The 72,089-nt window shown below is 33.4% G+C and overlaps 3 protein-coding genes across 3 annotated transcripts; 1 reads left to right on the top strand and 2 right to left on the bottom strand.

Annotated features, from left to right (window-relative positions):
- Positions 1–38,247: 38,247 nt before the first annotated feature.
- On the bottom strand, positions 38,248–43,178 carry LOC139874665 (uncharacterized). Its single transcript, XM_071862071.1, has 4 exons — positions 42,830–43,178; positions 42,115–42,704; positions 41,698–42,007; positions 38,248–38,831 (listed from the first exon to the last, which is right to left on the bottom strand). The coding sequence occupies exons 1-4, from the start codon at positions 43,176–43,178 to the stop codon at positions 38,248–38,250; spliced, it is 1,833 nt and encodes a 610-aa protein (XP_071718172.1).
- A 15-nt stretch (positions 43,179–43,193) lies between these two features.
- LOC139874664 (uncharacterized) lies at positions 43,194–44,207 on the bottom strand. Its single transcript, XM_071862070.1, has one exon. It carries the CDS (start codon positions 44,205–44,207, stop codon positions 43,194–43,196), a length of 1,014 nt encoding a protein of 337 aa, XP_071718171.1.
- Positions 44,208–53,137: 8,930 nt separating this feature from the next.
- LOC139874663 (uncharacterized) lies at positions 53,138–71,075 on the top strand. The gene is made up of 4 exons (XM_071862069.1): positions 53,138–53,486; positions 53,628–53,971; positions 70,848–70,963; positions 71,018–71,075. Exons 1-4 carry the CDS (start codon positions 53,138–53,140, stop codon positions 71,073–71,075), a joined length of 867 nt encoding a protein of 288 aa, XP_071718170.1.
- Positions 71,076–72,089: the final 1,014 nt, after the last annotated feature.

Below are 72,089 nucleotides of genomic sequence, written 5' to 3'. Positions count from 1 at the left end.
TGTTTAAATGTTAAAGTTCATGTTTTAATTGTGTTACTAGTATCACTAGCTTCGTTTTGATGCGTAGGTTGATTAAGAAAACTTCAAACACATGATTATTGATTTTTGTGAATTTTGGTTAGGGTTTGATAGATTTAAAACGAACTTTTGATGCGTTGAATGCTAGGAAATGTTGTTAGTAAGTATTTAGTTGTAATGTATGTTTCATTACCTTCAAAACGGCATATCATCTGTGTGAATTGGATTCTTGAGTCAAGAAATGCATTTTGTAAACTTGAAACGATGATTTTGAACATTTAATGATCACTTGACGAGTTTTCGGTTATTTTAAATGATATTTTTGCTTGATGAAAAGTTAGTTGTATTCCTTGTCAAAATACCTTTCCAATGATATAAGATACATGTTTTGAATGTTTACGATTCACAAGTTATGATTGTTTGAAGTTGGATTCGTGCTTGAGTGTGAAAACTGCCAGACTTGCTGATCAGTTAAATGGAGCGGCGCGCCATAAATGGAGCGGCGCGCCATTTTGGTATGTCTCAAATTCTTTTGATTTTCACGTTTTTACCCCCGCTTACACGTAACTCCGATTAACATGAAACTTGGCCAACATGCTTATATATACTTTCTCATCATGGAAAATTGTCGGATACCCGACCCGACCCCGTTGACTTTGACTTTGACCAAGTTTGACTTTTAATCAAACTTAACCAAACACTTATGCAATCGTTTTAATCGTATTTTATACTTGATTCTTACATGAAACTTGACAACGTGATTCACATGCTACATAATCGAGTCGTAGCGAGCCATAGGACTAATTGAACACATTTCGTCCGACCTTGTGTCGTAACCGGTTAATTGATACAACTTACTTGTTTAGGTCAAGGCTAAGCAACTTTCATGCACACGTTTACTTTGTGAAGTACATTTATACTCGTGCACTCGAGGTGAGATCATAGTCCCACCTTTTCAACAACTTTTTATACTTTTAAATTATGGGCTGAGAAACATATACTTTGTTACATTTTGTACTACTTACTTTTATACTTTGAACACAAGTACAAGGAAAACAAACATTCCACAGCGAGTTAGAACAAAAATCCTCAATTCGATTATCATTAGTTACACTTGCAGGGTGTAAGCGAGAACTTATATTGTGTGGCCATACGGGTTTGACAAACCCTCATTTCGGATGGTACGCTACCGTCTACGGATGAAATATATTTTTGAGAAACAGTGTATGTTCTAACACTATTTTGATGGGGTTCTATGGAAGGAAACGTTAAGTCTTGATAATTGGGTGCTCGCGAACAATACTTTTGGAATGCAAACGATTTTGATAATCAACGTTATGGGAATACTAAATCTTGTGGTTTAAAAACAACGTTTATTACAAACACCTATGATTTCACCAACGTTTTTCGTTGACAGTTTTCTATATATTTCTCAGGTTCATACTTGGCTATTTGATACATGCTTCCGCGTACACTCATACTTGCTTGGGGTCAAGCATACTTGCATACACTCTGATTTCTTGCTTGGGGTCAAGCATACATACATACATACGCTAGTGATAGCACCTTTGGATTCAAACTTTTGTCTACATACATACACTATTTATAGCAACCGTGATTTTAAACTTATTATGTCGCAAGTTATTTCATTTATACTTTATACTTTTGTAAACTTAAACTTGTTGTTGAACCGTTTGGTAAACTAAACTTTGCAAGTCTTGTGCGATTCAAATGAATGCGACATAATTTTGGTCAAACGAGTCTCATATAGGGACTACGACCACGTAACGGGACCTAAGTTAGCGGCGCCGTCAATGATGAGTTTGTCGGGTCGCTACAAGGGTGGCTGCACGGGTGCCTCCTCATGGTCCTCGTCGAAATCCTCGTCACTGGAGTCATCAGAGAATGAGTCGTCAGATGATGAGTCGTCGAAAACAGCTTGGGGTGGCTCTGCTTGGTCGATAGTCATAATCTGATATCTGAGAGGTGGGATCGGCACGACACGCCCATCAGGAAGGCGTCTAGCCCAATGGTTATGCTCATTACGGAACGGAACGTCCCCGTATTCCCCAGGAATCACAACACCACCGGAATGGTGCAGTGGCTCCGAGGGTCCTGGGATGAGTGGAGCTGGAATCTCCGATGGATCCTCGTGTCCGTCTGAGGTGGTCACTGGGTCGGGTGCATGGCCACTGGCTCCAGAGGACGAAGCACCAGAGTCACTGGAGTGTCTCGACAACGGGATCTGTGAATCGGCAACAATGGCAGGCGAGGTGGAGGGTGAGTCTGAGTCGCTCTCCAAAATGATAACGGGCGGGACATCCGACATCTGATCAGGGAAAAATAACTTTTCCATGTCAGTAAGTCATAAAGCAAGCACGTATTAGGCAAAATAACTACGACAGTCTAGATCATCTATAGCAGTAAATAGCATGGCAATAATAGCAAATCGTACAGAAGTATCATGCAATCGAAAGCAGAAGATGTCATGCAGTAATGAAAACATGTAGCGGTATATGACATATAGCAGTAAAAGTAAGCAGCAGCATGCAGTAAGTTTCGCATAAACAAGTAAACTAGCAAGTTGTAGATTAGTCCTATTAGTGAATCCTACTCGGTCCGGTCAAGACTCACTAATGCAACCTAATTCCCTACAACCAATGCTCTGATACCAAATGTGACGCCCCGTACAAAACCATCGTATACGATTCGTCATCAACAGGATCGTTACACGGTCAAATACTATATGCTGTTTGAAAACCAGTTTTGCATTCATAAAAGAAAGCGTTTACAAAAGATAGCGTGACACAAAGGTCATTACAAAGTCATTATTTGAAAATAACATAAACTACAAATGCAAAAGAAAAGTTCCATGATTGAGACATCTCTAAGTTATGCAGCGGAATTCTAGCACAGCAGGCCTTAACAGCAAGTTTAATCACCAAGACAGCAAGTCTAAACAGCGGAAGCAACAAACCTCTAAGCACATGAGAAAACATGCTTAAAAACGTCAACAATAATGTTGGCACGATTTCCATGCGATTGCATGGCAGCAGTTTGCTGGTCAGGTACTATAAAAAGGCAACGAATTGGACGAAACATACACACCATTTTTCATTCTTCCTCTGTAATCAATTATATATATTTATATTTATAATTTTAAGTTTAATTTAAGATTAGTAATAATTGGTTTATTGTAAGAAATGTTTTAAGGTTTTGTAAGTCGAAATTCTGTCCGTGCAACGCCACGCAATTAATCACCACTGTAAGCTATGTTCTTCCTTTTTAATTTAATGTCTCGTAACTAAGTTATTATTATGCTTATTTGAGCCAAAGTAATCGTGATGTTAGACTAAATATTAAGAAGGGGTTATTAGATTTTGTACCATAATTAAGGTTTGGATAAATGACCGACACTTGTGGACATTGGACTATTGACTATTAATAGATAGGGGGTATTGTCTAATCGAATGACAACACATTAGAATCTGTCGAACTTATCTTCAAATTAGTTAATCTAATAATTATTAAAATGATTATGTATGTTCTATTTAGTGACGTTTATACGACATCTTTTACGATCATTTTATTAATTATTCAGGTTGGGTAATTGATTATTCATTCTGATCAAGTGGGTAAATTAATATTCATATCTCATTAAAACAAGGGTGGATTACATACAAGGATAATTGGTGTAATTGTTAACAAAGTATTAAAACCTTGGATTACACGCAGTCGATAACCTGGTGTAATTATTAACAAAGTATTAAAACCTTGTTACAGTTCGAATCCCTAATTAGTTGGAATATTTGACTTCGGGAATAAGGTTAATTTGACGAGCATTTTATAATTATGACCGATGGACTATTATGGACAAAAACCAAATTGGTATCAAATAATCCAGGACAAAGGACAATTAACCCAGGGTAATAAATTAAAATCAAAACATCAAACATCATGATTACGGAAGTTTAAATAAGCATAATACTTTTATTTCATATGTCATCGTACCTTTATTTACTGTTATTTTAATTACTGCAATTTACTTTATCGCAATTTAAATTCTGTCATTTATATTATCATCATTTATCTTTACGCTTAAAATATAAAATCGACAAACCGGTCATTAAACGGTAAAAATCCCCTTTTATAATAATATTACTATATATAATTATATATGTTTTATATAAATATAGTTGTTAAAATATAGCGTTAAACTCAGCCGTCTCCCTGTGGAACGAACCGGACTTACTAAAAACTACACTACTCTACGATTAGGTACACTGCCTATAAGTGTTGTAGCTAGGTTTAGGTATATCCACTCTATAAATAAATAAATAACTTGTGTAAAATTATATCGTATTTAATAGTATTTCGCAATAAAATTATAACTATTTCGTATACAACTCTGCGCACATCAAGTTTTTGGTGCCGCTGCCGGGGACTCGGCAAAACGCTATATTTTTTCGCTATATTTTAGTAAAACTATATTTTTGTAAAAAATATATTATTTCTTATTTCATAAAAATATTTTGTATTTATAATAAGTGTTAAAAATAAAAAAATAAAAATATATATATATATATTTTTAAGACTTTATTTATAAAATTAAAAAGTATTTTTATTTTTAGATTTTAAAATATAAGTTTATTCTAAATTTTATAAATATTTTGTAATATTTTGAAAAAAAAACAAATAAATAAATAAATATTTAATAAATAGGAAACTGGGTCGAGCCTGATCAAAGCCCGAATGTTTTCTGGATTCTTGGGCCATGCGACCGCATGAGCCCGTAGGCTAAAATCCATGCGACCGCATGGTTTGATCTGACACGACTGAAACCTTAAATCATTAATTACGCTGTAGGGTTTTATTATTATTATTATTATTAACCTAATTAGGGTTATTTAGTTTATTATTTAGTTTTAGTTTTATTATTTAGTTTGTAATTTTAAGTTTAAGTATTATTATTAATTATATAGTTTAATACTTTTATAAAATATAATATAAAAATAATATTTTTATAAAATTTGTATTTTTATCATTTTAGTTATAATTTGTATTTTCTTTTAATCGTTTATTTCGTAATTTGTATTTTTTTTCGTTCGTAATTAGTTTTAAACTTAGTATTTTTCCGTAGTTTATTTTTATTTCTAGATTTTTAGGCTTTGCAGTAAAATCCCTTAAGTAATTTTTCTTTAGACTAAGATTTAGGTGCTTTAAAATTTTACGACGTCGCTTATCGCTTTAATATTTTATAGATTTTAGTACTTTTTAAGTTATTGCCGTTTTGGATATAGAATCCCTTTAAGCTTTAATACCTTTAGACGCAACTTTTAATTCTTAGTTTTTAGACTTTTAAGTTTTGACGCGCTACTTTCTTATTATTGTTTTTTGACATTTATTTTTCGACGCTTATTTTTCGACCTTTTATTTTTCGACGTTTTACGACGCACCTTTTTTCTTTCTTATTTCTTGACGCTTTAGTTTTTAGGACATAGAATTTTCTTTATTTTCTTTAAAATTTCGACAAAAAATTATTTTAAGCGGTTAAATTGATAGACATCCAAAATTTTCTGGTTCGTAGTAATAGTTGGATTTGTTAGTGGCGAGTTGTGGGCTTCCGATTTAAAGGGTCCTGGCTACCTGCTGCATCTATTGGCTATTCGAAACATGGGAAAAAATCAGAAAAGTCTATTAATTTGATAACTTATATAATTTTTATCTTTTATAATTAATAGGATATTCAGTGAATGCACCGAGCAAAACGTTCACCACCTTTCATACGTTCACCACCTGTAACTCGATCAAGACATCTAGCCAACATTGTCGCCATTGATTTTTCTTTAGAATCGTCATCTAGTCGACCAAGTACTCCAATTCAAATTTCCGATAATCCATTTTTTGAACCCGACTTCAAAATTGAAAACCCGGAGGATATTCAAGGACAATTCAGAGATCCTGAACCAATAATCATTCCTCCAGAACCACAAATTACTCATCCAGAGATTGTTGAGGAAGAAACCATTAAATCAGAATCTTCCAGTGATTCAGATTCAACAAACTCAATTATGGAAGTAACGGAGCCTCTAAGTATGGAAGATCGAATGAGAGCCACACGCACGGGCCAAGGTCACGCCATTATTAAGTCAGAAATTAATGCACCAGATTATGAAATCAAAGGACAAATCCTACACATGGTAACTAATCAATGCCAATTTAGTGGTACGCCAAAAGAATATCCAAATGAACATCTTCGAACATTTAATAGGATCTGTACTCTATTCAAAATCAGAGAAGTTGAGGATGAACAGATCTATCTCATGTTATTTCTCTGGACTTTAAAGAGAGAAGCCAAAGATTGGTTAGAATCGTTACCTGAAGGAGCGATTGACACATGGGATGTTTTAGTTGAGAAATTTCTTAAACAATTCTTTCCGGCATCTAAAGCTGTGAGACTTCAATTAGAAATAGTTACGTTCACGCAAAAGCCAAATGAAACATTATATGAGGCGTGGACAAGATTTGGAAAGTTGTTGAGAGGATGTCCTCAACATGGTTTAGACACTTATCAAATAGTACAAATATTCTACCAAGGTGTCGACGTTGCAACATGAAAAGACATCGACATAGCAGCTGGTGGTTCCATTATGAAGAAAACCGCAACTGAAGCTTACAAATTCATTGATAACACAGCCTCCCACTCGCATGAGTGGCACCAGGAAAAAGATATTTTTCGTTCATCTAAAGCGGCTAGAGCCGATTCTAGCCATGACTTTGATTCCGTTTCCGCAAAAATAGATGCTTTCGAAAGACGAATGGAAAAGATGAATAAAGATATTCACGCAATACGAATTAGTTGTGAGCAATGCGGTGGACCACACTTAACGAAAGATTGTCACATCGAGCAAACGATGGACCAACGTGAGAATGTTTCCTACATGAACCAAAGGCCGGGAAATAATTATCAAAATAATTATCAACCGCCAAGGCCAAACTTCAATCGAAATCAAAACATTCTTTACAATCTAAATGGACCTAACAATAACTCGTACAACCAACAAGGTCCGAATAACCAACCAACTCAAAATAACACTTTCAATCAATAAAAACCTAACTTGTATAAACCACCACAACAAACCGAAGAAAAAAAGCCAAATCTGAAAGAAATGATGGCAAAGCTAATGGAATCTCAAACACAATTTATTACATCTCAAACCCAAATAAATGAGAGGTTTGATCAGTCATTAAGAACTCAACAAGCTTTCATTTTGAATCTAGAAAAATACGTTGGTACTCTTGCTAGCATGATGAGTGAGAGGGAACAAGGAAAACTACCGAATGATATTAAAGTAAATCCTTGGAATGAGAATGTTAATATGGTATCAACAAATTCTGAAAAATTAGCACCAGAAGATGGGAAGGTTTTCGATGTGAGTAACAATGAAGAAGTTACACCAATACCACCACCCGAGTATGTAAATCCAGTGGTGGCACCATACAGACCACCCATCCCGTTTCTAAGAAAAGGAGTTGAGTATGAGCAAGTAATAGGTAATAAAGTTTGTGATACATCTGGAAAGAAGAAGAAGAATAAGAAAGTGCAAGAAACAAAAACCGTAAAGATAAACCCGGTAAAGACAGTTCCAGCAAAACCTCCACCCAGGGTGGGTGATCCGGGTGAATTTATTGTTCCTTGTCTACTTAGTGATTGTGTCATGTATGATGCACTAGCAGATTTAGGTGCGAGTGTGAGTGTTATGCCTCTTTCATTATATAAGAGATTAGTAGTAGGTGAGTTAAGTCCAACAGAGATGAGTGTTCGACTCTTTGATCAAACCATTAGGCACCCAGTTGGAATTGCTGACAACCTACCCGTTCAAGTGAGTAATTTAACCTTTTTAGTCGAATTTATTGTCATTGACATAGAAGAGGACTCAAACGTTCCTCTAATTTTAGGACGACCTTTCTTAGCGTCCACCGAGGCGTTCATTAATGTAAGAGAGGGTAGAATGACACTTAGTGATGGTGAAAAATTGATCCCCTTTGTGAGTCGAAAGTCTAAATCTCCACCAACCAAAACCGTTGAACCAAAAATGATTGGTAAAAACCATATTGTTTTACCAACTCCAACGGTAGTTCTTAATAATAATAAAATGCCTAAGTGTGGAGAAGATAAAATAACACCTAATGATGACTTGATAACAAAGAACCCCATTGTTGATGCGAAATTAAATGACCCTGTTATTAATAGTTCAATGAAGAAACTTATTAAACGGATTCGCGATGCTAGAACCAAGGGGAACTTTAAGTTATGTAACCGGTTAGTATCCAATCTATCGCCTAAAGAAAAGGAGAAACTAGTTGAATTTGTGGATATTACACAAGAATCCGACCAATGGCTTAAAGCAAAAGTCACAGATATGCAAGTTGATTATGGTCCAAAAGATATTGATGATGAAGTTAATCACAATTTCGACACCACAACTACCTGAGTATGGGGAGATTCAAATGTTCTAAAAAATAATGCTGTCTAGGGTTAGTTGTTCTGTTCTCGTGAAGTTCCGAGAATGGAATTCGATTGGTCTTTTCCGCTAGCAGGCACTAAAGAACTAGTTTTCTTCCCCCATTCTGAATTTTTTTTTGTTTTGTAGGTTTTGTATGAAATTAATACTCTTTTTAAATTTAAGTTTTGTGTGAATTTAAAAACAAAATTTACTTTATTTCATTAAGTTTAAAAAATGATTTCTAAAATTCATCGTAAGTTGAAGACTAGGTCATGGAACCAAAATTGCTTTACCCGAGGACGGGGCGACAAATTTTGTTATCATTATTTTTAATATTATTGATCTAAAGTATACCAAAAAAAAAAATTAAAAAACCCAAAAATTTTTGCTTTTAAAACAATCGCTTTAACGACAAATTTTAAATTTTGTCGAGGGACGAACTAGGTAAACATACCGAAACTACCTAAAGTAAAAGGAAACAAAATTTTAAAAAATTATTCATTTAAATTGTTTTAATAAATAAAGGTTTTATAAAAAAAAATTATATATATATATATATATATATATATATATATATATATATATATATTACATATGTTTGTAATTTATCTTATGTACAAAACAGGGTAAAACAGCGCATTTTCAAAGACTGACATTAAAGTTCAGTAAAAGCTACTAATTTTGACGACAAGACGTAAAATATCAAATGTGATATAAAACAATATGTTTGCAAACTCGGTATTTTTAATCACTTTTCTACACTAATCACCCTCATGAATTTATAATTATAGTCTAATTTCATGCAAATGAGGGCATTGCATGATCTCAAGTGTGTGGAAGGGTTATAAATTCTCTCGGGTTTACACTTAGTTTAATTGCCAAATTTTGTGAAAATTTGAAAAATTTTCAACTAAATGAATTCAAAATCATGTTTATACATATTTATGAACGATAAAACTAGGTGTTAATGCCAAAATTATTGTTACCTCGGAGAGAATATAAATGGAGAAACAACCCAAAACGTTAGAATTCATGGAATAGAGGAGAATAAAAAGGTAAAGAAAAAAAATAAATAAAAGCTAAGTGTGGGAAGAATTTATCAAGTTCTTTAAAACACATATCACATATTTTGTACAAGATTATTACAGGAACTTTTGCTTTGGACTAAACTAATCAGTTTTACCCGATTTACTGTAATATATTTGAATGAAAAGATGGATCTACACGATAAATCAATTCCATCATTAAAAGGAAGTAAAGTATTCCGAAAAAGACACGCGCTTCTTGATTTAGGTCAGGAAGTTGTCGTCCAGACTAGCTGTAGGTTGACGAAAAATATAGAAAAGTCATCTCTAAAATCAGCAGGAAATCCACGGACCTCATCACCAAACAGGGTCGCCAAGTGGTCAGACTTATCCTAACCATGAGAGGATCTATCTCGTAAAATGGGGAGGGCGCCGTGCAAATTAGCTTGATAAGACTAATGAATCAGACCCCCAGAAAGGATAATCTCCTTAAAGATTAAAAATCAGCTTTTAAGCCAGATATTACTCAATCCTTGAGATTGACTTTAAAGATTGAGAATTACAAACTCATGGAATTCGATGATATCTAAACTTGAGCTTGAACGAGAAAATATTTTGATCAAATTAAAACCGATTTGTTTTCTGAAAACCCTATTTTTAATGCGTTCATTACCATTGAACGTAAAATCCTAGGAATTCACCTGGAATTCATTAGGTCACCTGAACCAAATCGGGTGTCAACCGTAAGAACGGTGGTTGCATAGCATGGTCGAAGACAGGACCTTGTGCCAGACCGAAAAACTATAGGGTGATCTTTACTATTGCTCTTACAAAGGATAGTAATTGCATTCGACACAATATAGACCATAATCAAAAGCATGTCACGGGACATTGCCTTAACAGCTGCTTGTTCAACGCTTTCCTTTACAACCGGACGGTAGTTTACCGAAACGTAATATACGGAGCAAGTATACTGGACGTGTTGCTTTCCCAATACAAGGTTAGCAAGTGCGTGACACAAAACCATAAGTTTTGAACTAAAATTTTCAAATCTGAAACCCACAAAACCCATAAAAACATTTTGCAACACCGGTGAAGGGTTATTCCGGAAAACTTATCTAGGGTAAAAGCTAGAATGAATTTTCAAAAGATCAAATATTTTCATATAGATCCAATTTCCTTAAAGGATCTAAATTTTTAATAGTCATGTGAGACTGTAAACCACATCGTTACTATCATTGTGTATACCGATGTATCAAAATCACTGATGTATAAAGTGTGAGAATAAAAAAGTGATTCGAGTGAAGTGTGATTTAATTTCAAGTTCTGTATTGCTTGAGGACAAGCAACGTTCAAGTGTGGGGATATTTGATAGTGTTCCAAATGAACATATATTTAGGCACAATATCCTTCCAATATGTAAAGCTTTTAGTTGTAATTGTTCTATTTTTATGTAATATTCGTTTAAATAAATAAGTGCGAAGACAAAAGACAGATTCGACGAATTGAAGACGCAAATGACCAAAACGCTAAAAAGTACAAAGTACAATCCAAGTGGTTCAATTTATTGATAAGAAACGTCTCAAAATTACAAGAGTACAAGCCGCAAAATGCAAAGTACAAGATATTAAATAGTACGCAAGGACGTTCGAAAATCCGGAACCGGGACATGAACCAACTATCAACGCGCGACACAACGGAGCTAAAATTACAAGTCAACTATGCACATAAATATAATATAATATATAAATAATTCTTAAAATTATATATATATATTATATTATATATTAAAAAAACCGTCGGCAAACTAGAAAACAAAGTTATGTGAGCTGGATCAGAGGGCCATGCGATCGCATGGCCTGGAGGCACGATTTCCATGCGATTGCATGGCAGCAGTTTGCTGGTCAGGTACTATAAAAAGGCAACGAATTGGACGAAACATACACACCATTTTTCATTCTTCCTCTGTAATCAATTATATATATTTATATTTATAATTTTAAGTTTAATTTAAGATTAATGATAATTGGGTTATTGTAAGAAATGTTTTAAGGTTTTGTAAGTCGAAATTCTGTCCGTGCAACGCCACGAAATTAATCACCACTGTAAGCTATGTTCTTTCTTTTTAATTTAATGTCTCGTAACTAAGTTATTATTATGCTTATTTGAGCCAAAGTAATCGTGATGTTAGACTAAATATTAAGACGGGGTTATTAGATTTTGTACCATAATTAAGGTTTGGACAAAAGACCGACACTTGTGGACATTGGACTATTGACTATTAATAGATAGGGGATATTGTCTAATCGAATGACAACACATTAGAATCTGTCGAACCTATCTTCAAATTAGTTAATCTAATAATTATTAAAATGATTATGTATGTTCTATTTAGTGACGTTTATACGACATCTTTTACGATCATTTAATTAATTATTCGGGTTGGGTAATTGATTATTCATTCTGATCAAGTGGGTAAATTAATATTCATATCTCATTAAAACAAGGGTGGATTACATACAAGGATAATAGGTGTAATTGTTAATAAAGTATTAAAACCTTGGATTACACGCAGTCGATAACCTGGTGTAATTATTAACAAAGTATTAAAACCTTGTTACAGTTCGAATCCATAATTAGTTGGAATATTTGACTTCGGGAATAAGGTTAATTTGACGAGCATTTTATAATTATGACCGATGGACTATTATGGACAAAAACCAAATAGGTATTTAATAATCCAGGACAAATGACAATTAACCCAGGGTAATAAATTAAAATCAAAACGTCAAACATCATGATTACGGAAGTTTAAATAAGCATAATACTTTTATTTCATATTTCATGGTACCTTTATTTACTGTCATTTTAATTACTGCAATTTAATTTATCGCAATTTAAATTCTGTCATTTATATTATCGTCATTTATCTTTAAGCTTAAAATATAAAATCGACAAACCGATCATTAAACGGTAAAAACCCCCTTTTATAATAATATTACTATATATAATTATATATATTTTATAAAAATATATTTGTTAAAATATAATGTTAAACTCAACCGTCTCCCTGTGGAACGAACTGAACTTACTAAAAACTACACTACTCTACGATTAGGTACACTGCCTATAAGTGTTGTAGCAAGGTTTAGGTATATCCACTCTATAAATAAATAAATAACTTGTGTAAAATTGTATCATATTTAATAGTATTTCACAGTAAAATTATAACTATTTCGTATACACCTCTGCGCACATCAGTCGTCAACCTAAGTCAAAGATTACTAGGTCAGTATGTTATCCTCATAAGTTCTAAGTGTCATCATCATCATCATTCATCATCATAAAAGCTAAGTAAGTTTGACTAGAATAGAGATCGAAATAATAGGCTGACTTCGGTCAGCTGCTACGACCTCTATACAAAACAAAAAGATACATAATCAGTAGCTATGGCTCCGTATATGAGTCCCCTAACCGCTGACCAATTTTCAGAACCTAACTCGTCTTCGTTTGACCATGGCGACGTTTTAAGTGCGAGTAGGTCAGAAATTTCAGCACAACGTTAATAGGGTGTAGTGACTTTCGGAAGGCCATAAATCCTAAACCGTATATCGGATTAAGACGAGGCCTAAATGGAAAATCATCTACTCGAACCGAAATAACTGAAAATAAACTTTCCAGTAGACCAGGTGGTTTGATCAGATCCCAAAAACAGTAAGCAAGGTGCTCCGGTGGGGTTCTTAGTGCTTGATGCTCATCACGGTTCTCATCCTTCATGCTTGTAGCTTCAAGTGTACAACTCGTTGATGGGTTAGCATCACCTTGACCAAGATTCTATCATCAACACACAATATGTTAAGACCAAGTAAGAACACAACTCATTTAAGAGTCTTAGATGGATGATGAACCAAGGTTACATCATATCCTTAGTCTTAACACAATTACAAGTTACATTTACAACTAAAGCTACAAACTTTACTTCAATCAAGCAAGTATGAACATAATCTAAGTCAAATAAAGTGATAAAACCGTAAGCTAGAGAGCTTGGATCCCTTTCACACAAGTTATAAGGTAACAAAGCTAGAAAGCTTGAACCTTTAGTGTTCTTGAAGAACTTGAAGCATAAAGCTTAGATCTTTAAGTTACATGAAGACCATAAATACAAGTTTTGATCTTTATAACAAAGTAATGAGATCATAAGTAAGAAAACTTAGATCCATCAAAAGATATGAAGATTCAAGCTAGAAAGCTTGCATCTTGGTTGTTCTTGAAGATCTTGAAGAATAAAGCTTGGATCTTTAAGTTACATGAAGATTACAAACACAAGTTTGAATCTTTATAACAAAATAACAAGTTAAAGTTGAAAGATATAGATCTACAAAGTAGGTGAAGATTCAAAGCTAGAAAGCTTGAATCTTCCATGTTCTTGAAGGATTCAAATTCAGGTTTGAATCTACAAGATGTAATCAAGATCAAAGCTAAAAAGCTAGACCCATGATGATGATGATGATGATGAATTCGTGAGAGAGAGAGAGAGGAAGAAGAAGAAAAATCAATACTTACACTTTTTAGAGAGAGAAAGAACTTTGAGAAAGAATTAGAGAGTGAGTGTGTGTGAATTACAAATGAAAGCAAGTGTAAAATGGATTAAATAAGGCTTGTATTTATAGGTGAATGAGGTGAGGGGAGGGGGGTAGTGGCCATGATTTTCATAGGGGGACAAGGGAGACCAACTTTTGCTTTTTGGTTAATGGTTGTCTAAAGTTGGTGCTTATGTTAGGATCCCATGCAACATTAAGGATAATACTTGACATAAATGCTAGTATGTTCCCTCTAATAAATGGACATTTGTCTTACATATTAATGGGTCACTAGCTATTAATAATTGGGCTAATTAAATAGTCCATTAACTAGTGTAGGGTAGGCTAAGGCCCAACAAGGTAGAAAGTCCAACAACACTAACTAGTAAGTATAAGTAAATTACTACGCGTAATTAAGCATCCAAAAACCCAAGTAATTATTATTATAAAATAATAATTAAGATTTCATAGTCATAATATTCCGATTATGACAAGAGTTAAACGTGTACGCAGTACGCAGTACGCAGTTTGTTCGTAACATCAAGTGACACTAACGGTCATAAAGGCTTCTGGTGATCAAGTTAAGTATCCTACGTACTTAAAGACATGTTTTAACATATAAATGAAAGTAAGCCATGTGTATAAAGATTCCAGAGTATAAAGTAGCACAATACGCACAAATACGCAGTTTCGCAAAAATCACAAGGCACAAAAACAAGTCGAAAAAGTCGGGTCGTTACACTACTCGTTGTGACCGAGGCCAAAAGAGCGTGTGTAGGTTAGTGATATCCGCCAGGATTCATTATAGTGTAGCAGTACGCGATGTTGCACTACTCGTTGAGTAATCGAGGCCGAAAGAGCGTGGATGTGATATGTGAGTTTTAAGTTTGGTGTTAACGATACCACATCGTGTTGGCATGTGATATGGGTTTAAAGTTCGGGCGTTCGATACCATATCATCATGTGTGAGTGGGCGTGTTAGGTGGGCTTAAGTTCGCTAGTTCGATACCACCTAGGGATTATTGATACGCGGTGGTAAGTACGCTAATAGTTGTTGTAAACACTGACGGTCATTGTGCGAGTATCGTTCCCTTGTGTGCGCGTGTTGTTGGGTTAGTATGTACCGGTTGTTTTATCACCATGTGAGGGTACGTGATGTGTGATCGTCTTATCTAGAGTGTTGTGTTTTGGTGCTCGTTGTGAGTGAGATGGCGAGCGATATCATGGCGTAAGGATTCACTTTTCGTTGGCTACTTGATGTAGTGTGGTGAGTGATCCCGTGAGATTTCACTCTTCGTTGACCCCGATTGTGGTTTGATGCGCGCGTGGCGAGTGTTGTTCACTCTTTGTCGGCCACTTTTGCATGTGAGTTATGTGGTGAGTGTTGTACACTCTTTGTTGACCACTTTTCCCGTGTGTATGTGTGGTAGTGCCATTTTGGGAGGCGCTTTCGTCGACCCCGTGCGTGTGCGAGTAGAGTCATGGTTGTTGACTATCTTTGATGCGTGTAAGTAACCGTGTTAATGGTTATGACAAGTTAGAAGGGTGTAAGTCTTGATGTTTCCGAGCACCTCCTTAGTGTTGAGTTGAAAGGCAATTAGGCTAACTGTGAGGCCTAGATGGATAGTGACTTTCGGATGTTGCTAGAGAGTTGTGGGCGTTGAGCCGTAAGGTCCGTGGGATTTGTGTGACTTCGAGTTGTCAGGTGACGTGTGACACCAAGGGTAGACCCCGTAAGGGTCGAGCTTTTGAGACATGGTGATAGTACTGGGAGTTGCATAAAACTGTGTCAGGTGCCTCTGTATACCTGCTAGTGGAATGCTTCACTCCGGTGGTGTGGCTACTTTGTACTTGGGTATCGCTGTGAAACTCGAAGGTACAACAGTGGTTTATTGTGATGATTCACGGTCGTTAACGTTTGACCAATTTGAAAGGTCGAGGTTCGAGTACCTTGTTGTTAATCCGCGAAGCATTGTTGTGTATGACCAACGTCGAGACCGGTCAAGTGTTGTGAAATGTTGAAATTTCATAGTGCGGGGTTAAAACTGTGACAACCCGGAAATTTCCAACCAAATTTAAACTTTAATCTTTATATGTTTCCGACACGATAAGCAATATTTGTTAAGTTAAATTTCAAGAATTTTAAACTATGTTCATACATTCATTCAACCTCGACCAAGTTCCAACGATTCACGAACCATTAAACGAATATGATTATATATGTATATGTGTATATATATTATAACTTGAAACGTAAATAAAATATTAGATTAAATACTTTATATGATTGTATCTGTTTCAAAATGTTTATCAATGGAATTAGAAGATAAGATCAAATGATTGAATTATCAAATATATTGAATTATGATTACAAGTCTCTGTTGAAAGGCCCACGTTGATTTGAGAAATCTTTCCATTTTAACAATATTCGAAAAATGGTAAAGTGATTTATAAATAAGAACAAATTGTCAATCATTGAGAACTAGATAAAGGATAGTGGAAGATTGAATCTCATAAAGACTCGATTGATCTATTTAGTTTCAAACGTACAAAAAACGTTTTCAGTTTAAAAAGAAATTTATTATTAAAATGTATATAACTTTTATAAATATCTAGAACCACTTTTGACAACTCATTACTTAACTAGTATGATAAAGATAACGATATTTATATTTTATTTTATTAAATATATATAACGATTTAAATTAATATTATATATATTTATACGCGTATTATACGTACATAGTTTTATACTTTTACTATACTTAAACTTTACCTTTACTTTATTTTTACTTTACTTTAACTTTAATAATTTACTTTAATAATTCATACTTTAATAATTCACTTTAATAATTCATACTTTAATAATTCACTTTAATAATTCATACTTTAATAATTCACTTTAATAATTCAAAAATCTATTATAAATAGAATTCAATAGGTTTCATTATTTCATAGAAACTTGAAAATATTTTTCTCTAAACTCTCTCAATCGATATACATATATATATATTTACTCCGTATTATTTCAAGATATTATTAGTATACATAAAATATTACTACGGAGTGCTGTCCGAGTGATTTCGAAATTGTTTTTCGAGTGGGATATGATTAAGGAAATTATGGGTTATAGCTATGGAGGTGATTGAGTATGGTTCATGGGTATGCTCGTGAGGTCAATATAGTGTTTATCATTTCCGTTGCGTCTACGTACCTTTCCTGCAATATTGAATCTCAATATTGATACGTGAGTACTCATAAATTAACTTTTACATACTAATAGTGTATCCCTGACTAGTGCTCGAGTATTTAGGATTATGCATGCTTGTACTTTTGATATTGCCCTTAGACAGGTTAGGTTGAATCTTGAATTAGTTAAACTTGCGGTTGAGATAAAGTATAAGATATGCATGTCCTTGGAAAGCTAGCGAAAAATTAAGAACTTTTCCTTTAGATATCGAATGGTTTCGATGAACGGATTAGAAGTTATAATCAATTGAATTTTCGATATTTTTTATTAAAAATGATTATTATTATCGTCGTTTTTATCGTCGTTCTAGTTTTATCTTATTATTATCATTATTATTATCTTTATCAATAAAAGGGATTTATCATTAAAAATTGTTATTTTTTTTATTATTACTATCGTTATTATCGTTAAAGTTATAATTAGTATTATTATTATTATCCAATTATTATTATTATTATTGGTATTATTATTATTATTATCATTATTAATATATATATCATTATTTAAAAATAGTTATTGTTATTGTTATTATTATTATTACTATATTATCATTAAGATAATTAATAGTATTATCGTTAATAATGTTATAGTAACTATCATTATTAATATTAGTGTAATTAAAACAATTATTTGTAACACCTAATTATTTTGATTACTATTATTATCATTATTATGAACACGATATAAAAGACAATTAAAAACTATTAAACGAAACGATTAGGAAATAATGGGTAAGAGTATCATGATGAAATTAAAATATTATAAGATATTGATTTAAATAAAATTATCGTTCTTATTATTTTTATCATTACTATTATTATTAAAAGTATCGTTAGTATTAAAACTATCATTTTAACAAAAATTATCATTTTAATAGACATGTCATTGTTACTATAAAATATCATTATTATTATTATTTTAAATAGAATTATTATTTTAAAGATAATATTAAAAATTATCGTAAATATTAAAGTTATCATAATTAGAATTATCGTTTTATCATAATGTCATCTTAGTAATTATAAATATTGATATTTTTATAATAATTATTATTATTACAAAATAATACGACTTTTACTTACTATCATTATAGATATTATTTTATCAAATAAATATGTGATACAAATATATTTTACTACGTGTAATAACTTACTTTAATAATACCTATCATATTATCTTTATAATATTAAATGAACCCTATAAATTTTATTACTTAATATATATAAAAGTATATTTTATTATATAAATTTAATATAAAATTTTATTTATTAATAAATAAATTATATTATTTACTCTAATAAATCTTTTAAAAATATTTAAAAATATAAAATGACGATATTTAAACTATATATTAATCATGTATAGATTTTTGGAAATTATTTTGAGTCTAATTTACTTTTGTTGACTTTTGCATATTAGTCTCGAGCATTAGGATTGTGGTACACTATGACTTGACCTAATTTGTTAGACAAATATTGACCAACACATAAATATATATAATTAATTTAGGTTCGTGAATCCGAGGCCAACCTTGCACTTGTTCAATGACGTTATATGTATTTTTACTACGAAATACAGTATGGTGAGTTTCATTTGTCTTTTTACCCTTTATATTTTTGGGACTGAGAATACATGCGCTTTTATAAATGTTTGACGAAATAGACACAAGTAATTGAAACTACATTCTATGGTTGAATTATCGAAATCGAATATGCCCCTTTTTATTAAAGTCTGGTAATCTAAGAATTAGGGAACAGACACCCTAATTGACGCGAATCCTAAAGATAGATCTATTGGGCCTAACAAACCCCATCCAAAGTACCAGATGCTTTAGTACTTCGAAATTTATATCATGTCCGAAGGAGGATCCCGGAATGATAGGGGATATTCTTATATGTATCTAGTTAATGTCGGTTACCAGGTGTTCACCATATGAATGGTTATTTTTGTCTCTATGCATGGGACGTATATTTATAAGAACTAGAAATGAAATTCTTGTGGTCTATTAAAATGATGGAAATAAATGATTATGATAAACTAATGAACTCACCAACCTTTTGGTTGACACTTTAAAGCATGTTTATTCTCAGGTGTTAAAGAAATCTTCCGTTGTGCATTTGCTCATTTTAAAGATATTACTTGGAGTCTTTCATAGCATATTTCGAAGAACGTTGCATTCGAGGCATTGAGTTCATCAAAGATTATTATTAAATCAATTTATAGTTGGATAGTGGATATTATGAAATGGTATGCATGCCTGTCAATTTTCGATGTAAAGAAAGATTGTCTTTTAAAAACGAATGCAATGTTTGTAAAATGTATCATATAGAGGTCAAATACCTCGCAATGTAATCAACTATTGTGAATCGTTTATAATGTATATGAACGGGTTCTTTCAGTTGGTATCAGAGCGGTGGTCTTAGCGAACCAGGTCTGCATTAGTGTGTCTAACTGATAAGTCGATAGGATACATTAGTGAGTCTGGACTTCGACCGTGTCTGCATGTCAAAAGTTTTGCTTATCATTTTGTGTCGAAAATTAACTACTTATCATCCTCAGGAAATTACCTGCTTATCATTTTTAGTCTAAGACACGTCTTGCTGCATTGATTGCATGAATAGTGTATAGACAAAAATTCATATCTTAGCATATCTGCTAAATCATATCTTATCGTATCTGTTACTTTAAACTTTGCCTGACATATCCCGCAAAGTCCTCCGTAATCTAGGAAATCTATATATATATATATATATATATATATATATATATATATATATATATATATATATATATATATATATATATATATATATTCTATGTAATTAGAATACCATCCGTTAGCCAAAATCATTTCATATAAAAAAAATCCTTTATCCAATCGTACGAAATGGAATTCGTCATCAGTTCAAGTCACTCAGATTCCGAAATGGAATCCCATTCAAGCTCCGAAAGCAGTGTGACTGGAATAGATCAACCATTCAGTCATCACCTATTCTGGATGAATTGGGGATGGGTTCGTAGCCTCCTCAATCATTGGAGACAAGAAGAAGGTGATCCCTTCCATCCACCACATTGCCCTCTTGACGAAGAACCTGAAGCACTTACCGGCGAACCTGTCCAAAATACCGTGTTCTCGCTCATTTCCAGAGTATCTCATCACGATTATATATTACATCAAATTTTAAATTTTATTTATCCGCTCGTCCGAACCGACAATCACCCCGGTGTAATAGAAGAAGTCAACGAGCTTCGCGCTCGGGTCGTGGCTTTGGAGAATATGGTGCAGAGATTACAAACACCAGCAGCAGCATCAGCAGCATAACCAGTACCACCATCATCAACGCCAACAGTACCATTACCATCTCCAACCACAACCGCGTCGTAAACCTCAACTTCACAATCTGTCCCACGAGCATCAACGTCATATGCACCATAGATACCAAGGAGTACCAACAACAATAACTGACGAAGTATTAATTCATAACTTCATTGGAGAAACATTCCGCGGCGATTATGTAATCTCTAAAGTCTTAGAGATTATCTAATCTAGCCCTAACCATAAATCAGTTAAGCGAACCAAAATGATAGAAGGAAGAGTAGAAACCCTGACAAAAATGGTGTGTGATTAACAAGCTAAACTTGCTTTACCAACAGCATCAACAGTACCGTCAGCGTTACCAGCATCGTCAGTACAGTCAACATCCGAATCAACAACACCGATAACATCACAAACTCCGTCAGTTCAAGAATCACTGTGGACATCATTACGAATCAATAACGTGTATATTGTATCAACGAGTTATGAAGAATTAACTCATTCCCTCTGAAGAAATTATATGTATATTATATATATATATATATATATATTTTGAAATAAATCTTTCCGTGCTAAGCTATTATGTGTGAATCTTAACTACTCGATTAATTCATATTACAAATATGCAATAATGTACGTCCTTCGGCCGCAACTTAACCAGCGTTAACTACAATCTCTGTCGCAATTCAATAAATTCCAATTCATAATAAATCAAGTATATATTTGATTTTACACTTTCATCATCGATGTACCCGAAACTTTTCAGAAAACATCATTCGTACTTTGCGAAATTCACAAGAATTCCACGAACCGAACATCATACATCAACAAATAACGAAGTATTGATTCATAATTTCAATGTCATTAAAGAAATACTGCGTAAAAGTTATGTACTTTTTAAAGCCTTTAGGGATTATTCAATTATAGTTTCAACCGTAAATCAAATGAGTTTAATTTAACATTAACTCATTAAATCTATGTTACATCTGAAGAAAATATACATATATATATATTCATAAAGACTGTAATAAAATTCTTTTATACAAAACATTAATTGTGAAATTTTTTTTTTTTAACGGGTAGGTAATACCCGAGAGATATATAAATTCACAAATAATATGTTACATTCTTCGAATCTGATTCAGCAAATCATCCATTATACTCCCTACTTTCAAAACAGTATACATTCTTTTATAGAAATCAAAACAACCATACTCATTCAAAATTTAATTACATATTCTGATCTTGAAATCTCAAAATTCAACTCGAGATATGACCAAAATCATCACTCTTAGATCCTTACATCTTTCACAAGCTATATTTTGACTTCAAAACTGTGTTAGAACATCAAATGTATGTTAACGATTACAATCTGTGTTCAAACCCTTCGAAAATTTCTGAAGACACTTCGAATGATGAGCAATCGAGATGAGGATCCAACCACATGTTACCCATAGTTATGTACCCGAAAAACTCTTGAAACCAAAGTAAAAGTTTAAACAACGTATCCGCGTCAGATTCTTTGGCATTTATTAGCAAAAATAACTTTGCGACTCCTATTCAAAGTAGCCAGTTTTGTCACAGCTCCAGCAAGTCAACTTCGACTTTTCAGTCAGACTAACCTTATTATAACCTTGAGATATACACCATCGTTACCAGGGAACCTTTTACATTCCACCACATTATTAGCAGATGTACCAACAACTTCATTACCCTTTGACTTTAGCCTCTCCAAAAAGTCATTATAATTATTTATTGAAACCCCATCATTTACTCATTCGCATCTTGTAATGAGAATTGCCATACGAATCATTGGGAATTAGCAATCATTATTTTGAAATCTCGCAGCATGTCTACTCCAACAGTTATATGTGTATATATAACGTCTATCTTCTGGACTTAATTTGAATGTGAAGTTTCTGAAAAACACTCCGAACTACGAATTGGTTCTCCGAAAATGGAAAAAAAAAATACTGATGAAGCAGCAAAAACTATAAATGACTTTAAACGGTAAAAGCTGGATGATAATAATGAAGTGTGCTGGCAAAGCGCAGAAAAAGAGAAGTTTTGGAACTGGAAAACGGATTGAGTAAAGTAGGAAGGAGGCTGTGGATACATTACAAAGACTGAACCTGACTTCAAAGGATCCAAATGATTCAGTACCTGCTGAAGTCATTAACGAATACCTTGCTCCTGACTCTAAACCCCTGCGGATAATATTCTTCATCATCCTCTGATATTAGAAATTCTAAAATATCATCATATCTTTCATTATAAATATCCTCCATATTTCTGAAGATATTTTCTTAATTTTTCTTATTTGAAATCATTTACCTCTTCGCGCTATCTATATTACATCATAAAAGAAACTATTTTAGTTTCTAAATTCTGAAACATTCAAGTTTAAAATAGGAATATTTTGAAGTAGTGTTGGGAACTGAAGCATGAATTAGTATAATATAATGACACTTGATCAACGTGATTATATTACAGTAAGTCATGCTGAGTTTCTAAATGGAACGTGATGATTCACAGATCATAACATCATCATGTGCCATGTTATATGACTCTTGTATTCTATTTAACCTCTAAAATATCAAGAAAATATTTCTTGATGATTCGGCCTTTTCCAAGGTATTCTAATAATTTGACAAGTCAAGATTGTGCCATCACAATTTCCTTCCTAGAACATTAACAATGTTCATTCCGAAATTCATATCTGTGAATTCTGGACCATTACAAGCGGTGCTTAATCGCAAGAAGAAGAAACGAAAGGACAAAACTCCGAAATAGAAATTGGGGTATAAATTGTAGCAAATAAAAGAGAGCATTAACTGTGAATGATAATGATTATAGAAGACAGAAGCAGAGACTTTGAAATATAAGGGAACATATAAAGCCCAACGATAAACCAGAAATTATAAACCATATATATCGATGCATATAGCAATATAAAGACACGGGAGAACTAGAAACACTATAAACCCAAGAGTATAGTAGAAGTAAATAGATTCTTCCGGCGGTAGATGAAAAAGAAGAATGACCGATATGAAAGTTAGAAGTATATCGAGAATCAGAACTGGATGGAACATATTGATGAATACTTTAAAATATGAGTTGAGGGGGAAAGAATAGAAGGTGATGAAACATGATTAGGAACTTAGAAATCAACAGATTTAACTCACACAATGGCGGAATAAGTGAATCAAACCCTCTAGTGAATAGGTTAAGTTTTTTTTTTTTTTTTTTTGATTAATTTAGTCAAACCACAACTAAATCAAGTGTGATTAGATCAACACCTAGAGCTATTATTCACCACCTGGGTGATTTGGACTGAGAGAGAATCGGAGGAGCTCACTAGATCTGAGTGTGTGTAACAAATGAGAGGCTTAACCTAAAATGAAGAACATAAGACTTTATATACCCCTGCTGTTGACTCACCCATACGATTCATTCATCACACGTACGAGTTGGCTTCATCAGCCGTACGGGTGATCACTCACTCGTGTCTTCTCATTTAGGTTGTAATTGTGACTTAGCTCAGCATCAACCGTGCGTATGAGCCTGTCAGTCGTACTAGTGAGGCTTCACTTGTACGTCTGACTAAGTCTAACATAGTCAAACATCTAAATCTCGTTCCTGCAGTTCTTGTAACCACATACAAACACGGATAGGATAATAACGAGCAATCATGGTGGCCTGTAAACTATTGTACCTGCAATGGACGTGGGTAGATGTCTAGGGACTTGCATAAAATGCATCAACAGAAGGTGTGAGTTGTAAGGAAACGAAGGAGGTGAATTTATAAGAAAATCTCAGACAGAACAATTAAAATGGACGATCGCATTTAAAGCGGATCTTAATTCCCTTGATTACCGGAGAGTCAAATCTTATTAAGAAGATTTTCTTCAAATCCCTTGAAATCTGGGAATCAATCATATCTACGTCAAATGATACGATGAATCTACACTTACTCATTTCACTCTTCTATGTTAGCTTCATTCGTACTCTTCATATAAATGGATTGTTTATCCAAATTATTCGCTAATGATAAAACTCTAATTTTCAGCCCGTATGCATCATGAAAACATATTTATTATCATTCACGACCTTTCCACTCAAATTTCGGGACGAAATTTCTTTAACGGGTAGGTACTGTGACAACCCGGAAATTTCCAACCAAATTTAAACTTTAATCTTTATATGTTTCCGACACGATAAGCAATATTTGTTAAGTTAAATTTCAAGAAATTTAAACTATGTTCATACATTCATTCAACCTCAACCAAGTTCCAACGATTCACGAACCATTAAACGAATATGATTATATATGTATATGTGTATATATATTATAACTTGAAACGTAAATAAAATATTAGATTAAATACTTTATATGATTGTATCTGTTTCAAAATGTTTATTAATGGAATTAGAAGATAAGATCAAATGATTGAATTATCAAATATATTGAATTATGATTACAAGTCTCTGTTGAAAGGCCCACGTTGATTTGAGAAATCTTTCCATTTTAACAATATTCGAAAAATGGTAAAGTGATTTATAAATAAGAACAAATTGTCAATCATTGAGAACTAGATAAAGGATAATGGAAGATTGAATCTCATAAAGACTCGATTGATCTATTTAGTTTCAAACGTACAAAAAACGTTTTCAGTTTAAAAAGAACTTTATTATTAAAACGTATATAACTTTTATAAATATCTAGAACCACTTTTGACAACTCATTACTTAACTAGTATGATAAAGATAACGATATTTATATTTTATTTTATTAAATATATATAACGATTTAAATTAATATTATATATATTTATACGCGTATTATACGTACATAGTTTTATACTTTTACTATACTTAAACTTTACCTTAACTTTATTTTTACTTTACTTTAACTTTAATAATTCACTTTAATAATTCATACTTTAATAATTCACTTTAATAATTCATACTTTAATAATTCACTTTAATAATTCATACTTTAATAATTCACTTTAATAATTCATACTTTAATAATTCACTTTAATAATTCAAAAATCTATTATAAATAGAATTCAATATGTTTCATTATTTCATAGAAACTTGAAAATATTTTTCTCTAAACTCTCTCAATCGATATACACACATATATATATATATATTTACTCCGTATTATTTCAAGATATTATTAGTATACATAAAATATTACTACGGAGTGCTGTCCGAGTGATTTCGAAATTGTTTTTCGAGTGGGATATGATTAAGGAAATTATGGGTTATAGCTATGGAGGTGATTGAGTATGGTTCATGGGTATTCTCGTGAGGTCAATATAGTGTTTATCATTTCCGTTGCGTCTACATACCTTTCCTGCAATATTGAATCTCAATATTGATACGTGAGTACTCATAAATTAACTTTTACATACTAATAGTGTATCTCTGACTAGTGCTCGAGTATTTAGGATTATGCATGTTTGTACTTTTGATATTGCCCTTAGACAGGTTAGGTTGAATCTTGAATTAGTTAAACTTGCGGTTGAGATAAGGTATAAGATATGCATGTCCTTGGAAAGCTAGCGAAAAATTAAGAACTTTTCCTTTAGATATCGAATGGTTTCGATGAACGGATTAGAAGTTATAATCAATTGAATTTTTGATATTTTTTATTAAAAATGATTATTATTATTATCGTCGTTTTTATCGTCGTTCTAGTTTTATCTTATTATTATCATTATTATTATCTTTATCAATAAAAGGGATTTATCATTAAAAATTGTTATTTTTTTTTATTATTACTATCGTTATTATCGTTAAAGTTATAATTAGTATTATTATTATTATCCAATTATTATTATTATTATTGGTATTATTATTATTATTATCATTATTAATATATATCATTATTTAAAAATAGTTATTGTTATTGTTATTATTATTATTACTATATTATCATTAAGATAATTAATAGTATTATCGTTAATAATGTTATAGTAACTATCATTATTAATATTAGTGTAATTAAAACAATTATTTGTAACACCTAATTATTTTGATTACTATTATTATCATTATTATGAACACGATATAAAAGACGATTAAAAACTATTAAACGAAACGATTAGGAAATAATGGGTAAGAGTATCATGATGAAATTAAAATATTATAAGATATTGATTTAAATAAAATTATCGTTCTTATTATTTTTATCATTACTATTATTATTAAAAGTATCGTTAGTATTAAAACTATCATTTTAACAAAAATTATCATTTTAATAGACATGTCATTGTTACTATAAAATATCATTATTATTATTATTATTTTAAATAGAATTATTATTTTAAAGATAATATTAAAAATTATCGTAAATATTAAAGTTATCATAATTAGAATTATCGTTTTATCATAATGTCATCTTAGTAATTATAAATATTGATATTTTTATAATAATTATTATTATTACAAAATAATACGACTTTTACTTACTATCATTATAGATATTATTTTATCAAATAAATATGTGATACAAATATATTTTACTACGTGTAATAACTTACTTTAATAATACCTATCATATTATCTTTATAATATTAAATGAACCCTATAAATTTTATTACTTAATATATATAAAAGTATATTGTATTATATAAATTTAATATAAAATTTTATTTATTAATAAATAAATTATATTATTTACTCTAATAAATCTTTTAAAAATATTTAAAAATATAAAATGACGATATTTAAACTATATATTAATCATGTATAGATTTTTGGAAATTATTTTGAGTCTAATTTACTTTTGTTGACTTTTGCATATTAGTCTCGAGCATTAGGATTGTGGTACACTATGACTTGACCTAATTTGTTAGACAAATATTGACCAACACATAAATATATATAATTAATTTAGGTTCGTGAATCCGAGGCCAACCTTGCACTTGTTCAATGACGTTATATGTATTTTTACTACGAAATACAGTATGGTGAGTTTCATTTGTCTTTTTACCCTTTATATTTTTGGGACTGAGAATACATGCGCTTTTATAAATGTTTGACGAAATAGACACAAGTAATTGAAACTACATTCTATGGTTGAATTATCGAAATCGAATATGCCCCTTTTTATTAAAGTCTGGTAATCTAAGAATTAGGGAACAGACACCCTAATTGACGCGAATCCTAAAGATAGATCTATTGGGCCTAACAAACCCCATCCAAAGTACCAGATGCTTTAGTACTTCGAAATTTATATCATGTCCGAAGGAGGATCCCAGAATGATAGGGGATATTCTTATATGTATCTAGTTAATGTCGGTTACCAGGTGTTCACCATATGAATGGTTATTTTTGTCTCTATGCATGGGACGTATATTCATGAGAACTGGAAATGAAATTCTTGTGGTCTATTAAAATGATGGAAATAAATGATTATGATAAACTAATGAACTCACCAACCTTTTGGTTGACACTTTAAAGCATGTTTATTCTCAGGTGTTAAAGAAATCTTCCGCTGTGCATTTGCTCATTTTAAAGATATTACTTGGAGTCTTTCATAGCATATTTCGAAGAACGTTGCATTCGAGTCATTGAGTTCATCAAAGATTATTATTAAATCAATTTATAGTTGGATAGTGGATATTATGAAATGGTATGCATGCCTGTCAATTTTCGATGTAAAGAAAGATTGTCTTTTAAAAACGAATGCAATGTTTGTAAAATGTATCATATAGAGGTCAAATACCTCGCAATGTAATCAACTATTGTGAATCGTTTATAATGTATATGAACGGGTTCTTTCAAAAACACTGAGTGGGGGAGTATGTACCCAGAGGGTATGGTGTTTGCCCCAGTTTGGTAGGCGTGTTTGAGCAATTTGTTGGAAGTCGTCCCATTTTGTGAGCGAACTCGAGATGTAGAGTGTTGATTTTGATTGTCTCGTGTAGAGATATGTTAGTGTAGAGCGAGTTCGAGAGTGAGTTCTCTAGAGTATCGAGGACTTGTACGTGCGAGAAGTGACAAGATCATCCTTAATGGATGGTCGAAGCGATGTTCACAGGGTAATGGTGGACGAGTTGTAAGTCGTGCAAGGTTGCGTGTCGGTTGGAGTTACTGAAAAGCTTGCGGGAAATTCCATCACCGTGTGCGTGGTGTGGATGACTCAAATTAGATGACGGTTGGCAAGGATACTCTACGTTGTAAATTAGAGTGCGCCAAAGAATCATGGAGAATAATGGTGTGATTGGAACGTTAAGTGGAGAGAAAGTGTGAACGATAGGATGCAACGGTGGCATCAAGGGGTGTAGAGTAGTGTGAGAACTCGAAAAGTTGGGGAAGTCGTATTTTCCTTGTTCGCGATGAGGTTTAGATCGCGAGGACACGATCCAGTTTAAGTGGGGGAGAGTTGTAACACCCTGAATTTTAGTACATCAGAAAGTGTCAGTAAAAGTATGCATCAGAAAGTGCCACTAAAAGTGAACCTAACACTTATGCATTTTCAGAATTACACAAGAATCAGAACCTGACAACTTCAGTCCCTGGAGAAAAAGGTTGCTGTGATGACCCGTCCAAATCCACTTGGACGAATACATCATTCATTGATTTCATAGTGAGGTTATTACCTCTATATGATACGTTTTGTAAACATTGCATTCTTTTGAAAAGGAACACCATAAATGAATATATAAATCCAAGGTTTTCGACGTCTGATGATTTCTACGTACAGACAATCACCGTATATAATAGTTTTTAACAATACATCCGTTGACAATACAGTCAAATAAGATACATGGTGATGATTTTGTGAATGCAAAGTTTTCTTGAATAAAACATGTATGACTCCAGGCACATAGCTTGTACAACGTATAAGCAAACAGCGAAAGACTTCTAGGAACCTGAGAATAAACATGCTTAAAAGTGTCAACACAAATGTTGTGAGTTCATAGTTTTAGTGTTGCGCATAATCTGTATATAAAGGTGGATCACAAGATTTCTGTTGTTTTATCAAGAAACGTTTATCAAAATATTCTACAAGATTGAGCACCCTGGTAACTAAGCTTTAACGTTATAATAAGTACCCCTGTTTTAACATACATGCAACCAACATGTACAATACACGCAATCCAACATGTACTAAACTCAAATAGTATATATCTGTTTTATAGTTCAGGCTAGGGTTTCTATACCTGGAACAGACGGGGATGTCAAGCCCTATGGATCCATATACAACTACTCGCGCCCACCAGTTCTTATAACCGGCAGTTACTAGTTACCAAAGCTAAGGGATTTTCGGTTCAAACTCAGTGTAGAATTAAGTATGTACTTGTGTCCATTGCGTTTAAAATAAAGTGCATGTATTCTCAGCCCAAAAAATATAGATTGCAAAAGCAATTAAAAAGGGATTTATAAACTCACCTTAGCAGCACATAAATTCATTCACCGAAATGTGACTGAAACTCGGAATGCAAAGTAATCGTAGATCTCAACCTAGAGAACATATGTTGGTCAATAAATGTCTAACAAGCTAGGTCGGGTCATAGTGTATCACAATCCTAATGCTCGAGACCAACATGCAAAAGTTAACAAAAGTCATCTCAAAAGTCAACCTGACCCAATATGATCTTTAAACATATACATGTTTATTAACATAATATAAGTCTTGATAATTGAACGAATTTATAGTTTATCAAACTCAAAATATTATTTATTTCAGGAGCTATATTATATTTGAATTATCATGGCAATCAAAAATATTTTATTATTTCACATAGTTTTCCAATACTTGTAAAATCAGATTATAGTGTTTATAAAGCTTTAAAACATGATAAGACAGTCAACTTTGACAATTGTTCAACAAGACGAGACGTGCCTTATATAGAAATTCATTTACTCGATTAATAATATTTGAAAATTCAATTTATCAATCTTATAAACAAGTTGTTTAAATATCAATTGCAGATTCAAAAGAAATTTCAATTAATGTTAATCATAATTCAGTTGACCATATCTTTTAATCCGTTCATCGAAATCACGCGATTTCTAAATGAAAAGTTAATAATTTTTCGCCAGCTTTCCAAAAACATGCATATCATATACTTTATATCAGTAGCATATGTATCAAATTCGTGATTCATCATAAACTATCTAACAACAAAATTAAAGCATACAAGCATGCATAAACATATATACTCGAGCACTAGTTAGGGATACACTATTAATATATAAAAGTTGAGATATGAATGCTCACGTATCAATATTGAGATTCAATATTGCAGGAAAGTACGTAGACGCAACGGAGATGATAAACATTAGTTTGACTCACGAGCAATACCCCTGAATCATACCCATAACTTCCATAGCTATAACCCATAATTTCATTAGCTCTATCCCGCTCGAAAAACTCGTTTGTAATAACTCGCTCATGACTTCGTCGTAGTATTTTATGTATAATACTAATAATACTAATAATAATAATAATAATAATAATAATAATAATAATAATAATAATAATAATAATAATAATAATAATAATAATAATAATAACAATAACGATAACAATAATAAGAATAATAATAATAATAATAATAATAATTATTATTATTATTATTATATTAATCTTAATTATATTAATAATAATAATAAAAATAATAATAATTTAAGTAAATATTACGGAGTATAATATAGATAAGAGAGATAGAGTGTGAAAAACTGCGCGAGAATTCGATCATTTATAGACCTGGCCTCACCAACCCTTCCATGCGATCGCATGGTTTCGAAGGGCATTGCCCATGCGATCGCATGGCTCTAGTCTCCAGCTCACAATGATTTTGTCTCTTTGTTCGTGGACATATTATTTAAATATATATATAATTTATATTAATTAATTATATATTATATTATATTTTTGTGCATAGTTGATTTGTAATTTTTGTTCCAATGACTCGTACGTTGTCACTCGACTTAAGTCCCGGTTCCGGTTTCTCGAACGCATTTTCGTACGCTTAGAAACTAGTATTTTATGTTTCGTGTATTGTACCTTTATCAATAACAAGACTCAGATCAATGAAAAACTATCTCACTCATAATGTAACTTGTATGTTTGAGTGTTATGGTCATTTGCGTTTATAAATTAACGTCTTAATATATAATAATATTATTTTTAAATCAAAACGTTTTATATCTAAGTTAATATTATATTTTATAACATTTGTAAAATATACATACATTTTCATTTTGAAATAGTGTTTTACTGTAGCAAAATGATTTTTACTGTAGCAAATAGTGGTTTTCAAAAACACTGTAGCTTTCGGGTATTGTAGCAATTCAAAATTACTGTAGCAAATTAGTGTTTTACTTGTTCATCTTAAACGTTTTAGTTAACTTATCTAAATATCAATCGAATCAATAATCGAATGTTACTATCGTTTACTAAATAACTTGAAATTATATATATGTATATATCTTTATCTAATATACATAAATCAGTTTTTAAATACACATTGCAAGTTATTTATAATTAATTTTAATAATTAATATTTCAACTTATTATATATATATATATATATATATATATATATATATATATATATATATATATATATATATATATATATATATATACAAATAGATGTTCGTGAATCGTCGGTCAATAGTCAAAGGTTAACTGAATATATAACATTAGTTCAAAGTTTTTGAGACTTCAACATTACAGACTTTGCTTATCGTGTCGAAATCATATAAAGATTAAGTTTAAATTTGGTCAGAAAATTTCGGGTCGTCACAATTGCCTTCGATTTGGCATGTTAGCCGCGTCGCGCCACCTACAGCATTCAGAGGCTTGATTTTGTACGGACGACTGTAATGAACTTCCACATGAAGCCGCGCCGCGGCCGTGTATAGGCGCACCGCGCCTAGCGGCCAGTCAGCATCCGGATTTTGGTCATTTTGGGTTTAGTGGAAGGGTATAATGGTCTTTTTACTTGGTGACCAGCTCATAACACCACACCACATCCACATATTTCATTTTATCATTTTCTTTTCTCTCTTTCTCTCAAACTCACATTTCTTCCCAAGATCAAAGTGGTAAATCGAAAGGGAAGACTCGAGTGTCGATCTTTGGAGCAAGAGTTAATATTGTTCTCCTCGTTCACGGCTACGTTTTGATACTAGTGGTAAGTTCTAACTCTGAAATTCATTCTTGTGCTTCATTGTTCATATCTAGGGTTTGAATGGTTGTTCATGAGTAAAACCCCATTAGTTCATTAATGGAAGATGTGAACTAGAAAACGGGTTTATTGGTGTTGTAGGCGGGTTTTAGATTTGGTGAGCAAGTTTATACATGTGAGACTTGCAAAAGAGTGTAATCACAAGTATTTAGTCATTATTGAAGTAATGGAAACCATTTGTGTTCATTTAGTTGACTAATCTTGAATATAGTCAAAATTTGGGCTTGTTGGTGATTTCGGTTCGATTGTCGTTTGTGTAAGGTTTATAAACTTAAAATGAGTTAAGTTGAAGTATAAACTCGAGTTAATGGCGTTTTGAAGTCAAAACTTGTAAATGGTGAGATTTTGACTTTTAAGGGTCAAAATGGGTTTTCGAGCGAAACTCGAGTTAAAATGCGTTCGAGTGCTATAGTTGGTACATTTAGGTATTTCGGGTACGCGGGAGTTGGTCTTGTTGGTTTCAGACCTTCGAGTAGCGTTAAAAGTGCAAAAGGGTGTAATTTGCACTTGTTGTTCACTTGGGCGGGTCGAGAGTCCAAATGAGTTTGTATTGATGATTATTGTGGTACATGGAATAGGTACGTTCCATTGGCGAGTTGCGAGATTGGATTGCACTTCATCCAAGCGTTTAAGATGAGTGTAAATTTACTATACGTGTATGTATGCATAGGATGGGTGCGTGTGTGTAGAGTGACCCTTGCTCGGGTTTACTCTATGTATGTGTGGGAGAATGGATCCCTCTTATGCTTTGGGTCCATGTGATACGCTTATGCGTTTGGTGGGGCTACCACCCTTGATGTTGTGATTGGCTAGTGTATTGGATAAACCCTTTGGCGATGGGTTTTGCTAGCATTTGTCGTGAAGGTGATTCGGGTAGTGAATCGCGTGATGTTCGGATTAACTAAGGCGCGTGAAGTTCGGCCAACCCTATTGTGATGTTTGATTAAGGTATGAGTCGCGTGATGTTCGGATTCATAAAGGCGCGTGAAGTTCGGACATCCTTAATAGTCAAGTTGTTTGAAGGTAGTGAGTTGCTTGAAGTCCGGATTCACTAAGGCGCGTGAAGTTCGGCCAACCTTCATGTGGTTTAGGTTAAGGGGTTAACCTTGTTGATGTTGTTGATTATATTTATTGTATATACATATTGTTGTGTTGTAGCAAATCTTGTGGCGTTAGCTTGGAGATTTCGTAGTGTGTAGCTACTTTGTGTATGTGCTTATTATTATAGCTTGCTTGCTATGCGGTGGTGGTATGTGTTTATTATTTTTGTGCTTGGTGTTATGTATTCATTTTATGCATATGTACGTGTATAGTACCTTTACATTCACTAAGCATTAGCTTACCCTCTCGTTGTTGATATTTTTAGAGGTTCATGATATGGCGGCTCGGGTAAGCAGGGATTAGAGATCTTGCTTTTGGATTGATTTAGGATTGGGTAGTATATTCCCGATCATCATGCTCGGTCTTTTGTCGGTTGTGAACTAGTCGGGTCAAAGTTGGTCCTTGTTAACGTTAAATGAGTCACGGGTTGTTGTGCCTAATATGATTTAACTAACGTATTATTGTATTAAGGAGTTTAAATTATTATTGTATGTTTTTAAGTTCGTTGAACTTATTATGATAAAAAAATACTTTTTGAAAATTGTGTAATGGAACCTAAAGTGTTATTTAATGTATATTAAAAAGGAAAAAAGTTTATGGGCCGGAAATCGATGAGTTGGGTCGTTTCAATACGTAATATACTGCAAGTGGAGAAGAAAGCACTTTCATACAGTGACAATTCCAGAATTTTAGGTCCTGAAATTTTTTCCAGTAGAAATTATATTAAAATGTTATATTAGTGATAGTTTACCTTCAAAAAATTATAAATTCAAAAAATATATAAGTTCGAGTAGTATAATTTAGTGGCATCCTATACAATTTAAAAGAAAAACTATAGATTTTGAAAAATATAGGACGTTATATATTAAAATGGGTTAAGGCTACTCAAGGGTCATATACCCTTTTTGGCCCGATGTAGGCCATATACCAAAAAAATGCTATTATAGGCCATAAACTTTAAAAAAATGTGTTAATGTAAATCAACTTAACTTGTTGACCTGATAAATAAGGTTGTTCGTTTGACTTTCTTTTCAAAACTTTGACTTCGAAATTCGGATTCATTTCTTCGATTTAAGAGCTGTAAATTTACAGATAGTTTCACGAAGAGATATCGATCACATCTGTATTTTTACATTTCGCTATAACCTCTCAGATTGATCCGGTGCTCAAATCGGACACGATTTTCGGTAAAGGATGAACTCGAGATCAAACTCTATGAATTTGTTGTTGATTATCAGTTATGATGATGTGCGAAACTTCGTTTGATGTTATGATTCATTAATCCGAAGTCAATTTGTGAAGAGAATCATCGTTGATCGATTTTGTAGATTGAGCTTCAAAAAAAATATACTTTTTTTGGTTCCAATGTAAGCTATATACTCAAAAAATTACTAATGTAGGTCACATACTTTCAAAAAGTGTATCGATGTAAATAAAAGGTAACCTGTTTAGCCAGTAACATGTTACCTTTTGTTTATATCGATACACTTTTTGAAAGTATGTGACATAAATTAGTATTTTTTGAGTATATGGACTACATCGGGACAAAAAAAAGTATATGACCCTTAATTAGCCTTAACTCTATTAAGATTTAGTGGTGTCCTATACAATTTAAATAATTTTTTATATTAAAAAAATTTAAACTAGCTGTTTTCCGTGACCATACGAGTCTCTACTTAGATTCTCCCGCCTCTACTTTCATATTGAAACGAAAGAAGGGTAATTTCATAATACAATAAGTCGACTACTAACGTTTATCCAGAAGCGTAATTTCATAATACAATAAGTCGACTACTAACGTTTATCCAACCTTAACGAGTTAGCGTAGTAGTAAGGTGTAATATTTTGTAAGTAGAGATCTCAAGTCTTTGAGTGGGAGATAGTTCAAATCAAAACGAATCCAAATTATTATATTTCGAGAAGCTGTAGATTAGTGAATATACCTTTTTATAACTAGATGGAGGTCTTGAGTGGCCCACTCCGTTGGACTAGATAATTGAGATGAAAAACATAAAAAAAAAGGAAAAAAGGAAGGAAAAAAATCACTAAAAGACGAAATAGTTGAGGTCATGATGACATCAGCCGATTATTATTCATTAGTGTTGGCTAATATACTTATTAGAAATTAATACGGAGTATAAAACAAATTGAAGTAACAATGCGTCAAAGGTGGATGATATGATGAACGTTTCCAATGATAATCACGGAACTCATCTAAAAATGTTTCGAGTCTTTTCACAATGCACTGAAATTTAGTCGTGAATTTCAGCAAAATATAAAAGCCCACGTGATGAATTTAATTAATACGATGAAAAAACACAATTAAAAACAACATGAATTTAATTAAGATGGATGTTGGTAATAAGTTTATAAGGTCCTCAAAAGCCAAGCAGAAGGTGAAGTTTTCCAAGAATGTTGTCGTGGAAAGAGACGCGCTTGTGGCGGGTTCTTCGGCTTCAAGAGATAAAGGTTTCTTTCAAGATTTGGTGGATCAAGGGGTGATTCCCCCATCGTCGGGCGTTCTTATTAGCGATTAATCCTCCAACATTTTGACTTATTCTTTTTCTAATCGAAACGGAAAAGGCGTTCGTATTGATAAGATTGACGGGATTACTTCGCGACCAGATGAAAGGAACCAAAAGGGTGTCTCTAATGCCGGTTAATTTCGGCATCTTTGGTTAGGTTTGTAGTGTTCATTGTAGGATGTGCGTTTTGCTTGTGTTTTTAACTTCTTATTTTTCGTAGTCATATCCTTTGTCCTTCTAAATGTGTTCGGTTGTGCATGTTTGTCTTTGGCGTTATGATTCAGTTGTGGCTCGGGTAGAGGTATCTAGATCTAGTTCATAAGTTTTTGTTCTAGCAAGTTTTCTTTTAGTGAGCCGTTATGTTTGTTTGGATTGGATGTATCGGTTTTGAGGTTCTTTCATTTATTGATGAAAGTAACCTAATTTTAATAGTAATCGTTATTTTAGCCAAAAAAAACAACATGAGCGAATTGCGGGGTGTTTGGTAGCCGGATATTTGTCCCCTCATATGTTGCTTTATTACAAAACACCTAACTTTTAATTTAAGGGCGAGTTTGTTTGGATGGCTGATTGTTGTGTTTGTTTGGATGGTTGATTGTTTGGATGTTGGTCTTGTAAATCTTCGCTTGATTTGGTTCTGTGTATTATCGTGTTATTTTCAGTTTTTGTTTGGTTAGTTTGATCGTAAGGTTTTTCGAAATGTTAGGGAGACTCGTTTAAAGTTAATTTTTTTACATGTCCTTTTGTATTCATTATTATGGCGTTTTACTTTGTAAAACAACCTCGTTCAATACGAGTATTCTTTATTTTTGTCAAAAAGAATTCTAATTGAATAGTCCACTGCTGAATGTTAAATTATTGAACATTTAATGTGTTTATTTCTGATCTCTGAATGATAGATAAAGTTGAATGATTTAGTATTCAATGTTTAATCATGTAAAGCTGGAATATCTCTTAACTATTAACCGCCTAAACTTTTAAAATATTATTCTTAAATTATATAAAGGATATTTATTAAACAACTACATTGCATTTTTTATTCATGTCAAATGTTAAAAAGGTAATAAAACATTATTCATATTATTCGTTCAAAATGATTATTTAACATGTTATTGTCATACAAAAATCAATTCATTGAGAACCTTTGAATTATTTCAAATTATAAATTGTTTATGATTTTATTACTCAATTTTATCAAACGCACCATGACTTAAAAATAAATGATAGCCCATCACAATTTCTTTTCTAGGAAGTAAATAATTTTTTTTTAAAAAAAGCAATAGAAATTTTATTAACTCACAAAACAAACATACAATGTTTACATCGCAATTACAATAAGCTTATAGACCCAATCTCACAATGTTAACTAACAAGGTGTTGTTAACAATTTATACAATAAGACTTTTTGGGTTATGAAGCCACTGATGGCATACAATAGATTTAGATTTACATCTTTTCGAAATCCATTCGAACAATTTAACTTGAATTTCGCATAATGCAACCGGAGTCGTCCAACACTTGTTGTTGAAAGTTTTTTGATTCCGGTTTCACCAAATGAGATATCCACACGTCCAAATCAAAGCTTGCCAAATTATAGAACCTTCTTCCAACATCGCTATATTTGGAGAGGCCAAGAACATGTCATTAAGACTTAAAGATGAGGAGATATTCAAGCCCCACCAATCAAACACTTTAGACCACACATCAAACATGCTTACAAAATAGGAGGGCGTGATTAACCGTTTCCACATCGTCGTCACAAAGTGGGCAACGAACGGTATGTAAATCGATCCCACGCTTATCCAATTCTATAAGCGAAGCAATTCTATTCTTTCGCGCGCGCCAAATGAAAACTTCCACCTTTTTTGGAACCAAGTTGTTACGCAAAGTATCCGTAAAATTAGACCCAACACATAAAGATTTGGAATCAAGCAAGCATGATAGTTTTTTTGTCGTGAATTTACCATTCCCGTTTAAATTCCAAGCCCATGTATCATCTTTTGAGTTTAGTTTAGTATCCGAAATCGCTGCAACTAAGTCTTCAAATTGAGATTTTATTCTGCCTGTAGGCTGCCGAGACCATTCCCAATTACCGCTGCCATCTTGATTAATTCTGTCACGAACCATCACGTTAGGATTCTGCTCCAGCCTGAAAATCCTTCCGAATCTGTTTTTGAGGGTGTCTGATCCCACCCAAATGTCAGACCAGAAACTGGTCTTGCACCCGTCACCAACCGCAATGCTGAAAGAGTTCTTGAACGAAACAACAGTAGCGTTGATTTGATCACCTGCTTTAATAATATTTGTCCAAGTAGCGTTATGTGAAATAAGTTTATGTTTTCGGTCCAATTAAAAACCACCCGAGGGACCATAAATGCTAGAAATAACCTTGACCCACAAAGTGGCAGGCTCGGTTCGAAACCTCCACCACTACTTGCCGATCAAGGCTAAATTTTTGTTTTTTAAAGAGCCCAAATTGTAACAACCCAACCCGATATACAAACGATCACGCGGAAATATCAATAAAAAAAAAATTCTTTGTGCAGTAAATGGCGCGGGGCGCCATCCCCTTGCGCGGCGCGCAAAAGGGGCCTGGCAGCCCGCTGTCCAAAAAGTCCCAAATGCGAAAATGTTTGACCACTTCCCGACGTATTTAGACAAAATGCTTTTCACAACATATTCATATATGAAAAACTAACACGTTCCATTCATAAAATAAGTTTTACGAGGCGGGGCCCACATCGACCCAATTTACCCTTTAAGTACAAAATACAAGTTTTGACCCCACAATTTTGAACACAAAATAAAAGCCGAGCATGGCGATTGGGGATACGCTACCCAATCCTAATTAATCCAAAAGCAAGCCTTCTAAAGCAACTACGCGAGCCACTAGTTCCCACGCTTACCCAAGCCACCTCATCCAAGCAAATCTATAAAAAAAAGTAAACAACGAGAAGGTAAGCTAACGCTTAGTGAGTGAAAATATACTACATACATATATATGCATAAAATGGACACACCACATAAATAAACAAATACCGCATACCGGAGCATCCAAGCATAAAGGCAAGCTAATCTAAGCATACCGTACGATCACTAATCAATAAACTAAATATGCATCAACAAACATAAGTTCACCAACGACGATGTGAACAACGCCAAGAAGCTACACTCGAAGGGTTAGCTACATTACGACAATACAACAATATATATATATATATATATATATATATATATATATATATATATATATATATATATATATATATATATATATATATATATAAACGAATATGGTTAACCCCTTAACCCATTACCGAATACCAAACACCACAATGAAGATTGGCCGAACTACACGAGCCTTAGCAATCCGAAACCACACAAGATTACTATCTTCAACAAGACAACATCGAGGTTGGCCGAACTACACGAGCCTTAGTAATCCGAAACCACACGAGATTACTACCTCAATAAGATGACCGAACTACACGCATCATCGTGAATCCGAACTACACGCGACTCACTTCTCAACATCAAAACCCTTCGCCATTGGGGTTATATCATCCACATCACAACCACATGTGATAATGTACACACCAAATGTGTACTTCGCCAAAGGTACACCTTCATCAAATGTGTACCAAAACGCACAACCGTGCCAATTGGACCTATACACAAGTCCATCAAAACCACCTATATGTGAAGTGAGCTCTATAGCCGAGAATCACTTCACCCGACCTGCACCCATCCTACACATACATATGCACATAGGATATTAACACTCACCTTGAAGTCTTGATGGATGCCAAACCAAAATCCGCAATCGCCGATGGAATGTACCTATTCCATTTATCACATAACAAGTAACACAATTAGGGTTGACTTACAAACCAACCCAATTGACACTTAGTGCAATTTCGACCCAAATGCACTTCCAAGTACAAACCGCGCCCAAAATTAACCAATAATCACTAACACAAGTGAGAATGGTCCTAATACGCCAATTAAACCCAATCATAGGTGTTAAACACCTATCTTGCCCAAAATGACACTTAAACCCTAATTTTGACCCATAAGGAGTCAACATCGCGCCATTAGCAAGTTTTCACACCAAAACATATTTAACTCGATTTTATACTTCAACTTAATCCATTTTAAGTTTATAAACCTTATTTAATCGACAATTGGGTCATAATCATCAACAAACTCTAATTTTGACTCTAGTCAAAATTAGTCAACCACAAGAACCCTAATGGTCTCCAAAACATCAATAATCACTAATACTAGTGATTATACACCATTTACAAGTCTTAAACATGGTTAAATCATTAACCAACCCAAAACCCGCCAAATATCAAAATAGCAAGTTTCCATAGACCCTCTTCATCAACTAAATGGGTTTTACAACTAACAATCTCAAACCCTAACTTGAATATCAAATCTAACAAATGAAATTCGGAGTTTGAACTTACCTAATACCGCCAAAATGATGCCGTTGATGAGATGAACAACTTTAATACTTGAGGTTTGACCCGAAACACTCTTCTTCTTCTCCAATTAGAGCTCTCTCTCACTAAAATGGGTTTCTCCCTCTAGGGTTTGATGAAAGTGTTTGTGTGGGTGAAATGAGGATAAGAATGATCAATGGATCAGTTTTGATGACCCCAAACTGACTCCAAGTGAAAAGACCAAAGTACCCCTCATTTAAACACTTTAAAAATGCTGAAAATTACATCAGACGCATTCGGAGCGCCGCTCCAACCTTCAGGTCAGTTTTCAGTAACTTGTTTTGGCCATAACTTTTTGACCGTAGCTCCGTTTTCGATGAATCACATATCGTTGGAAATGTAATAAGATTTTCTTTCCAATGGTAAGGCTTTGAAACATCAACACAAACTTTATTTGGGGTTGAAAAGATACGTACACACCTTGTCACTTCAGACAACGTCCAATCTCCTTCGACGTTCGAGCAAGCAACACGTACATGCTTCGTACACTTCATACACGCATCGTACACCATAAATACATTATGTACAATAAATATTTGGGTCTTACACAAATTTAACCCACCCGCCCCGTATGGTAAAAGAACCTCCTCCCATTTGACCCATGAAATTTTGGAGTCATTTCCCGACCCGCCCAAAAAAAAATTACATCTCACGCTCTCAAGTTTTTTGATCACACATGGTGGGGCATGGAAGAGTGAGAAGAAGTACAATGGAAGACAATTTAGCACCGATTTGACAAGAGTTAGGCGTCCACCAATCGACATCGTACGTGCTTTCCAATCTGAAAGTCTTTTAGTGAATTTATCGATAACCGGCTCCCAACTACTAATTTTATTTAATTTAGCACCAACAGGTAACCTAAGATAGATAAAAGGAAGTGAATCATGATTGCATCCAAAACGTTTTGCCATAAGTTCAACCTCGGAAGAATTAACCCCCACACCATATAACTTGCTCTTTTTATAATTCACTTTAAGGCCGGACGTTAACTCAAAACACTTTAGTAATTTCATCAAGTTACGCATGTTTTGTATACTCCAATCCCCAAAATAAATTGTATCACCCGCATATTGGAGATGGGAGATACAAATTTTGTCACTTCCAATTTCAACATCAGAGAATAGATATAATTAACCGCGGCTTTAGTTAATGCATTAAGGCCTTCGGCCGCAAGAATGAAAAGAAAATGGGAGACTGGGTCTCCTTGTCTCACCCCTCTTGCTAAGTTAAATTCACTAGTCGGAGAGCCATTAACGATCACTGAGATTGAGGCCGAACTAAGACAAGAGAGTATCCAATGTCTCCACCGAATACCGAAACCCATAAATTCCATAACCTCTAAAAGAAATTCCCAACTCAAACAATCGAACGCTTTCTCAAAGTCCACTTTGAAAATAAGACTTTTCGAACGCGTTTGTTTTAGATAGTCAAGAGATTCATTCGCGATTAAAGCCCCGTCTAAAATATTTCTACCCCTTTTAAAAGCACTTTTCTCATGACCCACAAGTTTAGGTACCGCTTTGCGAAGACGGTTGGATAACAATTTCGCAATGACTTTATAATAGTTCCCGATCAAGCTAATTGGTCTATAGTCACTTAAAGAAGTTGGTTCCGACTTCTTGGGAACAAGGGTGACAAATGATGCACTACAACCTTTAGAAAAATCACCCTTATCCCAAAAATGGTTTATTGCATTCAAAAGATCTTCTTTAATTAAGTTCCAATATTTTTTGTAGAAGCTTAGATTCAACCCATCGGGATCCGGGACTTTTGCTCACCATATTCTTTAATAGCTTCCCAAACCTCATTTTCACAGAATTTTTGTTCCAAGTCATTAGCTTCTGAAATCATGAGCTGGCCCACTGTTGGCCCAGTAATCGGGTCAGGCCCATCAGGGCTAAACCAGTCCAGTAAGCACGACCTGTTGGAGTTTTTTGAGCTAAAATTTTTTTTGAAATGGTTCTTGATGGTGGATTTGACCTCTGTTGGATTTTCGTTCCAATCCCCGTCGATGTTAAGCCCCCGAATATTATTCTTATTATACTTTCTCTTGATTGACGAATGGAAAAACTTAGAGTTTTCATCACCCTCGATCACCCAACGATTTCTCACCTTTTGTTTTAACATGTTGATTTTTGTATTCTATTTCTGTATCCAATTTTTTCTAGTATCTAACCAAATTTTCCTTTCATCATTATCAAGGGGGCAAGCTTCGGCCTTTTTTCCCCACTCGTCCACTTTTTTTTTGAGGACATTGATCTCACCATCTAAATTACCAAACTCTTTGTTACTCAATTCCTTAAGTGCAAACTTTATATTTTTCAATTTATCACAAAATATGCAATCGACACGCTTACTAGAAACCGGCTTACTCCATGCACCTTCAATGATAGAATCCACACCTTCTTTTTGAAACCACACATTAAAAACTTTAAATGGTTTTAGACCGTAATCAACTATTTTGTCTCTCAAGATTAAAGGGCAATGATCCGAGACTCTTCGGTCTAATGGGACAACCGAAAGGTCTTTCCAAAGATCTAAGGATAAATAGGAAACAAGGAACCTATTTAACTTACTAAATTTGACCCCGCCATCGCTTATCCTAGTGAACTTACGACCATTAATTGGGATTTCAATTAAATTATTTCTATTTATGAAGTCATTGAATCTAATGGCCCGCCTTCTATTGAATTCGCAATTCATACGATCCGACTCAACCCTAACCTCATTAAAATCGCCACACAATACCCACGCCACATCAATGCCCGACATAATACTATCTAATGATTTCCACATAACTTTCTTACTTGCATCATCATGAGGACCGTAGATATTTACTATGATGGATTCTTTCCCCGAACCAACCCATTTTCCTCTAACTGTCAAAAAATAGTCACTACACAAAGTACTTGAAGCTGAAAACAATTTCGTATCCCAAATTAATAACATACCGCCCGACTTACCAACAACTTCCTTTTGTAAAAACCCAAAGTTATCGTTACCCCATAAAGATCCAACCCATTGATCATTCAAATGCTTACATCTCGTTTCTTGAAGAGCCACAAAATCAGGCTTCTCACTAAAACATAAGTTTTTAACCCACCCGAATTTCCCTTTGACCCCAAAGCCACACACGTTTAAAGTAAGAATCTTCATAATAAAACAAAATTAAATGATATGAGGGACATGGCACTTACTGGGGGTTAAAGGCGTTCCACCTTAACCCGATTTGGTTGCCGAAATCCCTGATTTCTTCCTCACCAATAGAGTGCAATTGGGAATCAGAACATCTGTTAGAGCATCTGCGTTTTGACTGTGATCTCTTAAGGCCAGCTTTAATTCCACACGACTTGCACTTATGTGTCTCATCAAGGTTAATGCCTCTCCTGGACATCTCTTTCATTCTTCTTATTCTAGATGAGGCCCTATGGTTACCAATTGCATTCCAATAGCAATTATTACAGAAGGAAATCTCAGAACCACGTTGAGAACTAGAAGTCGAGGACCTTGATTGACGATTAGAATTCGGACAGTTGGGGAGACATGTAGACGCACTAGAACTCTTATTCCGCTTATTCTTTTTGACCGATTCCTTATTTTGCACAGAAGGTCCACTCATATTGGGTTGGGGCCCAACAACATTAGACTCTTTAGGTAATGGAACATGACTACGTTGTTTACTAGCCTCATTTGATGTTGGATCAACGTTTTGTTTATTATTGCAATTCAAGTCACTAACAAATTCAAGCCCATCTTCATCCAGCTCAAAAGGCCCGTTGTTACTCACATTATCTTTTGGGCCGTTGCTATCGTATGGCCCATCGACCATTTGATCAGACACATGAGAATTACTATCGTTAACATTAATAGATGGCTCACCCCCATAATTATTGGTTTTTATATTGGGACAAGGAGAACCTGTTAAATCCTTTTTGGGACTAGGGTTAGGGAAGTTACAGCTCCTCGTTTCTGCCACCGCATCATCATAATTGCACTTCTCGAAATCTTGATTGGTTCCCATGCAACCCGAATCTAGATCTTCCACCGGACTATTGATTACCGGAGAATTAAAAGTGACCGGAATATCTGCCTCATCATCATTAAAGTCATCAAAACCGTCATCTTCCTCATCATTAATATTGGACAAGTTAACTTTATCGTCATCCGAGGGGATGAATGAACCTTCATTATCATAATCATCGAGACTATTCGCATATTCATCATAATCAACATAATCTGAACTAACAAAGTTATCTTCATCCTCTGAAAAATCATCAACGGCTGACCAACTCTTCTTTTCTTCTTTAACTCTAATGAAGTAGACCTTAGATTTATATAGTAATTTGAGGTTGCAATTGACTTTACCAGGATCATTTAGTTTCACATAAACTCTGCCATGATTAAGGGTTTGATGGTCCTCAAAAGAATAGTTATCCAATTCATATGACACCCCCCATAGGTTTGCAATAGCCATGAGAGTGCTATCCATCCAACATTGTATCGGTACACCAGAGATCCTTAGCCAGACCATTCTCCCTTCTGGCCAAAAATCATCATCCCATAGTTGAACTTTGTGAATCCATTTCTTAAGCGGATGGGAACTGTCGTGGAACACAGATGAAGCGGTTGTATCATTGTTGAATATGATTAGCACACTTAGACCCCCTAAAAGCTTGATCTGGGTATCCCCATGACCTTCTTCAATACATATGTTCTTTAGGTTTTTAAGAATTTTCAGGGTTTTTGCTTCGCATAGAATTGCCTGTGATAATTGACTATGGTTGTTATTTTCGTCTTTGATCAACACCATCTTTTCACCTTTGGGACTTTCGGAATAACAGTTGTCTCTGAATATTTCTCATTCACCATCGGACGAATGTTATTATCAACAGGCATTCTCATTGTGTTTAGGGTTGATCTGAGATCAGCCTTTTTATTGTTTATCTTCGACCTTAGATCATCCATATTGTTAATCACCTCGTTGAAACTTCTAACATCTTGGAATCGATTCCCAACCAGGAACTGTAATGACCCAACCCGTTATCCAACCGAAACACGCTTATTTTTTTTATTAAAATACCAGTTTCAGACATATGGAGCGCCGCTCCACGTAGGGGCACGCCGCTCCAAAGTGGCCTGTCCACTTTCTTTTTATGCTCGTTCGTAAAACACGTTTCTCAACACTTTTAAATGAAACAAATTATCATAACACGTCAATATAAGTAAAACTAAGAATTTCCCACAATAAAATCGAGTTTTACAACACCGGGCCCACATCGACCCAAATTACGACAAAATGACCATTTCGACCCATTTTAGTTTAATACAAAACATAGACTGAGCATGGTGATTGGGGATACACTATCCAATCCTAATTAATCCAAAAACAAGATCTTCTAATTCCCACGCTTACCCGAGCCGCCAACACGCGAACCTATAAAAATATCAACAACGAGAGGGTAAGCAAATGCTTAGTGAATGTAAAGATACTATACACATACATATGCATAAAACGACTACGCATCACTAAGCACAAAGAGTAAACACATACCACCACCGCATAGCAAGCAAGCTATAAATAGGCACATACACAAAGTAGCTACACGCTACGAAATCTCCAAGCTAACGCCACATGATTAGCTACAACACAACAAATAGTATATACGTGCATACACAATAAATATACTCAACAACATCAACAAGGTTAACCCCTTAACCTAAACCACATGAAGGTTGGCCGAACTTCATAGTGAATCCGGACTTCACGCGACTCACTACCTCCAAACCATTTGACTATTAAGGATGGCCGGACTTCACGCGCCTCTATGAATCCGAACTTCACGCGATTCATACCTTAGTCATACATCACAATAGGGTTGGCCGAACTTCACGCGCCTTAGTGAATCCGAACATCACGCGATTCACTACCCGAATCATCACCACGACAAAAGCTAGCAAAACCCATCGCCAAAGGGTTTATCCAAAACTAGCCAATCACAACATCAAGGGTGGTAACCCAAACGCATAAGCGTATCACATGGACCCGAAGCACAAGTGGAGTCCATTCGTCCACACATAAATAGAGTAAACCCGAGCAAGGGTCACTCCACACACACGCACCCATCCTATGCATACATACACGTATAGTAAATTTACACTCACCTTAAACGCCTCGATAAAGTGCAATCCAATCCCGCAACTCGCCAATGGAACGTACCTATTCCATTTATCACATAACAACCAACACAATTAGGGTGGATTTACAAATCAACCCAAAATGACACTTAGTGCAATTTCGACCCAAATGCACTTCCGAGCCCAAACTCCGCCCAAACTAACCAATAATCACTAACACAAGTGAGAATGGTCCTAATACACCAATTAAACCCAATCATAAGTGTTAAACACTTATCTTGCCCAAATTGACACATAAACCCTAATTTTGACCCATTTCAAAATTAGTCTTCCAAATACCCCCAAATGGGTTTCAACACTTCTACAATCACTAAACCTAGTGATTAAACCCAATTACAAGTCCTAAATCATGGCCAAGTCGATTTCCAACCCAAAACCCACCAACAACAACAATAAACCCAATTACAAGCATCAATGAACTCAGTTCAAGATTTAAAATGGGTTTCTCTACAAACCAAGTTCAAACCCTAACTTTGAATATCAAATCAAACAATGAAATTCGGAGTTAGAACTTATCACAACAACCAAAACGTAGCTAAGAACGAGGTGAACAACTTTAACACTTGAGCTTTTGATCGATTCAAGCTTCTTCTTCTCCAAAACCTCAATTCTCTCTCTAGAAATCTCTCTTTCTCTCTCTCTCTCTCTCTCTCTCTCAGAATGGATGAGTGTTGAATGGATGTGAAAATGAGTTAGGATAAGGTTTTGGATCAGTTTTGAGGTCCCCAAACCGTCCATATACGAAAGGACTATAATACCCCTCATTTAAACCCTTTAAAAAGGCTAAAAAATGCATAAGGGGCAATCGGAGCCCCGCTCAAAAGGGTGGAGCGCCGCTCCAACCTACAGATACTGGCAGCCGAGCAAAATCAGGATTAGCAACTTGTTTTGGCCATAACTTTTCGACCGTAACTCCGTTTTCGATGAATCAAATATCGTTGGAAACGTAATAAGATATTCTTTCCAATGGTAAGGCTTTGAAACATCAACTCAAACTTTATTTGGGGTTGAAAAGTTACGTTACACACCTTGGAACTCGAACAACGTCCAGAATAACGTGTAACAGAGAAAACAGGGTGTTACAGGAACACACGTGGCTGTCCATTCGTCACATTAGGGTTTGGACCATTTGTACCAGTAGGTTTTGGACCCCTAGTAGTAGCCTTGAAAATCTTGATCAACTCACTGCCAATCTTAACCGACTCAAGAGATTTCAGTAATCTGTTACCATCGTTCACCTCACCGAATTTGACAAAAGCATAACGGTGGCCATTGCGAAGGGTTTTGGATGGTATGAAGATATCCCTCACAGCCCTGTATGGTTTGAATAATTTCCACAAATCCACAACCGCCCAATCTTTCGGAAAATTGAAGAACATGTAAGACGTTAATCGATTTCTGCCTGAACTCTTGTTATGTTGCCTGAGGTCACCGTCGTACTCGCCCGTGCCCGCCTCTCTCCACTCTCTCTCTATTTTCTCTCACCACTCTCTCCCCATTATTTTTTTTTGTTTACTAATCATTTATAATCGGAAGTAAATAATTTATATTCCGTTAAAGGGGCGAATTTAAGAAGGGGCTAGAGGGTCATATGCACCTAGTTCTCAAACAAACTTTAAGGTATTGTTTCATACATGGTTAGGTTTTCAGCCTAGAACAAAATTACTCCAAGTCCTTGAATTATATTTAGCTTAGGTACATGAATGTTTCTTTTTTTTATCTAAGAAACGAGTTTATTAAAGTAATGAAACTGTATTTTATTGGAGATAAAAACTTGAAGGTTATTGAAGAAAATGAAGTAGTAGAGTAGTTACTTAAAAAGTCAAAAAAGTAGAAAAAGTTTTATAGAGTCTGATATTTTTTCAAAATGCACTTGTTAATATTCATAGTGTCATTTTCTAAACTTTTTTTTTTATTTTTTTGAAAAGCATCATTTTCTAAACTTAAATTATACTCCGTATTCAATAAAGTTATACTGCTAGTGTTTTTTTTTTTTTTCATTCATTCATTAAAGGGCTAAAGAGGGAGTCCAACAACACGAACGGAGTTTGATGCCAGTAACGGCCGCGAACAAAAAACATACATCGAATAGTTGCAGAGGGAGCAACATAGAAAGCTAAACTAACAGGTTAACAACTTTGCAAAGGAATATCGAATTCTAGGAAGTGGGATTTGAAAGCCAACTTAACCACTCAATCTTCATATTCTTGACTCGGGAGGAGATCCATTCGAAAGTTTTGAGTTGAATCTTCATTAGCGTTGTCGGTCCGTTCCAACTTTTATTTGCAAAAACTTTTTGATTCCGATTATCCCACAAAAGATATGCACACGTCCACTCCGTAACTTGCCATATTTTTGAGCCAATTGGAGACATTGTTCGGTTACTTTTTCCACGAAAAGGTTTCACTTATGCTCAGACTAGATACCGGTCCCAATCCCCACCACTTGTAAATCCTTTCCCAAACATCAAAAGAATGTCGGCAAAAGAACAAGGAGTAGTCGATTGATTCCAAGTCGTCATCACATAAGGGGCATCTTACGGAGTCTAAATCTATTCTAGGGATGGCAATGGGTGAGGAAAAACCTGTGACCCGCGGGTACCGATCCGTGATGTGCGGGTAAAATCAATAAATCTTACCCGCGGGCACGGATACGGGTAAAAATTTATACCCGCCGACGGGTTGCGGGTATATACTACCCTTCATGTCATTATACATATAGTTTATACATATGATTTTATAACTAATAAGAATATTTGGATTTTGTAATAAAAAGTTGTATATAATTATTACCCGCCCGCGGGTCACGGGTATCCGCGGGTCACGGGCATGGGCTAAAAGTTTTACCCGTGGGCAGGTAACGGGTCTCAGCGTGCAAAAAGGAAACCCGACGGGCGGATCACGATTATATAGAACCCGTGCCTGTTACTCGCGGGCGCCATCCCTAATCTATTCCCTTGTTATCTAAGTCCACACGAGTTGGTAATCGTCTTCTTAATACTCTCGCCACATAAAGACCTCTACTTTTTCTGGTACCAGATTAGTCTTCAGAGTTTCCTGTCGAGATCTATCATTAAGGAAGAGCTGATCATCAATTAACCTGGCTAGTTTCTTTGTACTAAATGAACCGTTTGATGCAAGCTTCCAATACCAAACATCTTCACCCCTATCGTGCTTTTCAAAATTTGCAATGCTTTCCGAAAGTGAGCGTAACTCATCCAATGCACGACCTGATATGTCACGACTCCAATTCCTGTTTAACGAATGGTTATAGTGCTAGTTTTGTATCATTTTTTGTTGTTGCTCAATTTAGGATCTTATATATATATTATTATATCTTTGGTCCTGTAATGTGTATAAATACACCGCTGTTGTTAAATGAAAGAATTAATTTGATTCATATTACTTTCTATAGATTAGGTGCGTTTTAGTCATTCGTAATAGATAGACTATTTACGTGACACAAGTGAACTTTTGACGAATAACGCAAAAAACGTGTTTAATGACTATTTTTGTAATTCATGTACTCCGTAATAATTAACTTGATGGGCTAGGTCGGATTAATTGTTTTCTTAAGCCACGATGCTTATAGCTTGTTCCTTCATTTTCTTTTTCGAGAAAGGGCTCGTTCTATATAGTTCTCATTTTCCGCTAAAAAAATACTCCATAAAAAAAATTACTTGATGGGCTCTTAATGAAATAAATACATGTATATTAATATTAATATTAATATTAAAAGTATACTTGAAGGTGGGTGTGATGTCCCCATGCAAAATGATCCTCAACTTTTCTTTAAACGGTAGCGAAGGAAACAAAAACAAAACAACCACTATTCACCATTTATTTCTGAACATTCACCCACCAAAGATTCTTCTTTTGTACAAAATAATAATTATTCTGTACCGGTTATGATAGAATTATGTTACCCTCTATATGTATCAAGTGATTATATTTAGAAGACGTTTAGTATATTTTGCCTTAGTAATTAGTCACTAAACAAACTTAAAAAGATCAATTGTCATCCATGTTTAGAATCATATCAAATTGTCACTTAAAAATTAAAGTTTTGCTAACTAGCTCCCCACTGAACACATATCACTATGATGATGGTGACACCAACCGATAAATAAGTTGAATTATCATATATAGTGACCGCTCCAAGATCACTACACTATTGTAAACACATATGGACTACATGATGCCAATAACTAACTTATAACTAACTCATGACTTGTTACAACCTACTTATACAGTTATACTTCGGTTTCAACAATACTATATGAATATCGTTTCCTTTTCAATGTCGTCATGATATATACTAAGTTTTGGTCCTATTCGAAAGATTCGAAATGTCGTTACATTCTATCAAATCAAAATATTATATAAAGCTAAACCGTGTACTATACGACCATGCATAAAAACGTACGAATAAGTTAAATATATGGTCATCCCATTTTATGTGACTTATGTCACTATCATTTGGGCCATGACAAAAATTGGCTTCTAAAATAATACTTAGCATCTTTTTTTATCCAAATATACATATAGGGTCATGTTCAAACTAGAAAAAAAAAAGGACAAGAACTGTGAGAACCATCTAATTTCATAATTTTTATGCATTTAAATGCAACAAATTACATGCAAATGTTAATTAATACTCATATTATTAACACACATATGTTCATTATCACAAATTACATGTTAAACTGTTAATTATATGAAATGTTCACATGTTATACAAAGAAATATGCACTTGTGAACGTGAAACTATTATACTTGATTACATAGGTAAAATTTAAGTTTTTTCGAATTAATTTATGTTCATTCTTACTCTCCATAAAAAATGATGGGTGATTCAATATACTTACATATAAAAATCTTTGTAAATTAAAAGTTCTTACAGTTCTCGCTTTTTTGTGGTTCTCGTTTGAACTTTTGACTATATATATATATATATATATATATATATATATATATATATATATATATATATATATATATATATATGTATATATATCTAAAAGGTTTTTACTTATGAGTCATTTTCTTATTAAATTGATATAATTGTTAATTATAATTTAATATATACCTATAGATATAGATTATGTAAATTATAATATTACTCCGCGTATATATATATAGATTTAAATACCATATTTAAATTATAAATTAATAAATAATAATACGTAAACCTAATCTAAGACCAGCTGTAACGCAGGGGTTTCAACCCGTTGTTGCCAAAGTGGAAGGCTGAAAACGCCACCCTTCTGCCGTATCGCGACGTTGGGAGACGGCGTTTGGCTGACGTTGGTGGAGGTCCAACGGCCAGAACAACGGAAGTTTGGGACACGTGTGGGATTTTGAGTTGCTGTTTGAAATTGAGCCGTTGGAGTGTTTGAATAATATTTTTTTTTAATTTATCTATGTATATACCTAATCTATTTAATCATTTTACACATAAATATATTTTTCTTTCTCTTATTTGAAAAAACACATACAATGGAAAATGCATACAAAATGTTCAATTTTATCATTGATGATTTCGATGATGAAAAGGTGGTTAATTTTGTTAAGAGTTTAACGGAAAAATAAGTGGAGGGAGAAGCGAGTAGTTCACGAGTCCCTCGAACACGGGTTTATATTCCAAGGGACCGTGAAGAGGCGGCTGTGAGGTTATACAATGATAATTTTTCGAAAACATCCGTGTATCTCGAAAAAAAAATCAAACGACGTCTTCGAATGAGTCGTGAATTATTTCTTCGAATCATCGAAGGTATATCTAACTTTGTAGTACCAATATTCCCGATTATATTTTTTTTTAGGGAACGTCCAGATGCAGTTAGTCGTCAAAGTTTGATGATCCTACAAAAGTGCACCGCGGCCATACGTCAAATGGCGTATGGAACTACACCTGATTTGTTTGACGAATACATAAAAATTGGCGAGAAAACGGCTGCTTTCTGTTTAGATAATTTTTGTAGATGCGTATTTCATTTGTTTGCACCAGTGTATTTGAGAAAACCAATCGCCGATGATATTGCCCGGCTTTATAATTTTTACGCACAAAAACATGGTCTACCGGGTATGCTCGGTAGTATTGATTGCATGCATTGGCAATGTAAGAATTGTCCAATTGCTTGGCAAGGACAATATACTCGAGATCAAAAAGGCCCATCTATTATGCTTGAAGCAGTGGCTTCTCAAGATTTGTGGATATGGCATGCATTATTTGGTATGACAGGTGCAAACAACGACATTAATGTTTTAAATTATTCACCATTGTTTAACACTATATAAGAGGGCACTGTTCCACCTTCACCATTTAATGTAAACGACCATCACTACGAAAGAGGGTAATACTTATATGATGGTATATACCCAGATTGGGCTATGTTGGTCAAAGCGCCCCACAATCCAATTGACGAACCACGTAAAAAGTTTAAACGATTTCAAGAAAATGCAAGGAAAGATATTGAACGTGCATTCGGAGTACTACAAGGTAGATTTGCAATGTTAAAGACTCCAGCAAGATCTATGGATTTCAACAAAACTAGAAGACATATGTACGCTTGTGTTGTATTACATAACATGATTCAAGAAAATAACGGATTTGTGATTTCAAAAAGAGATGAAAGAATGATTGTTGTACCAAGTAACCGACATATTCGGTTAGAAAGGAATTTGAGGGATCGAGATGTCAGGGTTAAGGAAATCAGAGATAGGCAAGTTCACAATCGGCTGGAGTCAGATTTTGTGATGACCCAAAAATTTCTGACCAAATTTAAACTTAATCTTTGTATGATTAACATTTCCGACACGATAAGCAAAGTCTGTAAAACTGAATCTCAAAATTTTTGAACTACTTTTATATATTTAAATACCCTTCGGTTATTTTCGACGATTCGCGAACAATTATATGTAAATAGATACATATATACTATAACTTGAAAAGGTAACAATGTATTAATTATTTGATACCGTACATTAAACTTATTGGTTTAAATATCTATTTGAATATATATGATAAGTTAAAATATTAATTATTAAAATTTATTTATAAATAACTTCCAATGTGTATTTAAAAACTGATTTATGTATATTAAAAAGATATATACATATATATAATTTCAAGTTATTTAGTAAACGATAGTAACATTTTCAAATTGCTACAGTACCCAAAATGCTACAGTGTTTTCGAAAATCACTATTTGCTACAGTGAAATTGACTTTGCTACAGTGAATTGCTACAGTAAAAATTGACTTGCTACAGTAACTTTGCTACAGTGGTATAGTTTATGGATGATTTAAGACTATATTTTGACAAAGGTACGATTCACGAAACGTAAAGTACAAGTTTTCTCAGTATACGATAGGACGTTCGAAAAATCGAAATCGGGACATAAGTCGAGTGACGACGTACGACTTATCGGAACGAAAATTACAAGTCAACTATGCACGTGAATATAATATATTATATATATAATTAATATAAATTATATATAATATATATTATTTTTAAAATATGTCGACAAGCTTGATGACAAACAATATGTGAGCTGGAAGGGGAGGCCATGTGATCGCATGGCCACAGGCCTTCAAACCCATGCGATCGCATGGCAGTGTTTTTCAGGCCACATCTATAAATTCCAGTGTTTTCGCTCGATTAAAATCACACACATACACAAATATATATACTCCGTAATATTATTTATTATTATTATTATTATTATTATTATTATTATTATTATTATTATTATTATTATTATTATTATTATTATTATTATTAAGATTATTATTAATCGTATTATTTTTTTATTATTAGTGTTATTATTTTTGCGATACAAAAATAATAATGTACATAAAATATTACGACGGAGTGCTGTCCAAGTAATTTTCAAAACGAGTTTTCGAGCGAGCTAGAGTTAAGGAAAATATGGGTTATTGCCAAGGAAATTATGGGTAATGTTTGGGGGTATTTTTGTGAATCAAACCTCGTGTTTATCATCTCCGATGCGTCTACGTGCTTTCCTGCAATATTGTATATCAATATTAAACTGTGAGTTTCATATGATCCCTTTTACTCTTTACGTTTTTGGGCTAAGAATACATGCAATGCTTTTATAATTGTATTACTAAATGGATACAAATGCTAAAACTGATTTTGCGTGAGTTTCATATGATCCCTTTTACTCAATATATTTTTGGGCTGAGAATACATGCGACTGTTTATAAATACTGAAAATACTAGATTTATATGCGTGAGTTTCATATGATCCCTTTTACTCAACATATTTTTGGGCTGAGAATACATGCGACTGTTTATAAATACTGAAAATACTATATTTATATGCGTGAGTTTCATATGATCCCTTTTACTCTTTACGTTTTTGGGCTGAGAATACATGCAATGCTTTTATAATTGTATTACTAAATGGATACAAATGCTAAAACTGATTTGAGTTTCATTGCTCCCTTTTTAATTGCTTTTGCAATATATATTTTTGGGCTGAGAATACATGCAATTTATTTTAAACGCAATGGATACAAGTACATACTTAATTCTACACTGAGTTTGAACCGAAAATCCCTTAGCTTTGATAACTAGTAGCTGCCAGTACATAGGATATGGACTGGTGGGCGCGAATATAGTATATGGATCCATAGGGCTTGACATCCCCGTCCGAGCTAGAGCGCTAGCCTTTTAACGGACGTGTGTTATTTGAGTTTAGGACACGTTGGTTTGCATGTATTAAAACGAATGGGGTATTTATCATTATAACGTTAAATTTTAGTTACCAGGGTGCTCTGTTATGTAGAATCTATTGATAAACATTTCTGGATGAAACAACTAAAATCTTGTGATCCATTTTTATATAATCTATTGATAAACGTTTCTGGATGAAACAACTGAAATCTTATGATCCACTTTTATATACAGATTATGCGAAACACTAAAACTATGAACTCACCAACCTTTGTGTTGACACTTGTTAGCATGTTTATTCTCAGGTTTCCTAGAAGTCTTCCGCTGTTTGCTTATATGTTAGACAAGCTATGTGCATGGAGTCATACATGGCATATTTTTCAAGGAAACGTTGCATTCACCAAATCATCACCATGTATCTTATTTTGACTACATTGTCAATGGAAGTACTATTGTAAACTATTATTTACAGTGATTTTCTATATGTAGAAATCATCAGATGTCGAAAACCTTTGATTTAAATATTCATTTATGGTGTGCCTTTTCAAAAGAATGCAATGTTTACAAAACGTATCATATAGAGGTCAAATACCTCGCAATGAAATCAATGAATGACGTATTGTCCATATGGATTTGGAGCGATCGTCACAGTTGGTATCAGAGCTGGTATAACGTCGTCCATGTGTGGCGGGTTAGTCGTAAAGGAGGTTCTCACAGTGTTACCTGTGACGAAGCATTGGCTCTTACTCCTTGCGATCCCTTACGAGGGTTGGCAGTAGCCGAGAGGCAGGCCCTAAAATCAGTATCTGAGGTACACTCAGTGGTCACCAGGCGGTTAGCTGGGAAGGCACTGGGTGGGACGGTGGTTCTCCCCACTGTATTCACAGTTGGTATCAGTGCGTTGGTCCTAGCGAACCAGGTTTTGCATGAGTGTGTCTAACTGATAGTTGTTAGGATGCATTAGTAAGTCTGGACTTCGACCGTGTCTGCATGTCAAAAGTTTTGCTTATCATTTCTTGTCGGAAATTACATGTTTATCATCTTAAGTCTAAATGCGTCTTATTGCATTGATTGCATAGATAGTGTATAGACAAAATTCATATCTTAGCGTATCTGTTACTGTAAACTTTTCCTGACATCTTCCGAAAATTCCTCCGTGATTTATGGAATTTTGGTATTATATATACATATGTAAATTATGTATTGAAGAGTACCAATCTAAATTCTATAATCTATTTCATATCAAAAATCATCTCTCTAATTATACAAGATGGATCCCGTATCTAGTTCAAATTCCTTAAACTCCGACAGCTATTCCGATATGGATATTCACCTGAATTCCGAAGACAGTGTAACTGGAATGGATCAACCAATCAGCCATCACCTATTCTGGATGAATTTGGGATGGGTTTGTAGCCTACTTAATTATTGGAGACAAGAAGAAGGCGATCCCTTCCATCCACCACATTGCCCTCTTGGCGAAGAACCTGAAGCACTTACCGGCGAACCTGTTCGTAATACCATTTTCTCTCTCATCTCCAGAATATCTCATCATGATCATATACTCTCTCAAATTCTGGATCTTATTCATCCGCTCGTCCGAACCGCCAATCATCCCGGTGTAGTAGAAGAAGTCAACGAGCTTCGCGATCGGGTAGTGGCTTTGGAGAATATGGTGCAAAGGTTACAAGCACCAGCAGAATCTCCGGCATCAACAGTACCACCGACAACAACACCAACAGTACCATTACCACCACCAACAACATCCGCACCGCAAGCCTCAACATCACCATATGTACCTTGAACATCAACGTCATACGCATCGTAGTTACCAAGAAATACCAGCAACAATAACCGATGAAGTATTAACTTATTTTCCCTGAAGAAATTTTATGTATATTTAATATATATGAATTTTGAAATCAAAATAAATCTTTTCGTACTAAGCTATTACGTGTGAATCTTAACTGGTAGGTACTACTCGGTTAGTTCATATTACTAATATGCAATGATGTACATCCTTCCTTAACAACTTAACCATTGTTAACTACAATCTCTGTTTCAACTTAATGAATTCCATTTCATAATAAACCAAGTGTATTATTCAATTACATAATTGATTTTACATTTTCATTTTCGATGTACTCGAAACTTTCCAGAAAACATCATCTGTGCCTTGTAAGGTTCACAAAGATTCCACAAGCATCAACATCCTTCACCGAGAAATAAGAATAAATAATGGAGTATCGATTACATTAGCGAAATACTCCGCAAAGATTATGTAATCTTTAATGTTTTAGAGATTAATCATTTCTAAGTCAAGTCGAAAATCAAATGAGCTTAATATGATATTAACTCATTAAATCTGTATTAGATTTGAAAAAAAAATATACATACATATATTTTCATAAAGACGGTAATAAAAAAAATTCTTTTGTACAAAGTATTAATTGTGAAATCTTTAACGGGTAGGTACTACTCGAGAAATATTTAAGTTCACAATTAATATGTTACACTGTACATTCTTCAATTTTGATTCAAAAATCATTAACTATACTCACTATCTTCACAATGATACACAATCATTTCATACAAATTCAATCACATATTCTGATATAGACGGATCAGAATCCAAGCCATAACTCTGAATCGGTGACATCATTCTTAGATCTTTACATCTTTCAAAGCTATACTTTGACTTCAAAACTATGCAAGATCCTTTAGCATTGTTTTTACCGAAAATAACCTTGCAATTCCTTTTCAAAGTATCCAGTATTATCAACCATTCAACCAGTCAATGACGACCTTTCAGACTTGTAATTTTGGCATATACGTTTTCGTTACTGGAGAACCTTTCATGTTCCACCACATTAGCAGTAAATTTACCAACAACTTTATTAATCCTTGACCTTTCGAAAAGTCCTTATACTCATTGAAACCCTATCATGTACTCATCCACATCTTGTAACAATAATTGCCATACCAACCACCGGGATTTAGCAATCAGTATTTTGAATCTCGCATCATTTTCTACGACAACAGTTATATATAGATAACATCCAACTTCTAGACTTACATACTTCGAATGTGAAGTTTCTGAAAAACATACAAACTATGAACTAGTTCTCTGAAAGTGGAAAAATGCTGATGAAGCAGCAAAAACTGTAAACGACCTTAACAGTCAAAAGTTTGATGATAAAGAATAGTATGGTGGTAAAGCTGAGAAAAAGAGAAGGTTTGGAACTGAAAAACGGATTGAGTAAAGTATGAAAGAGGCTGTGGATAAATCACAAAGACTGAACCTGCCTTCAAAGAATCCAAATGACTCAGTGACTGCTGAAACCATTAGTAAGAACCTTACTTCTTATTCTAAACCTTCACAGACAGATTTTCCGCATCATCCTCTGATATTAGAAATTCTAAGATATCATCGTATCTTTCATTATAAATATCCTCCACATTTCTGGAGATAATTTCATAATCATTCTTATCGAAAATCAATTTTCTCTTTACGATATCTGTGTTACACCATAAAAGAAACTATTTTAGTTTCTAAATTCTGAAACTTTCAAGTTTAAAATATAAATGTTTTGAAGTAATGTTGGGAATTGAAGCATGAGTTAATATAATATAATGACACTTGATCAACGTGATTATATTACAGTAAGTCATGCTGAGTTTCTAATGGAACGTGATAAAGGTTCACATATCATACCCTCATCATGAACCATGTTACATAACTCTTTCATTCTATATAATCTCTAAAAATATCAAGAAAATATTTTTTTAATGATTCGGTCTTTTTCGAGGTATTCTGGTAATTTGACAAGTCAGATTGTGCTATTACCATTTCTTTCTTAGAACATTAGTTATGTTCATCTGAAACTTCATACCAACAAATTCTGGACCATTATCCGCTTGACTTAAGGCCAGGAAGAGAAAACGAAAGCATGAAGCTCCGAAATATGATGGAGAATATAAAGCCCGATAACAACCCCGAAATTACAAACCGTGTATATCAATGCGTATAGCAATATAAAGACACGGGAGAATGAAAAACACTATAACCCCAAGGTAATAGTAGAAGAAAATAACTTCCTCTGGTGGCAGATGAAAAAGAAGAATGAAGGATACGATAGCCAGGAAAATATCAAGAATCAGAATTGGATTAAGCATTTTCACAATCTATTGGGATGTATGAAATAAGAAAGAAGATTATAGGAGTGTTGAAAATAAATGAAACGGAAGAGGTCAATTTATAGCAAAATATCGGACGCAGTAATAGAGTCAGATTACGCATTTAATCAAAGAAAATCCTAATTTTCGCAAATTCCGAAAAATCAAATCTTATTTAAATTATGAAGATTTTCTATTCCTTAAAATCCGGAAATCAATCATTACTACATCAAGAGATAAGACGCATCTCTATTCTCCATTTCACTTTATTACGATAACTTCTCTCATACGCTTCGAGTAATTGGATTATTTTATCCATATTATTCAAACATAGATAAAACTCTATTATCAACTCATATTCGTCATTAAAACATTTTTATTGTTAGCCATGACGACCTCACTCAAATTTCGGGACGAAATTTCTTTAACGGGTAGGTACTGTGATGACCCGAAAATTTCTGACCAAATTTAAACTTAATCTTTGTATGATTAACATTTCCGACACGATAAGCAAAGTCAGTAAAACTGAATCTCAAAATTTTTTAACTACTTTTATATATTTAAATACCCTTCGGTTATTTTAGACGATTCGCGAACAATTATATGTAAATAGATACATATATACTATAACTTGAAAAGGTAACAACGTATTAATTATTTGATAGCGTACATTAAACTTATTGGTTTAAATATCTATTTGAATATATATGATAAGTTGAAATATTAATTATTAAAATTTATTTATAAATAACTTCCAATGTGTATTTAAAAACTGATTTATGTATATTAAAAAGATATATACATATATATAATTTCAAGTTATTTAGTAAACGATAGTAACATTTTCAAATTGCTACAGTACCCAAAATGCTCCAGTGTTTTCGAAAATCACTATTTGCTACAGTGAAATTGACTTTGCTACAGTAAATTGCTACAGTAAAAATTGACTTGCTACAGTAACTTTGCTACAGTGGTATAGTTTATGGATGATTTAAGACTATATTTTGACAAAGGTACGATTCACGAAACGTAAAGTACAAGTTTTCTCAGTATACGATAGGACGTTCGAAAAATCGAAACCGGGACATAAGTCGAGTGACGACGTACGACTTATCGGAACGAAAATTACAAGTCAACTATGCACGTGAATATAATATATTATATATATAATTAATATAAATTATATATAATATATATTATTTTTAAAATATGTCGACAAGCTTGATGACAAACAATATGTGAGCTGGAAGGGGAGGCCATGCGATCGCATGGCCACAGGCCTTCAAACCCATGCGATCGTATGGCAGTGTTTGTCAGGCCACATCTATAAATTTAAGGTGTTTTTGCTCGATTAAAATCACACACATACACAAATATATATACTCCGTAATATTATTTATTATTATTATTATTATTATTATTATTATTATTATTATTATTATTATTATTATTAATAATAAGATTATTATTAATCGTATTATTTTTTTATTATTAGTGTTATTATTTTTGCGATACAAAAATAATAATGTACATAAAATATTACGACAGAGTGCTGTCCAAGTAATTTTCAAAACGAGTTTTCGAGCGAGCTAGAGTTAAGGAAAATATGAGTTATTGCCAAGGAAATTATGGGTAATGTTTGGGGGTATTTTTGTGAATCAAACCTCGTGTTTATCATCTTCGATGCGTCTACGTGCTTTCCTGCAATATTGTATATCAATATTAAACTGTGAGTTTCATATGATCCCTTTTACTCTTTACGTTTTTGGGCTGAGAATACATGCAATGCTTTTATAATTGTATTACTAAATGGATACAAATGCTAAAACTGATTTTGCATGAGTTTCATATGATCCCTTTTACTCAATATATTTTTGGGCTGAGAATACATGCGACTGTTTATAAATACTGAAAATACTAGATTTATATGCGTGAGTTTCATATGATCCCTTTTACTCAATATATTTTTGGGCTGAGAATACATGCGACTGTTTATAAATACCGAAAATACTAGATTTATATGCGTGAGTTTCATATGATCCCTTTTACTCTTTACGTTTTTGGGCTGAGAATACATGCAATGCTTTTATAATTGTATTACTAAATGGATACAAATGCTAAAACTGATTTTGCGTGAGTTTCATTGCTCCCTTTTTAATTACTTTTGCAATATATATTTTTGGGCTGAGAATACATGCGATTTATTTTAAACGCAATGGATACAAGTACATACTTAATTCTACACTGAGTTTGAACCGAAAATCCCTTAGCTTTGGTAACTAGTAGCTGCCAGTACATAGGATATGGACTGGTGGGCACGAATACAGTATATGGATCCATAGGGCTTGACATCCCCGTCCGAGCTAGAGCGCTAGCCTTTTAACGGACGTGTGTTATTTAAGTTTAGGACACGTTGGTTTGCGTGTATTAAAACGAATGGGGTATTTATCATTATAACGTTAAAGTTTAGTTACCAGGGTGCTCTGTTATGTAGAATCTATTGATAAACGTTTCTGGATGAAACAACTAAAATCTTGTGATCCATTTTTATATAATCTATTGATAAACGTTTCTGGATGAAACAACTGAAATCTTGTGATCCACTTTTATATACAGATTATGCGAAACACTAAAACTATGAACTCACCAACCTTTGTGTTGACACTTGTTAGCATGTTTATTCTCAGGTTTCCTAGAAGTCTTCCGCTGTTTGCTTATATGTTAGACAAGCTATGTGCATGGAGTCATACATGACATATTTTTCAAGGAAACATTGCATTCACCAAATCATCACCATGTATCTTATTTTGACTACATTGTCAATGGAAGTACTATTGTAAACTATTATTTACAGTGATTGTCTATATGTAGAAATCATCAGATGTCGAAAACCTTTGATTTAAATATTCATTTATGGTGTGCCTTTTCAAAAGAATGCAATGTTTACAAAACGTATCATATAGAGGTCAAATACCTCGCAATGAAATCAATGAATGACGTATTGTCCATATGGATTTGGAGCGATCGTCACAGATTTAACCGAGCACGTTTGAAATTTATCACCTTATTCGTGCTGCTAATATTAATATTGATGATTAATATATTGTTATGTATTTTATTATTTCGTTCAAATTGATGTATTTTTTTAGTCATTTAAATTAAAGTACTTTATATTCAAGGATAAAAACTAGCCGTTTATTTCATTCATTTGCAAACAAACGATTACATTATTTTCCTAAAAATAGAAAAACAACTTAGTTTCTAAAACGATTACATTATTTTTCTAACGGCTATCTTCAACAAACACCTTCATCAATCTAAGTAATCGTATTGCTGAAATTCGTCATAGCTAGTCGAAGATGAAGCAACTTCTTTTGGCGATTCAGAAAGGGCGTAGCTTTCATCCCTAAATTCGGTATAAAGCGTAACGTACCAAATTTTTTCCAATCAAAGCATAATAATCGTGGTCATCTTCAAGTAGCGTGGCCGGAACGCCGGTTTTTTTGAAATACCAAACTTGTCTGAAAGAATATGGTATGTCTCGCTGGAGAACTTCAAGCAAACTAAAAAAATAACGATACTCACGTACATTAATGTAATAATCACGTGTTTCGTAAGGTATATAATTCATCAATTCTCAATCAAATTCACCTCCGTAATGAACTTTTACGCAAACATTCAACGGCCTCATTTTGAAAATTGATAGAATAATTTATGAGAAATGAAGTGTGTGTTATAATTTGAGATGAGTGTGTGTTTATATAGGGAATACAAATATAGCTTTTGAAAGAAAAAAAAATAAACGGTTCAAATATAGCCGTTGTAATTAAATAATATTTTTTAAATACAAATATAATCATATTAATAATAAAAAATAAAATAAATAAATAAATAAAACAGAAAAATACAAAATTAAATGCTACATCAGCATTCCATTACCAGAACACGAAATTAAAACACCAACTCACAACACTACCACTACTCCATTCAATAACTCAACACGTCCTAGCCATCATAAAAGTGCAAAAAGTGCACAATACGAACTCATAACACGAGTTACCATTACAAATGGTCTAACTAGTTTATCAAAAACATATTATCCATCACACAAAAAACCGCGATTGTAGATTTCTAAATGAAAGTATCACGATATATTTTATTAATTATTTACAAAATATATTATTAATTATGTTATCAATTATCAACTCACATGTATATTCACAATTTAATTATTACTCACATGTATTTTTTTAGCAATAGATATGGAAGTGATTTAAATTTCCAGTTTAAGGGCCCGTTTGATTTTTTTTCCTTATTAAGTCTTGAATCTGAACGGATATTCGATGTTTGTGAGGAATAAATTATGAATAAATAATTAGTGTTTGTTTTATGTGCTGAAAATTGTTTGAATAATTAAAATTACTAAATTAACTATGTATGTGAGCAGTTATAAGAGCAGTTATTAAAAAGTAAGAACTTAAATGGAAATTCACATTTAATTCAATTTTTTTTATTAAGACATGTCTTATTTAATAAGTTAAGAACAAACACCCTTCCATGACTTTTTAAATTGAGTTTCATACCATTAAGCCAATTAAGTCAAAAACAAAGAGGACCTAAGTCTTTATAATATGCATGAACATGCGGATATAACTATTCATACATGACGACTCCCTCAAGTCCCATTATTTTGCTGAAATGACTAACAACTTTTCTAAAATTAAACTAGCGGGTTACACTTTTATTTAAAAAATAATTGTATATAATAATTCTAAAATAATATAACTTAGACTTTACTAACTTTACGTTCCATAAAAAAATTTCAATTTACAAATATTTTCTCTAAATATTACTTATTATCAAGGTTGCAAAAATCGGAAAAATCGGTCGAGTTCTCGCCGAGAAATCGTTTTGGAGTTGCTGCCGAGTTCTTGTTTTGGAATCGGCCAAAAAATCGGTCAACGACCGATAAATTGAGTTTATCGGCCAAAAATTGGTCAAACCTCGATCAAATCGATCAAATCTTGGTCAAATCGGTCAAATCTCGATAAATCTAGGTCAAATCTCGGGAATCATAAAATTAATCGCAAAAGTCAACGAAATTCAATCGCCGAGAACTCCCCGAGTTCTCCGAGAACTCCAAGAAATGGTCCCGCCATGAACTCCCTGAGTTCCGATTTCTTCAACCTTGCTTATTATATAATTTATATAAAATTAAGAAGATATTAATAGTGAGAAAACATTTGTAGAAATTAAGTTATTAACACCACTCAAAATCACTTTTAAAATTTGTCAACATCACGGGCTCTTAAACTCAAAAGAACTTTTAAAATTTGTCAACATCACGAGCTCTTAAACTCAAAAGAAGTTTTAACAATTTTCAACACTACGTGCTCTTAAACTCAAAAGAATAATTGTTTGAAAATATCAATTAATTTTGCATACCCATCGTGTAACGTACACGGGCTCTTAAACTCAAATAAATAATTGTTTTAAAAAATCTATTAATTTTGCACGATTATTTTACACACCGTGCAACGCACAATTTTTATAAATTTATTAATACCATGGGCTCTTAAATAATTCTTGTATTTTTCCTCTTTTTTTGCATCGCTATTTACATACTAATATGAACTGCAAATTAAATTTTTTGCACGCATTTTTACTCACTCGTGCAACGCACAAGCTAAAAAATCTAATATATATATATATATATATATATATATATATATATATATATATATATATATATATATATATATATATATATATATATATATATATATATTTGAAAGAATGATATTTATATTTTATTTTAACAATAAATTTGGTGGAGTAGAATACAATCAATTAATAAGGCCGATTGGCGAATGAATTTGAGAGAGACGTACTTTTTGTTTTGTATGGTTTGGAAAGAAGTTTTAAAGACTCGTACTCCTTAAAGTTCATTCATTTTTGGGCAAATGGTCCAAAAAAGTAACATAAATTATTTAATTTGACAATCAATGTAACCCTCAAATTGCACAAGCTCGAAAAGAATTTCAATTTTATTTTTCGCAATAAAAGAATTACGTGTTTAAAAATTTTAAAAGTGAGGTAATCTTCGTCAAATTCATTTACGATCGTTAGTAAAAAAATACATGATTAGTCCCTTAATTTTGTACCAAAATTGCACCCATCATCCTAAATTAAGGATTATCAGATCTTTGCACTTGTGTGAAAACTAAAGGACCAACATTTTCATTTGCTGCAATTCATAAACAGAAATTCAAAGAAAATAAATTCAGATTTCAAAGTCTCATTTTCTACAGTACTCGTGTTCATCCTTCATCATCAAGCTTACAATTTCAAATCTTCAAAAGATGATTGTTAAAAAAAAATCGAGAATAGAAACATGATCCTTACATGATTTCGAACACTCTTTCATCATTAGTTTACATCAACAATAACATATTTTGAGTGATTCGATCCGTGTTCATCCTTAACCGAAACTGTGCTCGATTTGAGCTCTAGAATGATCTGGAGTGATATAGCGAAAAATAAAAATGCAAAGTTGTTGCAAATCTTTTCTTGAAACTTCCTGCAAATTCTAGGATCCAAAGTCGAAGAAACGAATCCGAATTTTGGTGAACTCGTGTTCATCAGGTTCCATGACTGATTTTGCATCTAGATCTGACATTAGATCCTTGCCCGAATTAGTTTGCAGTTGAAAAGGATCTAGATTCATGACCAAATTTGATTCAAATTATTTTCTGAATCATCGATGAACAGGGAGATGAACAATGACGAACATGAAACTTGATTTTGCAATTCGATTCGTTTTAGTTGATGAATTCAACACGAAACCTTCTTAGAATCATGTAACAAGTGCTCGAACATCAAATTCATAACATGTAACATCACAAAATTCTCAGGTTCAATTGATGAAGATGCAGTTGACTTTTTGATTATGAACTTTGACTTCTAAATTTGTTCTCGATTCATGATGTTAGGATCAGTAAATTTGCAGAAACAGTCACGACATGATTCTAAGGACATCTGCGATTTTCTTTTCTGAAAACGCTTCTGAATCGATCCGAAGATGATAAATAGGACTTTTGGTGAAATTTTGGTACAAACTTAAGGGACCAATCTTGTATTTTGACTAACGATCGTTAATGTATGTTACTATCTCACTTTGTGAAAAGACTTTCAATACTAGAGGCCAACTTAATATTTTTACTAAACCTACAAATTTTGTTGCTTTTTATTAGTCTTATTAACTTTCTGTTTTTTTTTTTTTTTGTGATCGCCTTCCCCATCACTTTGCATGTCAGAGTGGTTTTTATATCACTTTGCAGCTGTTGAGCGGGGGTTAAAGGAACGCCATGATTACAAAATTGCACATGAGTGATTTTTCTCTCGTTATCTACCTCATAATCTCGTAGCCCAAGAAAATATATTGAAGTGTGCAAAAACTTCGACCTCAAGTTTCTATCAAGAAAACAACAATCTTTTCAACTCGTATATCATCGTCAATATTTATCCATGAATGCAATCACAACCTTGAAATCAAATTCATCGCATTTCAATGTTTCGTTCATTCACGTACCAAAAACGTAGCTATAGTTTTATGAACACATTTTCTCGTTGTCGGTTTCTACACTCGCACCCCATCAATAAAAACGTAGGTATAGTTTTATGAACACATTTTCTCATTGTTGGTTTCTACACTCGCACACCATCAATCAGTTTCTTCACTCGCACCATCATACCCAAGTGTTTATTAACGTGTGTGTGTATATATATAGGGGCAGGATCAATGGGGAAGTAACCAATCGGGGGGAAGCGGGGGGAAGCAAAAAAAAAATTTCGTTTTTTTGAATTTTTTTTCCCAGCATCAAGATCACACGAAAATATGAACATTTAGAAGAGACACTTCGTGATGAATGTTATTATTTAGGCGGGAAAACGATCGACAAAAATAACATTCGAGATAATATTGTTCGTGAAGAATATGAACGTTTTTTTTCTTCATGTTTTGTGAAGTAAAATTTAGCCCGATTTAGAGTTAAGGGTTTAGGGTTTGGTGTTTTGGGTTTATTCCATAAACCCAAAACACCAAACCCTAAACCCTAAACCCTAAACCCTAAACTCTAAACCGTTCGTGTTAAAAACTCAATCCAAATCCTAAATCTAAACCCTAAATCTAAACCCTAAACCGTTCGTGTTAAAAACTCAATCTAAATCCTAAATCTAAACCCTAAATCTAAACCCTAAACCCTAAATTTCTAAACCCTAATATCTAAACCCTATAAACCCTAATATCTAAACCCTAATATCTAAACGCCAATAACTAAAACCTCAAAATACGCTCGAAAAACACGATAATTGTTATATATTACTTCTTCGAGCGTTTTCCCGCCAAAATAAAAAAATTTATCACAAAGTGTCTCTACTAAATGTTCATATTTTCATCTCATCTATAATGTTCGTGAACAAAGTTTTTTCAAAAAACGAAAAAAAAAAAAAATTTGCTTCCCCCCGAATTGTTACTTCCCAATTGATCCTACCACTATATATATATATATATATATATATATATATATATATATATATATATATATATATATATATATATATATATATATATATATATAGTGGTAGGATCAAGAGGGAAGTAACCAAGCGGGGGGAAGCAAAATCTTTTTTTTTTTTTTCGTTTTTTGAAAAAACTTTGTTCACGAACATTATAGATGAGATGAAAATATGAACATTTAGTAGAGACACTTTGTGATAAATGTTTTTATTTTGGCGGGAAAACGCTCGAAGAAGTAATATATAACAATTATCGTGTTTTTCGAGCGGATTTTGAGGTTTTAGCTATTGGGGTTTAGATATTAGGGTTTATAGGGTTTAGATATTAGGGTTTAGAAATTTAGGGTTTAGGGTTTAGATTTAGGGTTTAGATTTAGGATTTAGATTGAGTTTTTAACACGAACGGTTTAGAGTTTAGGGTTTAGGGTTTAGGGTTTAGGGTTTGGTGTTTTGGGTTTATTCCATAAACCCAAAACACCAAACCCTAAACCCTAAACCCTAAACTCTAAATCGGGCTGAATTTTACTTCACAAAACATGGAAAAAAAAACGTTCATATTCTTCACGAATAATATTACCTTGAATGTTATTTTTGTCGATCGTTTTCCCGCCTAAATAATAACAATAATCACGAAGTGTCTCTTCTAAATGTTCATATTTTCGTGTGATCTTGATGCCGGGAAAAAAAAATTCAAAAAAACGAAAAAAAAAAAAAAATTTGCTTCCCCCCGATTGGTTACTTCCCCATTGATCCTGCCCATATATATATATATATATATATATATATATATATATATATATATATATATATATATATATATATATATATATATATATTAGCACATGATTAGAAAGAATGATGAATTCAAATATGTAACTTAATTGGATCCAGAAATCGCTGCTTAAATCTCTTATACATAGTTGTTGTTTAGCTCAAGTCCTGATAACTTTTTACAAGATTTGAAACTAATTAATACAATAACTTATATAAACTGAAATATTTATATTTATTATGATAAAAGCTTGAAATGAAATTGTACTGTATCACGGGGTAGGGGACGGGGTCGGACGATCGTCGGTGAATGGAATGAGGAGGCCACCCTTTAATTGTGAAAAAGGCATCAGACTTCTTAAATTTAGTCCAAATCAGATGCTATTATTTATTTGTTTTTATTGTTTTTGGACCATATATTTATTGTTGTGCTACCACTTGCTCCTTTTACATCATATCATACCTATACAATGTGTCAATTCATAAATAAAGATACTAATGTTTGTATTAGTGTACTATGCTCCCTATATGGTTAGTTTTATTGTGTTATTAATTATGAAGTTAGCTAGGGTTGAGTGGTGTCAGTTAATGTTATATCTAGAAGGATTATTTAACCATATCTATTATGGCTGTTGTTAAAGTGTATAAGAAACAATTACTTTTAACGTTAAACAGATGTAGTATAGAAATATCCAATTTATGAATTATTGGTTGAGTTTTTAGCCTAATATTAGCAAACTTATTACAATGAATTATTATTTTTATTTAATTTTTTTAATAAGAGTCCTAATAGTATATTTAAAAAATTTTGAACACATATATTAATCGTACATTGAGAATAATCACCCACTTTTTAAAAAGAGCAAAATCCATAAAAAGGTAACATATTTTTTCATTTTTCTTGTTTTCGGTAATCTATTTCATTTCAGTACAAAAAAGGAGTTCATTTTCAAAAGTTAAGCAAATAAAGGGGTGTCGTTAACTTTCTTCATTAAATGCCATTGTGGCACTCTCCACGTCACTCACTTTATCCACGTCACTCTATCCACATCACTTGCTTGTTGTTCTGGCCTATTTAACCCTAATAAATACCTCTTTTATGTCGATGTTTTTAAAACAGAACCCTAATTTCCCTAATTTGTAGCGTAACCCTAATTTTCCAAAATTGAGTGCAGATAAACAATAATCAGTTGAAATTCGAAGGTTTTTGAGTGCAGGTAAACAATAATGTCTTATAGTAACGGTGAAGCTATCGTTCGTTGCCTGTGTGGCCTTGTTGCAGGAAGTTGGATCTCTTGGACCGTAACAAACTTATGTAGGAGATTTTTCGGTTGCCGTAATTACAAGTCGATGTATAAATGCGATTACTTTCAGTGGATCGACCCACCTTTGCCTAATTGGTATTCGATTAAGATGGTTGAGTTCATTGATGAAAAGAAGAAGTACGAACAAGAAGTTGAAAAATTGAAGTCTAAGCTCAAGTTTGCAAGGTTTATGTTGTTTGTTATGATCTGTTTCATCACTTTGTACTTGTTTGTTTTTAGAATCCGATCGAATTTTAGGTTTGTAAGTGATGGTCTTTTGGTGTCTGTAATGGTGTAATGGTAGTTTTTGTAATACGTCAGATGGTTAAGTTGTTTCGAAATTGTTTCAGTTTGATGATGATTTTGTTTTGTATATGTTTCAATATCAATGAAATCCACCTTTTGTATCAGTTTGTTTTGTACCATTTGACAGTATAAATAGCACAAAAGTATATAAGAAGCATTACATAAAGAAGCATTACACAAGAAGCATTACACCATAAGACAACAAGATTGCAGAAGTACATAAGTTCAAAATAACATTAACATTAAACCTTCACTTCACATTACATAAGTTCAACAGGTCAAGAAACATTACATAACTTCAAACCTTCACTTCACCTCTGCCACCACCACCTCTGCCACACCTCTGCCACCACCTCTGCCACCACCTCTACCACCACCACTTCTGCCACCACCTCTTCCATCACCTCTGCCACCACCACCTCTGCCACCACCTCTTCCATCACCTCTTCCACCATCACCTCTGCCACCACCACCTCTGCCACCACCTATTCCATCACCTCTGCCACCACCTCTGCTAACACTTGTAGATCCACTTGGCCTACCTATCTTTTTTGGAATGCTTGGTTCCCTTGGAAATGGATCCTTTGTACAACCTCTCTTGTTATGACCATATTGCATACATTTTGAACATTGCTTTGGCCTTGTTGACATTATTGGTCCATCTTCATTAGGTGCTCCTTTTCTTTTCATCTTTGGTCTTCCAGGCATTCTTCTTTTGAGTGGTGCCAATATTGGAACTTTGTTTGTTTTTGGCCAAATTCACCCCCAACAGATCTTATAGAATACATATAGCTTGCCATAAACTTGCTTTTCTTTAAACTGTCACTCACAAAATCTTCAGGTTGTTTGTATTGGGCAAATATGGCCCTAACACCATGAGTACAAGGTACTCCATTCAGCTGCTATGCTCTACATGTACACTCATTTGTCCTTAAATTCACAGTGAAGTTTTCATTCTTATTCAACACTTCAAATTCTTGGTAACGACTATTGTAAACCTCCCAAT

Source organism: Rutidosis leptorrhynchoides, chromosome 11 (genome assembly GCF_046630445.1).
Source record: "Rutidosis leptorrhynchoides isolate AG116_Rl617_1_P2 chromosome 11, CSIRO_AGI_Rlap_v1, whole genome shotgun sequence".
Taxonomy (NCBI): Eukaryota; Viridiplantae; Streptophyta; class Magnoliopsida; order Asterales; family Asteraceae; genus Rutidosis; species Rutidosis leptorrhynchoides.
Note: the sequence above shows the minus strand (reverse complement) of the source record. Positions and strands in the feature narration are given on the sequence as shown.

What these genes read in the sequence shown, in the direction of transcription:
- LOC139874665 (XM_071862071.1), bottom strand. Translation starts at nt 43,178, where the DNA reads ATGTTAAAACAAAAGGTGAGAAATCGTTGGGTGATCGAGGGTGATGAA. An exon ending in CTCCCATCTCCAATATGCGG is followed by an intron (nt 42,008 to 42,114) that starts GTGATACAATTT and finishes AATTATAAAAAG; the next exon opens with AGCAAGTTATATGGTGTGGG. An exon ending in AAAACTTGAGAGCGTGAGAT is followed by an intron (nt 38,832 to 41,697) that starts GTAATTTTTTTT and finishes TTATTAAAGCAG; the next exon opens with GTGATCAAATCAACGCTACT.
- LOC139874664 (XM_071862070.1), bottom strand. Translation starts at nt 44,207, where the DNA reads ATGAAGATTCTTACTTTAAACGTGTGTGGCTTTGGGGTCAAAGGGAAA.
- LOC139874663 (XM_071862069.1), top strand. Translation starts at nt 53,138, where the DNA reads ATGGCGTATGGAACTACACCTGATTTGTTTGACGAATACATAAAAATT. An exon ending in AGGAAATCAGAGATAGGCAA is followed by an intron (nt 53,972 to 70,847) that starts GTTCACAATCGG and finishes GATTACTTTCAG; the next exon opens with TGGATCGACCCACCTTTGCC. An exon ending in TCTAAGCTCAAGTTTGCAAG is followed by an intron (nt 70,964 to 71,017) that starts GTTTATGTTGTT and finishes GTTTGTTTTTAG; the next exon opens with AATCCGATCGAATTTTAGGT.